General features: G+C 37.3%; 2 protein-coding genes, 1 long non-coding RNA gene and 2 pseudogenes across 5 annotated transcripts; 1 reads left to right on the top strand and 4 right to left on the bottom strand.

Annotated features, from left to right (window-relative positions):
- Window positions 1-17,463: 17,463 nt before the first annotated feature.
- LOC128126956 (5S ribosomal RNA) lies at window positions 17,464-17,581 on the bottom strand (annotated as a pseudogene).
- A 171-nt stretch (window positions 17,582-17,752) lies between these two features.
- On the top strand, window positions 17,753-17,870 carry LOC128126953 (5S ribosomal RNA; annotated as a pseudogene).
- A 19,668-nt stretch (window positions 17,871-37,538) lies between these two features.
- Window positions 37,539-38,904, bottom strand: LOC111913068 (uncharacterized). Of its 2 annotated transcripts, none has more exons than XR_006184096.2 (3): window positions 38,242-38,904; window positions 37,828-38,095; window positions 37,539-37,705 (listed from the first exon to the last, which is right to left on the bottom strand). It is a non-coding gene; the product is annotated as an uncharacterized LOC111913068 (long non-coding RNA). The 2 variants fall into 2 exon arrangements; XR_002857413.3 differs by having other exon boundaries at window positions 37,539-37,871; window positions 38,018-38,095; window positions 38,242-38,896.
- A 10,796-nt stretch (window positions 38,905-49,700) lies between these two features.
- Window positions 49,701-50,566, bottom strand: LOC111913031 (uncharacterized). The gene is made up of 2 exons (XM_023908750.3): window positions 50,271-50,566; window positions 49,701-50,200 (listed from the first exon to the last, which is right to left on the bottom strand). Exons 1-2 carry the CDS (start codon window positions 50,490-50,492, stop codon window positions 49,973-49,975), a joined length of 450 nt encoding a protein of 149 aa, XP_023764518.2. The 5' UTR covers window positions 50,493-50,566; the 3' UTR covers window positions 49,701-49,972.
- A 2,431-nt stretch (window positions 50,567-52,997) lies between these two features.
- LOC111913069 (alcohol dehydrogenase-like 3) lies at window positions 52,998-58,532 on the bottom strand. Of its 2 annotated transcripts, XM_052764563.1 has the most exons (10): window positions 58,314-58,532; window positions 58,094-58,224; window positions 57,949-57,998; window positions 57,518-57,846; window positions 57,330-57,412; window positions 57,179-57,254; window positions 54,154-54,215; window positions 53,544-53,639; window positions 53,292-53,453; window positions 52,998-53,207 (listed from the first exon to the last, which is right to left on the bottom strand). In XM_052764563.1, the coding sequence occupies exons 1-10, from the start codon at window positions 58,369-58,371 to the stop codon at window positions 53,094-53,096; spliced, it is 1,161 nt and encodes a 386-aa protein (XP_052620523.1). In that variant the 5' UTR covers window positions 58,372-58,532; the 3' UTR covers window positions 52,998-53,093. The 2 variants fall into 2 exon arrangements, with proteins under 2 accessions (XP_052620523.1, XP_052620522.1); XM_052764562.1 differs by having other exon boundaries at window positions 57,919-58,224; window positions 58,314-58,529.
- Between the last annotated feature and the right edge of the window lie 13,557 nt (window positions 58,533-72,089).

Genomic DNA, 72,089 nt, shown 5'->3' with positions numbered 1-72,089 from the left:
ATTTGACACACACCGCCCGTGTATGGAACCCACACTCTATGATGGAGTATCAATAGCCCACAACTATCATAGTCGAAGGAGGAAATCTGACCCACTATACGCTCACTCTTTCGGTGTTCCTCATTCATAGCCTCCTGCCGAGCCTCTCGAATCTGCTCCAAAAGCAGAGTCACTACTTTCATCCTCAGGCAGATGTCTCTGATTGGGGCCGCGAATGCCTTGCAGATAAGTGCATAGGTCACAACATTGGCCTTCCCTGAGTGGTAGAGGATCTCGCAATCGTAATCCTTCACCACGTCCAACCACCGTCCCTGTCTCATGTTCGGATTTGGATGGTCCATCAAGTACCTCAAGCTCTTGTGATCCGTGTAAATGGTACAATAGACCCCATAGAGGTAGTGTCGCCAAATCTTGAGGGCAAAAACAATTGAACCCAACTCCAGGTCGTGCGTCGAGTAATTCGCCTCGTGAGGCTTCAACTGCCTCAAGGCGTAAGCGATGACGTGCCCTCTCTGCATCAACACTGCACCCAAACCCGTGATAGACGCATCACAGTACACTATAAAATCCTCAACGCCCTATGGATGGGCTAAGATCAGCGCCTCACACGACTTCTGCCTCAAAGTCTCGAACGCTGCCTATTGTTCAGGCCCCCAATGAAAGACAACAACCTTCTTCGTCAACCGGGTCAGGGGTACCGCTATCTTGGAGAAATCCTGAATGAATCTCTGATAATAGCCTGCTAAACCAAGGAAGCTCTGAATCTCGGATGGAGATCATGGAACCTCCCATCTCATCACGACCTCCACCTTGACCGGATCGACCAGAATACCGTTCTGGTTGACAAGGTGCCCCATAAACTGCACCTCGTGCAACCTGAAATTGCAATTGGAGAACTTTGTGTACAAGTCTCCGTCCTCAGGGTATCCAACACCTCTTAGAAGTGCCCTTCATGCTGCTCCTGGGTCTTGGAGTAGACCAGGATATCATCGATAAACGTTATCACCAACCTGTCTAACATCGGCCTGCACACGCGGTTCATGAGGTCCATGAACGCAGCCAGGGCATTGGTGAGCCCAAAAGGCATCACCACAAACTCATAGTGCCCATATCGAGTTCGAAAGGCCGTCTTCTGCACATCCTCCTCCCTGACCCTCATCTGGTGGTATCTTGAGCGCAGATCAATCTTGAAAACCAAGACGCCCCTGAAGCTGGTCGAATAGATCATCGATCATTAGGAGTGGGTAATAGTTCTTCACAGTTAGCATGTTCAACTCCCGGTAGTCTATGCACATCCGGTGCAACCCATCCTTCTTTTTCACGAACAGGATCGATGCACTCCACGACGAGCTACTCGGCCAGATGAACCCCTTGTTTAACAGCTCTTTTAGCTGTGTAGAAAACTCCTGCATCTCTGGTGAGGCCAATCGATATGGTGCCTTGGTTATGGGAGTTGCACCGGGAACCATATCGATCCGAAACTCCACCTGGCACTCCGGAGACACCCTAGGTAGCTTCTACAGAAATACATCCGGGTACTCACGAATAACTGGTACCTCATTAATCGTCGCTCTATCCTGCTCCCATGTATCCCTAACGTAAGTGACTAACCCCGAGCAACCCTGATGGAGATAACGTCTGGCCCTAGCAGCCGAACATAAAACATGGTCGCGATGAGCTCTCTCCCCATGGACCACCAACTATCCCTCACTTGGGGTCCGCAGTCGTAGAATCTAGTGCTCGCAATCAATCACTACCCATTAGGGCTCAACCAATCCATCCCTACTATGACTTTGTTCCCGTGTAGAAGGATGGGAACCAAGTCGATAGCGTAGCACTCATCGTACATCCTCAAAACACAACCTCAACGAACCCTCGATGCCTGAACGGACCGCTTATCTACGATCTCCATCTCTAGTGGGTAGTCTAACATGCTCGAAGACTCATGAAACTTCTTGTTGAGCATAAGAGATACGAAAGATTCGGTGGCACTCGAGTCAAATAACACCCAAACAGGAATATCATTCATGAGGTACGATCCTAAAACAAGACATATAAAAATGTAAGTAGTGTCATAACGTAAAATAAGAGTTAAGGGAAAGAAACATACCCGTCATCACATCTGGTGCGGCCCGTGCCTCCTCGACGGTCAACTGAAAGGCTCGGCTCCTCACCATTGGAGCATCCGTCTTGCCCTACTGGCCGTCTGTGATCCGCAGGGTCACTGGATTCGGTGCCATCACTTGCGCTCCTAATGCTAAGCTTGGACAGTGGACCTTCATGTGGCCCTTCTGATTGAAATGGAAGCAAATCAGATCTGATGTTGGAATAGTTGGAGTGGGAGCGGTACAATCCTTGCTAAAGTGTCCGGTCTTGCCACACTTGTAGCAACCTGAGCTCGCCAACCTACAAGCTCCCTCATGTGGCTTGCCGCATTTCCCACAGCGGCCCCAGACCTGATGTCCCTTTGACCTCAAGTCGAATCCCTTGGGTTTCTTCGTAGAAACCCCTCCTGTGTGCCCAGACGCCGCCTTCCTCTTCTCTATATGCTCCATATCAATCTCCCTCTCGTGTGCCCTGGCTATCATGTTGTCCAGTGTCAGGCACACCGAGTAACTAACAAACTCTCTGATCTCTGGTCTAAGCATATCGTGGTATCGAGTCTTCTTCATCTCCTCGTCAGCTGCGTACTGGGGCACCAACAAAGCCCTCTCCTGAATTTATCGGTGATATCCACCACAGTCTCAGTCGTCTGTCTCATGTCCAGGAACTCTCTTTCTAACCATTGAATCTCCACATCTGGTGCAAACTCGGCTCAGAATCGGGTCACGAAATCTGGCTAGGTCATGGTCATAATGGTTGGGCCTCCTAATGCGCAACCGACATCCTCCCACCAGTCCCTAGCTCAATCCATCAAACACCTCGCAGAAAACTTGGCCTTCGACCCCTCAGGGCAGAAGCTAGTCATCTAATCACACTCGATATCCGCTATACATCGTCTGGCTGCAATAGGGTCCTTCACCCCGCTGAAGTTTGGTGCTCCGCATCCCTTGTAATCCTTGAAGGAGAGCATACGAGTCCTCGACTGGCTAGGTGTCATGTCACTCCTGAATGCCCTAAGGCGATCCTCCATCATCTTAATGATACCCTCCCTGATCGACCCAAAAATCACTAGGGTCGACTCAAGGATGCCTCTCGTAATCTCAGATGCAATGAACTCGTGCAATTGCTTATCAATCGGCTCAGAACTCGTACCCGAACCAGACCAGATCCTGAGCCTCCTGCTCCATGATGTGTCACCACCATTCTGAAACAAACCATACAATTGTCAGGATTATACATAATCATTGAAGGATCTTACACTCTACCACTCCTGGTTCCCCGCAGCTCTCCAAGAGTCGAGTACGGATCCTTTGCTTTCAGTAGTATGATCCCATACTTCCTTCAGCATCTATCTATACTTTCCCCTTGGTTTGCATTGGGTCACCAAAGTTGCTCCTTATCCACACATACAACTCGCAATCAGATCACTCATGGTACTAATCTCATCCTAGGCTTACCCTAGGGTAATCTCCAACCTACTCTCTGCCACCAGTTGCGTAAGATGCCCCTGCTACCTCTCCCTAACTAGCTCGCGAACATCATTTTATATTACTGGGACCAGATAATTCATCGAATGAGAGGTCACTCCCTACAACGGTTGGACTAAAAAATGAGCTGTGTAATAGGGCTAAACCTAACCTTCTGAAATTATTTAGTCCTCGCAATATGTAACTTAGTGTATTCGGTAACTAGTTAGTTAGAGATAACTAGAACTCTTAATAGCACAAAGCAAGCATCATTCGAGCATTGAGTAACCAAAACCAAGCATATCCTAATCAGGCCGTCGTAGCACTGACTAATCAGTACTAGCATGCAGTTCAAGAGACACATACAACATGCATAAGAGGCATCCTTCCTAGATCCTTAGCCCTAATCTAGCATGCAATTCTCATACACATATAATAGGCATACAAGGTATCCTTCCTAGATCCTTAGCCCTAATCTAGCATGCAATTCTCATAATCATAACATATATCATAACGAACATGTATGGTATCTTGGGGAAAACTTACTTGAGCTCGACCGATTGCACGCATCACACTCCTTGTTCTTTATCTAAAATCCTTATTTTAAATTTTAGAAAAAATATTTTTCTTGTAAAATTCTCTCAAACCCTCGATTTGAATCCAGACACCCCGAAGGTGTGTCCGAATCCCTCAAACCAAGGTTCTGATACCAACTTGTAACACCCTTACAATATAAAACCAGAAAATTTTATTTTTAAGTTGATCAATCATATAAAATAAACCATATGTAAACATAAAATAGTTTAGTTGTGCAATCCAACAATACATCCAAAATCATCATCATAGTCATCATCCCAAAATCACTAATGCGGAAAATCATGGTGTGATGCGATGCGATCAAGCTGGCCCTTTCCCCTTCGACCTGGAGGTACCTGAAACCAAAACTAAAAAACCGTAAGCACGAAGCTTACTAAGTTTCCCCCCACCATACCACATATAAATCATAAACATATTTTCAGGCATATCTGGGTGCTCAACCTACGCTTGTAGCATCCATAAAAATTCATGAAAATTTAGAACTTTTTAAAACATTTAAAAAGCCATTGATTATTACAAAGTGTTTTCAAAATAGTTTCTTATCAGAGTTCCCAGAAATCATAATCATAAATCGAGGAAGTGTACGGTCACGCCTTCACCTTCCCGCGATCATCAGAAGTACCTGAAACAATAATCAATAAACGTAAGCTCGAAGGCTTAGTGAGTTACCCCCAAAATACCAACGGCATACCGATATAACCATACCATATAAACATATAAGCAAACAACATGCATAATGAGCCATCAATATGATTGGACCGACTCCAGGTCCTCAGTCTATCTGGACCGCTCTCCAAGCCCTCGGCATGTCTGGACAACCCACCTCAGGCCTTCAACCTATCCGGACCGCTCATTGGGCCTTCGGTCTGACTAGATTTGCCCGGCCTGGGCCTGTAGTCTACCAGGTCCGCCCAGGGTGTCTTGGCCTACTACACACAGCAGGACCTGCCTCATCCCTTTTCCCCAAACCAACAAACATGTGCACATACATATAAACAAGTAAAAATGCAGATCTAACATATCACTAATCATGGCAACCATCCTATAACTACGATACAAATCTAACCGATCACTAACATAACAACCATCCTATAACCAGGATATTGATCTAACCAATCTCTAAGACAACAACCATCCTAACTACCATGATGTAAATCAATCAACATATCATGCAATAAACCCGAATGCAGATCTGACAAGGGTCGGCATTGGTGCCCTAGACCATGTTGATATAGTGAGGAGAACTCACCTCGCAATGTCGATTTGAACTGAAGAATCAAACTCCCGAATCATTGTCTCACCAAAAATCCCGAACTATCCAAATAATGAATATTAAGTCAATAAATGGGAATACCAATCTTGACCAAGAGTCCTTTAACTATTCATAGTCCATTTTGCCTTTTTCCCCAATTTGGGCCAAGGCCCAATGCCAATCCATGATCCATAAGCCCGCATATATAAGGCTCATCATTGGGCCAATTTTCCAAATTAGGCCCAACTCCCTAATTGGGCCTCTTTCAAGGACTCACTACCAAAGCTGTCCCAAAATACTCTTATCCAGAAAGCCCATCCAGGCCCAAGTCCAACTAGTCTAAAGGCGGCCCAATCCCGAATCCCAATTTGTCAAAATCCTAAAAGAGGACGTACGCAGGGCGTACTCCTCTGGTACGTTGGGCGTACTCTTCCTAACGTTGACCGCCATCGGGGTGGTTGACCCAGTACGCTGGGCGTACGCGGGGTTTTTCCAAAACCCTAACAATTGCTTAATGGCTTAAGCACTTAAGTACAAACTTCAGATCCATCGACCAAATATGCCTAATAATCATAAAGTCTCAAACTTTAACACTTTGGACGTCAAGAAAGTTCTTAACACATGGTCTTAATCCATTAAGACCTTTCTACTACGTGCTTGGGACATCCTAAGCCATTGGAACCTCATTTTTATCACTTAGGACCCTTTCTAAGGTCGGAAAGGACAGCTCATCTCATCCAAATCATAACTTGCACCAACTTGGGACTTTTGGGACAAGAAATGGTTCCATAAAACTGGCATTGCAAGATCTATATCATACAAGCATAAAGTTTGAAGCTTTTTACCTTTTGAAGCTTCTATAGCACAAGGAAACTTCAGATCTACAAGCTTTCCTTCCTCCTCCAACTATTTGATGCAATTCCTTCACCTTCAAGAGCTTAAAACACACTAACTCACACTCACACACAAAACAAGGGTTTGGGACGTTTATGGAATATGGAGGCTAGGAATGATGAGAGAAAATGAGCCATAAGGATGTTTATGTAGCCCCCAACCCTAAATATTAGGGTTTCCTCTAACATAAGTACGCCCAGCGTACACAAGTGTATGCCCAGCGTACTAGGGCACGTCTAGTACGCTCAACGTACCCTTATGTACACGCAACGTACTCCTCCTGATCCCTAAATTGCAATTTAGTCCTTAGGCTTCTCATGGCTTCACCCTTCCATCCCCAGGGACTATAAATGACAAATCTTGGGATGTTACAACTCTCGCACACTTGAACTAGGCTTCGTCCTCGAAGCCTGCTACGACGAACAATTTAGGATAATGCTCCCGCATCTCGAACTCCGACTCCTAAGTCTACTCGGATCCTTTCCGATGCTGCCACTGGTCTCCCTACATAGTTTAAGTGCTCTCTGACCCCAAACATCACCCAGTGGTACAACAACCTCCTTATCCAGTTTGCGCCTTTTGCAGTTGCCAAATTTGAAAATTGTCGCGAATATGAATGAGCTTCTTCGAAAGGTATAAGCTATATGTTGCCTTGCCAAAACTGACAATAATCATGATGATCCAAAGTATCGGAAACCCAACTTCCCCTCTTCCTAAAGCGAACTCTTTTTGTGCTGAAAGGATGATGCGTCCTTTGGCTTCTGAATCCACGTATAGTAATAGTCGACTGCTAATTGCATAACCACAATGCCTGTTACGGCCCGATCAGCCTCGGGCTAGAATATCATTATGTTGAATCCGATCGACCGCCGGATTGAAATCCTCAGGGTTTGTCTGCCTACCGCCTCAACTCTACCGCTCCTCCTGGCCTTCGTGCCTACGACTTACAGTCGGCCCACACCGGGTATCCTAGCCTACTGCATCGGACAGGACCGCCTCAACCCTCCCGACACAAAGTGTTTCCATAGATAATTAGGAGCAAGATCTAACCTGGTTCTCAGGACTTGAAAGACAGGGACGCTCTAACACATCAACCCTCGACTTCCCGTTGACGACATTATACCTTTCTCATATAACTTGCGATTCACTCTATGAACCAAAAGTTTTCTTGGATTTATTATGGTATCTAACTGATAATTCCCTCAACCCTTACTACTTCCGATGACCTATCAACGCTGTCATCTTCTCGTCAGTGGCCCATCCTTCTGTCCTGTAGATATCCACTTTCCTCTCCTGCTCGAAGGGCCTAATCGACGTTCCTCTCATCAACAAACAAACAATGATTCCATTCTTGGAGAAAATTGCGACTCAAGAGTTTCCAGGCTCTCCTACCTGACCACTGACGATTCCTAAGGCACTTTATAAGTGGTAACCAGCAAGCATAACTAACATACAATTCCACAAGCTATAATCACAAAGCAGCACGCTTAATACTAGAACGTAGATCTAACAAAATACATACATAGTCTTTAGCATGACTGGACCTCATCACCGGGCCTACAGCCTATCTGGACCACTCTTAGAACCTTCAGCATGTCTGGAGTGTTCTCCGAGCCTTCGGCCTGACTGGTACGCCCCGCTGGCCTCCAGTCTATCCGGACCGCTCTAAGTCTGTTGATCATAAACCTGGACCCATCTTGGTGCCCTTTCCGATGTAGTCGGTTCTCCCCCACTCGGGGTTTCAAACTCCTGATCCAATTTGTGGACTATAATCTCGGCCTAACTCCAGATCTCATGATGATTGCCCACCCTCTCAGGAAACGATGGTCTGATCCCTAACTCGCGTATCTACCACATATGCTAAATAACCCGCACACCCGTGTTGAATGTACTGTCGAGCCCTAGTAGCTAACAAAACCCTCAATCTATCAAACCAAAAACCCTCATAGTCGAGCACACACTCGACCGAACACCCGAACTGAACTCAATTCATGACTAGGATCCCAACCTGGTTCCCCAAATTATGTTATCAATCACCAAGAAGATGTGTTTCTTATGCTGGAGAGTTTTAGCGAACCCCCAACTAACACAACCCTCAAACCAAGCAGCCACTAGGGCCTCCATTCTCCCTGTCGGGTTGTGAAACTTATCCCCGTTTCAAAACTGCTCCCGCTTCTGCATCCCGGGGTAACTCTCCCCCACTTATATTTGACTAAGCCTTCACAATACATGAAAATCAGAGGATTCCCAATCCTTCTCACTTCCCAAAGACCGATCTAATGACAAACAACTCTTTCTAACTAGTGCTCCATTACTAGCCAATCCCAAATGATCATACATTTCTAAGAATCAGATGAACACTTCCTGAATCCTAGTGAAACTGGCAATCCCTAATGCTTGAATGACCCCACACTCAAGTCCTGAAGACCAATAGATAGATGCTCCAACTAATACCTCGGCGACGAGCTACTTCCCTTGGCGCTTTCGTCCGTCAATCACTAACGGTTGCTAAAACCATTGAATCCTGACAATGCTGCATAACCCTTCCGTGGGACCCTGTCCGTAGACCTCCCACATAATACCCCTCTTCCCAAGGTGCTCTAAACAAGTCTCCCGCTCTCGGGCTCTAGAAATCATTTCATTAAAGGTTAACACCTTGAATTTGGAGTATTTTATTGCTTATCATGTAACACGTTTTGCTATAAATAAATGATCACGTTGATCGATATAAACACCATCTCTAGACTTTTATTGTATTACTCTCTATTGACTACAAGTCTTCATTATCTCTTGCTTATGTTGTTCGTCATTTACTAACGTGTGTTTGAATGCAAACCTTTTTACAATTCAACTAAGTATTACTACTTGCTTATATTTACCGAGTAATCTTGTTGTTATATTCTTCCTTATTATTTCACATTCTAAAAGATCCATTGAGATTAACTTACATTTCCGCAAATCAATGTTAAAGTTTTTCTCTCAATAGGCGTAAATATGTCCATGGGTAAACTCAAGTAGTGCAACAACAATGTTTTTGGCAAGGTAATATGTACACCTTTTTACATATTATGTTATAACAGTAAAGCTACAACTAGCAAAAGAGTAGTGAAGGAATGTTTTAGTTCACTCCAAGAAAGTCGTGTGGAAATAAAGATCGTTGAAAACGAAGTTCGTATGAGGAAGTTATGACCGTTCGAAGTTGAAACAAAATAACCGTGACACCACGGTGTAGTGCTGATACATCCACGACATGGTGTAACTGACTTAAAAAAAGTAACGTTTTTAAAGCACCTATTTCATTATTTTAAGTCAAATGAATAACAAGAACTCAGAGATCGGTTTAGGGGGTGAAAAGAGGCAAATTTTGGATAGATTAATCCTACAGGAGGCTCAACGATTGTTACGAGCCTTGGTTTTTATGATACCGACATCGAGGGTAACCTTATGCAACAATTAATTTGTGTATTTCAAACATATGTTGGGATAAACCCCATACACTTTGAAGTCATATTATGGTATAATCTTGATGGTTAAACCCGTGGTGTTAATTAGTAAAAAAAAACTATGTTTACACTTTGAATATAAGTTGTAAACAAGTTTTGATATATCGATAGCATGATTTGGAAGTTATGACTATTGAGATGGTTGATTTGGTGAGTAGGTTATTGAATGGTATGTGGTAATTGTTTTAATAGTTACAAAACTAAAATTGGGAACGAGGTCACAGATACTAGAACCTCTAGGAATTGACCAATCTCAAGTAAGTAACACTACTCTAATACTCATTATTGAGATATCGATGTTTCACTATATGTGAATATTTTGTAATTTAAATAATTGATCATTATTGAAGGATATATCATGATGGAGAGATTGATTATTGAAAGATAGATCATGAGTGATAGTTAGATCATGATTGAGAGATATATCATCGATTATGATCTTGATCACGATTGAGAGATTGATCATTGATTAGAGATAGATCATTGATGAGAGATAGATTATTAATGAGAGTACGATCATTGATGAGAGATAACTCATGATTGAGAAATTGATTCCTTATTAAGAGATACATTATTGTTGCGATATAGATGATTATCGAGAGATAGATCATTCTGGAAAGATAAATCAATATTGATAATTGGGTTATTATTAAGAAAATGATTACTAATGATAAACTGATTATTATTGAGAAACTAATTAACACTAGATTTTATAAGAGGGTATGTGAGCAACATTATGTGGTGTAATTTATTTGTTGTTTATCATTGATATTGAGTTGTTATATGCATATATGATTTATGTGATTTATGTTACAATAGTTGTTATTCACTAAGTCGTGATACTTATGTTGTTGTTATGATTATTTTGGAGGTAGTTTATTGTGGCCCGACTCGGATCATGTGCTTGTGACCAATACGATCCCTAGTGATTACTTCTTGTATTCCAGAGTGCCAATGTACAACAAAATTATTTGTAAAATTTAAATGAGAAATAAAATTTTAGGGTGTACCTGGTATGAAAAACTGGGCATTACATAGCTGATCTTGTAGTAGGTGTAAAAGTGCTCAAGTGTCGACGAATGAGAGTGACAGTAAAGGTTTGAGTATGCGTGTGTGTGAATGATGATCAATGGGGCTTTCACACATAGTGACAATAACAAATATTCTGACTTCTAGGCATCTTCCTTGATCCATGCTTGACTCGCTTTTTTTGATAGTATTGAACATTCATAAGGCTTTGACCATGTGCTTTTGACCTAGTCTGTTCCTTTCTAGTCAAGTTTATAGTTCCTGCATATGATATTACAAAAAGATGACCGTCCAGTATAATGTCTAAATGCAAGATCCGAGAGTATGGATTGGGCATAGTCATTTGTCATTAATCCAAGAGCACAGATTAGACATAGTCATTCATACCCGATCCGAGAGTATGAATTAAGTAAATCCATTCATTTTAGATCCAAAAGTATGGATTGTATCGTGGTGAGGAATGACGGGGTGGGGTAAATTGATTATATAAGGTAAAATTATATCTTGCGAGTTCTAATATATATATATATATATATATATATATATATATATATATATATATATATATATATATATATATATGTGTGTGTGTGTGTGTGTGTGTTATAACATTGTGGGATTGAAATCCATATGTACTCACCAGGTTTCCCAACTGACCCACTCAGTTTATTGTATCACAGGTAGTGATATAAAAGATACATTATGCTGACAAGTTCAAGAAGTATTAGGCCACTAGCTTAATTACAATCAGGCTTGTAATATTTTGTTATGCTTATGTTTATGTATTGAAAATGACATCCCAACATTTTAATAAAAATAAAATAAATTTCTTCGAAAATGATTTGATAATATAATTATCATGTTTTTGGGAACAAATTTCGAAATATTATTCCTCAAAGAGGATACTTTGATTTTAAATAAGCATAAATAATCGGTCTTTTCTGGCCGTGAAATTGGGGATGTCATAGTTGGTATCAGAGCATTAGTTTAAGCGAACTAGGAATATTTGAAGATTTATAGACTTAAACTTAGAATGCTAAACGATGATTGTGAGATAAGTGTCGGGTATATTTAGGAAGTATACCTAAATAGACACGAGCACTAGTTTATTTAGGAAAGATGCCTAAATTGCTTTCATGTGCTAAATGATTTATGTTATAGATATAATATGCCTTATATGCTTTATGATGCTATTATTTGATTGAATCTATGGTCTATATCCGACCGGATCTGGAAATTTTATGTGTTGAGATTTCTAAACGTTTAATTACGGTATTAGAACTGACATGTAACTTTTCAGAGTAATAAGGAGGATTATACGTCTAAAACCTTCCATATTTATATTCTTGTATTAATAAACCGAACACATGATTTGGTGTATAGAACATCCTTGTAAAGAATTGTAGCATACTAGGAAATATTAATGGAAGTCGACAGCCTGAGCCTAAGCATGTGATGGGTCAAGCATCGGTCGTTGCACTTGCACCCGAATGTATCACAAAGGTAGAATTTCATGCTATAATTTGAACCATGTTAGACCGAGCTAATATTCTCAATAGAATCTTATCTATTCATAATAATGTCGATAAGGTCCATCCAATACTATACTTCCAACTACTCACAGGCGACCAATCCTTAGCGAACTTTGGATTGTCCTTTGATAGTTGTCTAATTATCTTAGTCAAAACCGATTCTTGTCCTTTTCCCTCTAAATGCACTAGACATTTGGAAAAATTTAGAATGGTCAAATATTATAGCATTTGCCATCGATCCTATACCCGAAGCGTATGGGACACGATGCATAATGTCTTACATAAAGATTCGATACTTTATCAATCTTCTGCCATAATATTTTATGTGCTACGTTCTCTCAATTCGAAATATGAAGAGGAATGCCGTAATCATAATCGAAATTTAAGAACATACTATGTATCCTTGAATAAGTTTATTAACATTCCACAATCTAAGCCTTTAGATTTGAAATGAAGCATAATATTCTCTCCCTTAATTATAGCAAAACAACTATTCAACCCTTACAACTTTGCAAAGTATGACTCTTGTTTTCTATAATTAATATTGCTAACTCGCAATACTTGCCTTAATAGTTAATAATCATGCAATCATAACATTTATGCTCCCACTATCACGATGATTATTATAAACATAACACTTATGCTCCTACTAGCTTTGACATGTATTCAGAAACAACTTAACTTTCAGAAAAACAATGCCTATTGAATTTCTTAAAGTTCATATTTCTAATACCCAATGCTTTGATAATCTTTTATAAATGCTTCTTAAACTTGTACACCTTTGCCTTAGATAGTTCATATGTGTGTCTTAAACAATTCAGACTAATTGCCAAATCTCATAATTCGAATCATGGAAAGGGATACCGTAACCATAATCGAATTCGAGAATACAATTTTCACAATTACTATCTTCTTAAAATCTTTCTTAGTGAAAGCCTTTCCTCACAGTCATTTTCATGAAGGAGGGAATCTTATGACACTTAGATTTTAATGGTGAATGTGTTCCTATCCATGTGAATTTGTCAAAACCAAAGTTTACGACAAATTCAAACTCATATGGACCGAACTTTCTAAATCTTGATTTCTTGCCTTATGGTAACACGGCTACCCACCATGTCTTCCAAGTAGTTAAGCAACTCACCCTTTCCTATCAATGTATTTTCAATTGATCAAGGTCCTTGCCTTTTATGCATTCAAATGAGAACTCATAGGGCTCTCATGCATAATTAACTCAATTGGAACGGCACAGAAACAAGGTAATGTCAACACGATAGGTTGTAAACCTCTATTCGTGTGCTAGTGATGATCGATAAGGTTTATTCTTGATTTGTTCTTGAAATCTTTCAAGACCATTAAGACTCCACTGACTCCTTGACATATAAGATTCTCTTGTCAATAAACATTTCTTGATAAACAAATATTCAAGAGTTAATGTAGCCTTTATCAAAACATTTCATAAAATTGGTCCTAGTTGGTCTTTGTCTTATCCAAGACATCACAACTTTCCAATTTCAAATGTGTGAGAATAAGAAAACCTTTTTCCACATTCTACATTTGATGAATGTTATAAACCTTTTTAAGACTTGTCACTCAATGTCACAATCTTAACTCTAAGACTTGTTTTTGGAACGAAGCATGATTGACTTCTTGATTTAACCATTTCTTCAATTCTTAATTCCTCTTCTCAGACATACAATTGTACTAATATTTTCTTAGAGGTTCAATTGAGATATGGTTCTTAATCATTATGACATATCATAAAGCATAAAAGGTACTCTCCCTTCTTCTTAGAATAGAGAAACGTTTATCTTTCTACCTACTTGATTCTTCTTATTCGTTCTGCTATTGATTTAAACTCTTTGAATCAATTCAGAATTACACTTATTCTTATAAGTATAATCATATTTACTAAACCTTTAGTAAACCATGATGAATATCTTTGTTACTCTTGTGGTGGACTTGATCAACACACAACTTTGTGTACTCGATCTCCTAGTCCTTCACTTGACACTTTGTCAACGAATTAGTCTAATTTCCAAATATGAAATTTCTCATTTATCGTGCAACCAAGTTGCATGATTCCAAGTTTCTGTCCAATTGAGATTTGGGCGATGAGAAACTCTCCGTATTTGGTAAATTCTCGACATTTCCACAAACAACATAATTAAGAATCACATCCATTTGTTGCAGAAATATGCGAACAACAATTTTTCATAATGATTTCATTGCAAGGAAATTAAATAAATAAATAAATGAGTCAAAACGAAAATTTATTTTATTCATAAAAGCAGCGGAAAACATTTGTCCTTACAATGAAAAATCAACTAAAAACTATGTAGTCAAAAGAAAAATTCCTAACAACTCTATCATAACTTTCTAAGCTCAAAATCTAATCTTCAAATCCATGCAATCGAGATCCATTTCTTCGTGATTAGACTTATCTTGCTCTTTCATCAAGCTTCCTCTCTTTTCACTGATCCTGCAAAACATTCAAATGCAATCTTATCACATCATGTATTAAGAATCAACGAATAGGAACTTAATGGAGTTAGATAGTGGATTTTACCTGAAGCATAGCCATACTCTTTGACTCTCCCATCTTCTGGACTCTTCAGGCTCTTAGGGCAGACTTGTATCCAACGCCCTTTCTCTTGGCAGCAAACGCAATTCGATTCTCCTAGAACATCCTCAGAAGCATGGTTGGTTGACTCTCCCAACAAATATGTTCCATTGCTTTGCCAAATCATTTCTGATTCAGCAGTAATGAGCATGTAAGTTAGGTCAATGAGGTTTTCGTCATGATCCATCATATAATACTTTCTTTTGAAATCATTATATGATTCAGGTAGTGACTGTAGAACCCAGTTCACAACCAATTTATCAGGGAATGACGCACCCAACATAATCAACCTATCGATGTGTGATTTCATTCCTAGAACGTGGGCACACACGGGTTTACCATCTTTATGTTTCATTTCCAATAAGGCTTTAGTGACATTGAACCTTTCAATTTTTCGATCTTGTGGGTTAGGGAGAACAATTGGAGGAGTTGGAGGAAGTGAAGCATGATTTCTTGTTCCTCGATCGAATCGTGGAATATCATCTTCATGTGGAATGCTTGTTCCACGGGATTTGGGAAGACCATAGTTGTCGAACTTTGACATCTACAAAACGGGGAAAACGAATTCAAGTTAGTTGATTGATTGAGTCCTTAATAAATCACCCAAATGAGATATTAAGGCTAGGACCCAACACAATACGCTACACCCTAGAAAAGGGATGCCATAATCTAGTTGCAGAATATTTGAAGGTAAGTGAATGACGATTCACTAATTTCCACCATGAAAAACGAAAAAGAAATTTAAGTTTTAAATCTATGAAAACTCCTAGATCCTATGAGATTCATTGAACATTTCAATGGCATGTTTAAATCTCGATATGCCCCTCTAGTTTGTGACTGGGATGCCGAGGATCACAAAGCGGGTGTGAATAACCATGCAAACTTACATGGTGCCCTCACATGTTACAGTCACCTATTCGATGTGCCGGTAAACCACACACGCTCCACTGAACTATGTCAAACATTGAGTCACCCTTTGCTACCTTTTCTTAGAACCATTTAGTGTGCCGGTAAACCATACACGCTCCACTAACTTCTTTGTAAGGGCACAAAGTGTAATTTCATGGAATTGCATCAATTCACTTTTGCCTAAAGTAACTAAGATTCGGAATTTTATGAAAGCATTTAGTTACTTTTATACTTCATTATACTTATAATGGAAGGTTTTGTCCTATCCTACACGTTCGGCTAACGACCCTCCACTAGTCAAGAGTGCGGTGGGTAAGAGTGGATACCCATTCAATCGCCATTTTATAGGCAATTTCCTTAAACACCCCTTATAGACCAGCTTCGTGAATGAGGCCTACTAACGGTAAGACTGACTTTTAATCATACATATATATAATGTTAGACTTTTAATGTTATATATAGTATAGGGTGTATTTTACACTTTTAAAATACCAGGTGGTTAAACTCAACAGTTTTACTTTTAATTCAATTAAATTGTAAACCAAAACTTTATGGTTTATTAAACGTCTTTTAATTATACACCTTAATTAATTAATAAAACCATAAGGGTGTGGTTTGAACTTTTCAAAACAATACTATGGTTTTAGAATTTAACATTCCTAAATTAAACTTTTAATCAACTTTTAAATTCCAAAACTTGAGGGCAAGTTTTGAAACATTTCAAAACATTAGGGTTTAGAATTTAAATATACACCAAAATTAAACTTTTAATCAAAATTTAAATTCCAAAACTTGAGGGCAAGTTTTGAAACCTTTTCAAAACATTATGGTTTCAACTATTTAAATTTCAAAACAAAACTTTCAAGTTCAAATTTAAACTATAAAACCTAAAGGGGAAAATTGAAACTTTCCATACAAGATAATTCAAATCTAAATTACAAATAATCAAATATTATCTAATAAAACAAAAGATTATCTAAATTTTGACAATTATCTTCTATTTAGGTAAGGATAATCACCAAATATTGATAACATTCGGATTTTATAACAAAAACATGTTTATGGTAATTATCCAAACCCAAAACAGGAAGAAAATCGCGAAAATTAGCTGTCAGACGTTTCGAATCGTCGAGTCGGGACTTGGACTCGTCGAGTACACCTGACTCGACGAGTGCACCAAGTGACTCGGCGAGTCAATGTAACATCCCCCTCTGGCACGTATCACAATATTGTCCGCTTTGGGCCACTCGGCACGAGGACTTCCCAGGGGGTCACCCATCCTGGTACTACTCCCGCTCGAGCACGCTTAACTGCAGAGTTCTTATGGGATCTGCTGCCCTCACGGTTTTAAAACGCGTTGTGATAAGGAAGGTATCCACACCCCTTTATAAGGAAATGTTTCGTTCTCCTTCCAAGCCGATGTGGGATCAGATCTAACCCACTTTCACCCCCCATTATAGGGTTCGACGTCCCCGTCGAACACATCGACCCGTGCCCTGGCTCTGATACCATTTGTAACATCCCCCTCTGGCACGTATCACAATATTGTCCGCTTTGGGCCACTCGACACGAGGACTTCCCAGGGGGTCACCCATCCTGGTACTACTCCCGCCCGAGCACGCTTAACTGCAGAGTTCTTATGGGATCTGCTGCCCTCACGGTTTTAAAACGCGTTGTGACAAGGAAGGTATCCACACCCCTTTATAAGGAAATGTTTCGTTCTCCTTCCAAGCCGATGTGGGATCAGATCTAACCCACTTTGGCGAAGTGGGTTAGATCTGATCCCACATCGACTGGGAAGGAGAACTAAGCATTCCTTATAAGGGGTGTGGATACATTCCCTATCACAACGCGTTTTAAAGCCGTGAGGGCAGCAGATCCCATAAGAACTCTGCAGTTAAGCATGCTCGGGCGGGAGTAGTACTAGGATGGGTGACCCCCTGGGAAGTCCTCGTGTCGAGTGGCCCAAAGCGGACAATATTGTGATACGTGCCAGAGGGGGATGTTACAAATGGTATCAGAGCCAGGGCACGGGTCGATGTGTTCGACGGGGACGTCGAACCCTATAATGGGGGGTGAAAGTGGGTTAGATCTGATCCCACATCGGCTGGGAAGGAGAACTAAGCATTCCTTATAAGGGGTGTGGATACCTTCCCTATCACAACGCGTTTTAAAGCCGTGAGGGCAGCAGATCCCATAAGAACTCTGCAGTTAAGCGTGCTCGGGCGGGAGTAGTACCAGGATGGGTGACCCCCTGGGAAGTCCTCGTGCCGAGTGGCCCAAAGCGGACAATATTGTGATACGTGCCAGAGGAAATTTCAACTTTCAGTGCTAATTTCGATCAAATATGCATCAATACAATAGAAACCAATCTAGTCTCTGATACCACTGATGGGTTTTAGCCATAAGAACATCCTATGTGCTCATACAAACCCTAATGTCTGGATCTAGGTTTCTCTATTGTACATGCAATTCATCCAAGACTATAAACCCTAGATCTAGCATATGATAATCAATATAACATATAAATAAGGGTTTAGATCATACCTTGATTGTTATCTAGTAGTAACAATCATAATTCCTTCTTGTAATGACTTTAGAAAGCTTAGAGTCACAAATGTCACTCCTATAATGGCTCACAAACACCAAGAGCAAGACGATGAAGAAGTGAAGAGAAGGAGGCTGCCCAAAACGTGTGGAAACCCTAGAGAACAAGTTCACCACGTTTTTAGGGCTATAGGGTCCTTTAAATAGTGAGACTATTAGGGTTATCTAACAAGGAAACCCTAATTTTGATGCTTAAGCCCTAAGCAACCCATGAGCTCCTTCCTTAAAGGCCTTAGGACGATTTCTAATGGGTTTCCCCATAGAATTCGTCCACCCCTTTAATTATGGAGTCCATTAGCTCAATATTCAACTATCATACAATTGACAGTTCAAGTCCCTTAAGTTTAATTAATCTCTTTTAGCCACAAACTTAATTCTTATTAATTCTTGACTAATATTAATTAAACAATATGATTTCTCCTTTAATATATTATTCTCATAATATATTAATAAATCATATTTAATCCTTTCTCTCCATTATTCATCCTATCAAGTTGCTTTGGTGAAGGCAACCCAAAAGGACCATGCACCATCGGGTCAAGCACATACCAAAATAATTATGGACTTAGACACTAATCCAACATCTTTCGTCCTACATCACCGATTTATCATAACCTATCTATCCTCACCTAATTATCATCACCTTCCTATCATCACCTGTCTCTCATCATTTTATTTCATCACTCACCAACTATTTCATCTACCCATGTTTTATCCCAACATATTTGTAGATATAAAATAAATATATACAATTTAAATCATATAACTCATAATAATAGCCCAAATAATTATTTTAAGGACCTAATAACATTCCTATAATTATTTGAAAGCTATATTAAAAATTGCGTAAGCGTAGCACACTTACAACGAATTTTATCGAAAACCGGAACTTAATTGGAGCAGTGTTTCGAAACCGAAAGGCTCTTTTTCTCGGGACTCCGGGAGCCTCGGGGCTTCCCTAGGGTGCTAGGGGATTTTTCCTAGGGTTTAGGGGGGTTAAAATGGGCTGGAGAGAGAAAGTAGTTTAGAGAGAGAAGTGAAAATTGTGCAAGAAAGTCGGCAGCCTTCGCTGGCTTTTATAGGCCGAAGTTCGGACATTACGCTGGGCGTACCGAGGGTACGCTAGGCGTACTCCTCGGATAAGACTTCCAGCTGGCTCGCACGTGGACCGACCTCGGAGTGGATAAGAGCGAAGGTACGCGGGGCGTACAGACTTCGGACGCGGGGCGTAAGCGAGACTTCATGGCAATCATCGAATGCGAGGCGTGATCAGCAAGCAACAGTCAGGATTTTGCCACGTCATCAATAGAGCAACAGGCTTCGCAAATTTGACTACAAACTTTGAAAATTCGTAACTTTCGCATACGAGCTCCGTTTTTGACGTTCTTTATATCTACGCGAAGGCGGGAACGTACTCTACAACTTTTGTTTAGACTCCGTCGGCTAATTTTGGCTCAATTTTAAATTTTATATTATTAACGGGCCGGGACAGGATTAGTCCGTTAAATCCTGATACCTTCTTCATCCGACATCCGTTTTCGCCCATCATTTTCTCGTTACGCTACCCTTAACGATATCTTCGATTCTCGTTCAGGTCGTGTCGGCTAAAAACCGCTCGATCTAATATTCGAATTTCGGGCTGTACACGGCTAGCTCGAAACTTCGAAAAATCATAACTTCTTCATACGAAGTCAGATTTGGGCGTTCTTTTTATCGATGTTCTTAGTTTGACATATTCTACTTCTTTCGTTTAGATCACTAATGTTAAATCTCGCTCTATCGTAAATATTTACGCTTCCTGGTGTCGTGCCGGTTCCGTCGCGAAACTTCGACGGGTCATAACATCTTCGTTATAACTCGGATTTCGGCGTTCTTTATATGTACGGAAACCTTGTGACATATTATACAACTTGGTTAAGATTATTTATTCTAAATAATCTTTTGTCGAAAAGTCATTTTCGACCCCTATTGCCTCTAATTTGACTAGCCCGGATCTGCGGGCGTTACAATTATCTCCCCCTTAGGATGATTACGTCCCGTAATCATCAACAAAACAGGGCTCGTATAATGACTCCATACGTCATCTCTTCATCCTAGGTAATAATTATAACTTCTATATTCCTTCAAGTCTATCTCTTAGACATATTGACTGTAAGCAGTGGTTAATCGTGCACCTGCTCTTTACCTCAGGTTAGACCCCAAATTATGACCTATCATCAGGTGATGCACGCTTAGAATCAGGTCTCTCAGAGTTAAATTCTAAAACAGACTATGCCTTCCTTTATGTTCTAATGTGATATAATCACACTTTAACATGTAGCATTTCTAGCTACCAACTTTTTTAACAACGAGGGAGATACTTCTATTGATTGCTTTGATTTCAATCGTTTGGTTTAAGTTGGACGCTATATCGAACTTGGTTCTCTGAACCACGCAACATACTCATCGTAGTCGGACTTGATTCGATATGACCACTAGGGTCGGAATATCAACAATCATCTTAGTCATTACCGAAACAATGGTAACGACATACTTGAATAAAACAAAATCAATTACTAGCCTCTTGGTAACCTTGTGACTTTCCCTGATCCAAGTGTGAGTCCTGTGCTTCCGGTAGTATAGGCCTCTACTACCATTCACACCTACTCATACTCGTCCTAAGTATTGTCTCGTAGTTTCCCAAGTCACCCTGCAGCAAATCACACAATCATTCAACACATCAAATAACAAAATGAAGGTTTTATATTATTTCTTGAAACGATTACATAGGTGTTCAAGTTCACCCTGGACTGTGCCTCTAATGGGCTACATCATACGATACTATGGCTACTGCATAACTTGATCTTCGGGTATAAAGTCCTCACCCTTGATTCCTCGCATGGTTTTCTGCTTCGTCGAGGATCATGTGAAATGCCCTTGGCCTTGGTGGCGTTTCTGGTCTTGCTGCTTTATTTTTCCTTGGGTAGTCTCTGGACATGTGCCCCTTGCCTCCACATCCGTATCATACTTTATCATTATGTGTGCAGTCCTTGGAATAGTGCCCAGTCCTCCCACACTTGTAACAAGTCACTTCTTCGTTGCACTTCCCACCATGCTTCTTCTTGCATTTATCACACCATCTCGCTTCACCTCCATCTCCTCTTCCAAGCTTTGAGAATTTGCTTTCCTTGTTGGACCTTGAAGATCCTTTAAACTTCCACTTCTCTCCTGCCTTATCTTTTTCTAGGCCCTTTTCTCTTATCTGGGCCTCTACGTTCTTAGCTGCCCTAACAACTGTTTTCAAGGTAGTTGCCATTTTGACCATTGGGCCAAAGTCAGTGGCAGTCCGTTAGCAAACCTATCAATCTTGGAGAGTTCAGTAGGCACCAAGTAGGGGAATAGCTTCATCCTCTCGGTGAATGCGGTGGCATACTCATCAACACTCATCTTCCCTTTCTTCAGGTTCTGAAACTCGTTGTTTAGGTCTATCAGATCTATCTTCGAGCAGTACTGCATTTTCAACTGTTCCAAGAACTCCTCCCATGACATCCTTATGGCTTCTCCTCGTGGCATCGTATCTGCCAATAGCTTCCACCAGCTCAAGACTCCAGTTTTCAGTTGTCTTACGACGAAGACGGTCTTCTGTTTCTCGCTACAGTCGCAGCTCTCAAACACCATTTCCATCTCGGAGATCCAATCCATAATCTCGACAGGCTTTGGGCTTCCTGAGAGACTTGGTGGTTTCGCACCCAAGAAATTCTTGTACATCCGCTCATCCTTGTCGTTTCTCCTCTCCGGGCCATCCCTTCGTTCACCTTAAGTCCCCACTTGACTCACTTGGCGGCTGTAGTTCCCTTCCTCCAATTGCTCGGGAATCAGCTCGGGTTGTTCAATAGGCATAGTAGGTTCGTCCCTATTCAACATCCGTCTCATTTCTTCCTTTTGTTCAGCCAACATAGTCTGAATTATGGCTTGTACTCCAGCCATGATGATTGGCTCGGGTACATCTTCTACTACAACAGGTATTTGCTGAACCACTAGGGGTTGGTTTTTGTTCCCATTTGCGTTTACGTTTCCGCTACGGGTTCTTGCCATCTTGATCTATACACCGAATAAGGTGAATCTAGACCTTTACTTAGGATTGACATTTAAATCATCCTTATCACTCCGAAATGTTTACATGCTAGTTCTAATATCGTATTCGTACGTTTAGAATCCTAAACACATAAGGTTTCCAGATCCGGTCGCCAACAGACCATAGATCCGAACAATTAACAACATATCATGAACAAAGCATTTAGCACATATAATCAATTTAGGCATCATTCCTAAAATAAGCTAGTGCTCACACCTCACAATCATCGCTTAGCATTCTAAGTTTAAGTCTAGAAATAAATCCATATTTCTAGTTCGCTTAAACTAATGCTCTGATACCAACTGTGACATCCCCAATTTTCACGGCCAGAAAAAGACCGATTTTGTTTATGCTTTATAAAAATCAGAGTACTTCTTTTCATAAAAATGTTGCGGAATTTGTTCCCAGAAAAACACGATAAATACATTATTAAAAACATTTTCGAAGAAATGTATTTTATTCATTTTAAAACATTTGGGATGTCATTGTCGATACAGAAACATAAGCATAAACGGAACTTACATTTATTTACACTAGTGATCTACATCTCTTTTAATCTCTCAGTGTAATGTCACTTCATATCGACACCTGTGATATAAATAAGCTGGAGTGGGTCAGGTTGGGAAACCTGGTGAGTACATAGGGTTTTCAACCCACAATAATATAATTATCACGTTCAATCATCAAACAATTAACCCAATTACCCATCCCCATTATCTTCTTTATTCCTAAGTACCTTCCCTAGGGATTTATCCTAAGGGTCATCTCCTACATCATATTTACCTCTCATCTCCTTACATCGCATTTCCTTATATGTTTGTTCCTAAGGACTCTCCCTAAGGATCATCGCCTACATCGCATAGACATTATTGATTCAGGGATTAATCCCTCAATACGTGCCCAACAAGGGTTAGGGTATCATCGCATGAATACGTAGTTACAACATCGCCTGAACTCGTAATTCATGGTTAGAGTATCATCGCATGAATACGTAGTTACAACATCGCCTGAACTTGTAATTCATCACCTACAGGTTATGAGCCTGCCGGTGTTTCCACGGGGTTGTCTATATTAGTCCGTGGTCGCCTTCTATACTCTGGTAGATGACTACATCTCCAAATTGTCGGACAAGGTTATAGTATCTTTTGATGGGTTTTATCCATAAGAACATCCTATGTGCTCATACAAACCCTAATGCTTGGATCTAGGTTTCTCTATTGTACATGCAATTCATCCAAGACTATAAACCCTAGATCTAGCATATGATAATCAATATAACATATAAATAAGGGTTTAGATCATACCTTGATTGTTATATATCAGTAACAATCACAATTCCTTCTTGTAATGACTTTAGAAAGCTTAGAGTCACAACTGTCACTCCTCTAATGGCTCACAAACACCAAGAGCAAGAGGATGAAGAAGAGAAGAGAAGGAGGCTGCCCAAAACGTGTGGAAACCCTAGAGAACAAGTTCACCACGTTTTTAGGGCTATAGGGTCCTTTAAATAGTGAGACTATTAGGGTTATCTAACAAGGAAACCCTAATTTTGATGCTTAAGCCCTAAGCAACCCATGAGCTCCTTCCTTAAAGGCCTTAGGACGATTTCTAATGGGTTTCCCCATAGAATTCGTCCACCCCTTTAATTATGGAGTCCATTAGCTCAATATTCAACTATCATACAATTGACAGTTCAAGTCCCTTAAGTTTAATTAATCTCTTTTAGCCACAAACTTAATTCTTATTAATTCTTGACTAATATTAATTAAACAATATGATTTCTCCTTTAATATATTATTCTCATAATATATTAATAAATCATATTTAATCCTTTCTCTCCATTATTCATCCTATCAAGTTGCTTTGGTGAAGGCAACCCAAAAGGACCATGCACCATCGGGTCAAGCACATACCAAAATAGTTATGGACTTAGACACTAATCCAACATCTTTCGTCCTACATCACCGATTCATCATAACCTATCTATCCTCACCTAATTATCATCACCTTCCTATCATCACCTGTCTCTCATCATTTTATTTCATCACTCACCAACTATTTCATCTACCCATGTTTTATCCCAACATATTTGTAGATATAAAATAAATATATACAATTTAAATCATTTAAAACATGTATAAAATCATTCCTCCATCATAGACAAAAAGTATTCAGATAATGTGCACACACAACACGTAATTTATATAAAATACTTCATATCTATGTGTAAGCTGAAAGTAACTATGCACTCACCTGAAAGGTGGTGACTCAGCACTCGGATATCGCTTCGATACTCTCAAAACGATATTCCTTCGATAAAACCTAGTACCAATACCACTAGGGTTTAGTCTAACGATAACCGCGACAAATTAATTAGTCTGACTATTATTAAGCGTTAATAACACTCAATATAACTCATAATAATAGCCCAAATAATTATTTTAAGGACCTAATAACATTCCTATAATTATTTGAAAGCTATATTAAAAATTGCGTAAGCGTAGCACACTTACAACGAATTTTATCGAAAACCGGAACTTAATTGGAGCAGTGTTCCGAAACCGAAAGGCTCTTTTTCTCGGGACTCCGGGAGCCTCGGGGCTTCCCTAGGGTGCTAGGGGATTTTTCCTAGGGTTTAGGGGGGTTAAAATGGGCTGCAGAGAGAAAGTAGTTTAGAGAGAGAAGTGAAAATTGTGCAAGAAAGTCGGCAGCCTTCGCTGGCTTTTATAGGCCGAAGTTCGGACATTACGTTGGGCGTACCGAGGGTACGCTAGGCGTACTCCTCGGATAAGACTTCCAGCTGGCTCGCACGTGGACCGACCTCGGAGTGGATAAGAGCGAAGGTACGCGGGGCGTACAGACTTCGGACGCTGGGCATAAGCGAGACTTCATGGCAATCATCGAATGCGAGGCGTGATCAGCAAGCAACAGTCAGGATTTTGCCACGTCATCAATAGAGCATCAGGCTTCGCAAATTTGACTACAAACTTCAAAAATTCGTAACTTTCGCATACGAGGTCCGTTTTCGACGTTCTTTATATCCACGCGAAGGCGGGAACGTAATCTACAACTTTCGTTTAGACTCCATCGGCTAATTTTGGCTCGATTTTAAATTTTATATTATTAACGGGCCGGGATAGGATTGGTCCGTTAAATCCTCATAACTTCTTCATCCGACATCCGTTTTCGCCCATATTTTTCTCGTTACGCTACCCTTAACGAGATCTTCGATTCTCGTTCAGGTCGTGTCGGCTAAAAACCGCTCGATCTAATATTCGAATTTCGGGCTATACACTGCTAGCTCGAAACTTCGAAAAATCATAACTTCTTTATACGAAGTCAGATTTGGGCGTTCTTTTTACCGATGTTCTTAGTTTGACATATTCTAAAACTTTTGTTTAGATCACTAAGGCTAAATCTCGCTCTATCGTAAATTCACTATTTACGCTTCCTGGTGCCCGTGCCGGTTCCGTCGCGAAAGTTCGACGGGTCATAACTTCTTCGTTATAACTCGGATTTCGGCGTTCTTTATATGTACGGAAACCTTGTGAAATATTCTACAACTTGGTTAAGATTATTTATTCTAAGTAATCTTTTGTCGAAAAGTTGTTTTCGACCCCTATTGCCTCTAATTTGACTAGCCCGGATCTGCGGGCGTTACAAGAAATCATATCTTCCAGCGTCTTACAGCTGGATCTGCTCATGAACTCCCTGATGTCGTCCCTCAACATCTCATGGTATCGTGCCTTCTTCATCTCCTCATCCACGACGTACTGCGGTACAAGAAGAGCCCTCTCCCTGAACTTGGCGGTGATTTCCGCCACAGTCTCAGTGGTCTGCGTCAAATCCTGAAACTCCCATGCCAACTGCTGCACCTCAATAATTGGCGAAAACTCCGCCCTGAACCTGACCGAGAAATCGCTCCAAGTCATCGCGTCCAACGCGTCATCATCCCCCAAAGCATGACCAATCTCCCCCCACCAATCCCTCACTCTGTACTTCAGAAGACAGGAGGCGAGTCTGAGCTTGTCCCCCTCGGGACACCGGCTCGTACGGAATGCGTTGACAACATCAGCCAACCATCTGCTGCTAGCGATGGGGTCCCTAGTCCCATGATAATCTGGTGCCCCGCAAGCCCTGAACTCTCGAAATGTCAAGGTACGCGCTCTCACCAAGGCCATCATCTCGGTACGGAAGGCTCCCAGCCTCTCATCCAAGATCTCCAGTATACCCTCCTTGACCGTGCCAAAGATCACATGAGTCTGGTCTAGAATAGTGAGCGAAACTCAGCTGATATCAACTCCCTCATTCGCTCCTCGAGATGCTCGGCTCCTGAACCCGAGCCTGATCCCTCTCCGGCGCCTGATCCGCCCGCTGGTCTCTCTCGCAACGTCACCATGCTGAAAATATAATACATCCTCTATCAGAATACTTATCACTGCTGCGAGACCAAACACACACCCTACCAGGTTCCCGGTCTTGTCTCGGCCTTTCCTGAATCGGGTACGGATCCTCTGCTTTCAGTAGTACGGGCCCATACTACCTTCTACATCTATCCGTACTTTCCTCAGGAATTGCTTTGACTCCTCCCGGTCCCTTATCCACTACTACTACTCCCAGCACTACCTCATCCTAGGCTTACCCTAGGGAAACCTCTAACTCAACTCAAACCAATCCTCAGCTGCTGAAGGTCTTCTGGTGATGCCAATTAGCCATTACCTGGATACCATTACATGTGACGAGGCTCAGATAATCCTTCAAGTAAAAGACTCGTCCCTACAACTGTTGGACTCAAACGAGAGTTGCGATATAGGGCCAAATCCAACACTCTGAGATTATTCAAACCTGATCACATGTGACGTGACGTATCCACCTAATGGCTAACTCCCATCACTCGGAATCCCATATTGCACAAAGCAAGCATCATTCAGACAAGGGGAAAATCTAACCATAATATACTCAAGCAATCATATCCACATAGCAAGAATCTGAACTAACATGCAACACAAACTCATAAACTCATGCATAACCTAAACAAGCTATCCTACTACTGTCTAATCAGCACTATCATGCAGCTCAAAGCACATATAATAGGCACATAAGGCATCCTCCCTAGATCCTTAGTCCTAATCTAGCATGCTGCTCTACTAACTGATACTCATAACATAAACTTGTATGAGTATTTTGGGGTACTTATTTGAGCTCGGCTGATTGCATGCACCACACCCTTTTTCTCTTTTCAAAGTTCTCTTCTTTGTGAATTATTTTTGCTTTGCTAAAACTGTTTTCTTTCTCAAAACTCTCTTTTTACAAAACTGTCTTTTCATTTTGAAAACTTCTATACCAATTCCTCAGTTTGAGTTCAGACACACCCGAGAGTGTGCCCGAATCCCTCAAACCAAGGCTCTGATACCAACTTGTAACGTCCCAAAATTTAAGACTAAAAATTTCTTTTAATAAAACATTACTTAAAGCAAAATCATCGATTCAAAACATAATCAGAGTATTATTTTCCAAAACACATGTTCGTTATCAGAGTGAAACATTCCCAGGCTGTCTAATCTATGGTGTGTGCCATGCGATCACCCCGAGCTCTTCCCTCCGCTACCGGAAGTACCTGAAACCAAAATTGAAAACCGTAAGCATGAAGCTTAGTGAGTTCCCCACCCTACCACATACCATGCATAATCACATACTGCACATACTGGGCCACACCCGCTATCCCGCGCCTCGCCCCTACCTTGGGCCTCGCCCGCTACAACGGCCCCGCCGCTCCAGGCCCCGCCTGGCTTCGAGCCCCGCTCGGATACATATCTGTTTCACTTAGGCCTCTCTTGTCACAGGGCCTCGCCCGCTAACATATAATAGCACATAAACATATCACATCACATAAGCTAAACACATACTAACGGTTCTTGTTCTAAGGCCTCGCCTGTCTCTGGGCCTCGCCCTTGTCCTGCTACTGATGAGTCATGGAACCCCGTCCATACTCCTGCTGATAGTGAGGTACGGGCCCAGCCCACCCTCACTCTTTACCTAACTTGGGCCTCGCCCCTTATCTACTGCTACTGACATGTGGAACACCATCCACACTCCGCTATTGGTGAGTTACGGGACCTTGCCCACACTCACCTCCCTACCAGGCACATACAAGTATCACACAGACAACAAGTATAAACTATCACATAAACCATTCCTTGGGCACCCGCCATCTATCATTAGACCTCGTCCTGAATATCATACTAGCATACTGTACCTAGGGCTAACCCCCGAGTATTCTACTCATAACTACATGGGCCGACATTGTGGCCTTAGACCCATTCACACAAAGGGAAACTCACCTGCACTGGCTGAACACACTGATGATCCCACTAGCTGGTGCCCGACAACTCTCTGAACTCCTGCTCCACTAGCTCCCCGAGCTATCAATATCAATGCAACACTTAGTCTAACTTACCCCTGAAAGACAACCAAGTCAACTTTGGTTAAAGTCAAAGTCCCGGTCAAAGTCAAACTCCCAGTTCAAACCTACTCGCCGAGTTCATAAGTTCAGAGTCCTTCCATTCGCGACTCGGCTCGCCGAGTCAGTCCATGACTCGCCGAGTCTACCGGTTTCCGAGTACTGACCTGTCCAACTCACCGAGTCTCCATTCGACTCACTGATTCGAGTCTCAAATCAAAGGGTTTGGGGTTTCGCGACCTGACTCGCCGAGTCCAAGAACAGACTCGCCGAGTTAAGGACAACCTTCAACAGACTCGCCGAGTTGTTCTTCAAACTCGCCGAGTTCCTGCCCAACTTCATCCGACTTGACGAGTTGTTCATCCCACTCGTCGAGTTCCTCCTAATCTTCATGCTACTTGCCGAGTCCATTCAGATCTTCATACATGCAGAGGACTTTGGAGTCATGCATGGACTCCAAACTATAGATCTACCCTTCCCAAGCCTATTCCTCACGTAAAGTTGCAAACTTTACGTGTAGAGAAGGAGATCTAGGCTAAATACACCATAAACTAGGGTTTAAGGCAAAGAGGCTCCAAAATCAACTCAAGGGCAGATACTTTATGCTTCACAAGGCCACAATATGCTTAGATTCAAAGTAGCAACTTCAGATCTGGCTTCTAACTCAAATGGATACTAATCATGGCTAAAATCCCCAAAACTCACACATAGATCTAGGTGCAAAGGAGTCTAAGAACTAGTTTATTACCTCCAAATGTTCAAAAATATCTTCCAAATCCTAGATCTAAAGCCCCTTCTTGCACCTCCAAGATCCTTCTTCCTTCTCCAAGCTTTAATGCATTCTTCAAGGCAATAATTGGCTCAACAATGGATATGGCGGCTAGGGTTTGGTGTTCTGGGCTAGAGAGGCAGTAAAGGAACCCTAGGGAAGAGAATGAGGCGCTTAAATAGGCTCCAAGCCCCAAATTTAGGGTTTTCCTCATACAGACCAGACTCGCCAAGTCTCCTTGGCCGACTCGCCGAGTCGGTCACTTACTCCTCGACCCGGATCCCGCTCGGACTCGCCGAGTTCCTCATTGGACTCGTCGAGTCGTCCCTTAAACTTAGGGTTTCCTTTCCTTTCTTGGCCTTCCTGACTTTGGGTGTTACATTGGGCATAGTCATTAGTCATTAATCCAAGAGCATGGATTAGACATAGTCATTCTTGTTAAGACATAAAAGCGACCCTCTTGAACTAAGGTACCACAATCATCAATCAACCTCAACTATTCTCCATCAGCAACCATCTCAGCATCCGGAGTCATCAAGTCTTCAGCATCCGCAGTCTTAGTTATTTCTTTTACTTATCCTATGTAATGTACTCTATTATCCAGTATGCCTTGCACGGATGCTTATAGAGTCTTAATCTAGTTCAGTGTCTCTATAAATAGAGACTCATTCTCTTGTATCGAATACACTTCTTACTCCTTACTGATAACTTATGAACTTATTTTGAATATATTTCTCTAAGTTATCTTCTTCATTTCTCTATCTTTCTACTCTTCTTACTCTCAACTACTTAAACATATCTGAATATAACCTCTCTCCAGAGCAAGTCTGTAAGACTTAATCACTAAGTTTGATCTTCCTTATTAACTTGGAGTGAATGCATTCCTTGTTATGAATCAGCTTAAGTGAATTCTTGATATAACAATTATTGTCATTTATATTTCTTTAAATTCCGCAACTAACTTCCTAACTCTAACTATATTATTGTTGAGCTTTTAGATCCTTTGAGATTAACTCTATTCCGCAAAATACTTATTCTAACGTTTGTTCAAGTGTGTCTCCAAGTTTTTCTCTCAACAATTGGTATCAGAGCCAAAGTGGTTGCTTTTTGAATATCGGAACTCTGATTTTCTCATTAAGCCTTCTATACCACTAAAGCTCATTTCTCAAAAAAAAAAAATGGCACAATCGTTATCTCTGAATGTCTCCAATAGTGTTGGTGGTTCTAGCCGAGCTCCGATACTGGTAGCAAATGAATATCATCACTGGTCACAAAGAATGGAGAGGTACTTAAGAAGACTGAGTAGAGATGTATGGCGATCCGTAGAAGAAGGACCACACGATCCAGTCCTCACACCATTTCAAACTGACGGCGCGACAACCAGGCTAAGAGGAGGTCAACCAACCATGAGCCGTCCTACCAAGGATGATCTCGATAAAATGGAAAATGATGTTGTTGCTTTTTATGAAATTTCTTGTGGTGTCGCTCCTGACAACTTTGATATTATCATAAACTGCAAGTCAGCAAAAGAGATCTGGGATGTACTCAAAAACCTGTACGAAGGCTCAAAACAAGCACAAGATAAGAAGCTCACTACCGAACTTAACAACTTCAACAACTTCAAAGCTCATGCTGGTGAAAGTTTGGAAGACTCCTTCAAGAGATTCAACCTGATAGTCACAAAGTTATCAAATGCTGGTACCATTCGCAGCAACCATGAAACCAATCTCCAATTCCTTAATGGCTTAGGACGACATTGGACTACGGCCAAAATGATAGTCCAAGGTGACAGGAAGATTCACTCTTTATCACTCTACAAACTCTATAGAGAACTTCAAGCACCTGCGATGCATTCCTCAAGAGGGGGATGTGACGAAGAAGGCCATCGCTTAGATACATCCATTCGTTAGAGCCCTCTAATCACCACAAAGAAAATTCCCACACCGCAGCCTTCACCTCCACCATCTCAAAATATTCCATCTCCCCACTCATCACCCAAAAACACCCTCAATAGACCTGAGATTCCTCCTCATTTCAAAAACCTTGAGGAACATATGTCATCAGAAAGCTCCACATACTCTCCTGCCACCGCTCAAAGAAAACAAGACTGGAAAGCAGCCAAGTTAGTTGAACTCATCTGGAGAGAGTGCGGATTCGACACCATGATTGATGAGTCACTAATTAACTCATGGGTCAATCCGCACCGCAGGCTGCTAGATGAAGACTACACTCCCAATCTCACGTATGCTGAACCACCCTCCGATGGTTATTGGGATCTTCCAATTTCTCCCAATGCCAAGTATTTTGCTGTATTCGAATCCTTTGACTGCAGTCTTCCTGATCACAAGCGTCTGCCGATGGAATTTGAAAGACTCACTCGCTTCTATGCGAAGCATGGCTCTTCAGTAGAAAACATATGGTCTAACGAGAGACCATCCGTAGTGAAAAACTACAAGATGCGGAATTTCATGAAAGCTGACTTTGCTCAATTCACTCTTACCAGAAGAGAGCATGACTACATACGCACTCAGGCGGACTTTCCCTGCACGAATCCTGAAGAAATATTTCTCATTGCTAGAGTTTTTCAAAACAAGGCAGAGAAGCATCCGAAGATGCAGATAGCTCTTGACAAAGCCAAATCCTTTCTAAAGGACACTGTTTGCGACTTTGGTAAAATCGATGTGGATATCCACCCCACCATCATCAGAAAGTTTGATCTCCCTCCACTAGAACCTGTGCCAATGCCAACCAAAGGTTTTGAAGAAACATCATTAGGCGCAACAAACTATCCTGAACTTGGGATAATTTTCAAACGGAAGACGGACAAATGTCAAATACTTCATTGCAATAAAAGCTATGCACCGTCTGCCCAAGAAGCAACTTGACATCTGCAAGACCGCAGTAGAAAGATCAAAACACACTACTGCTGAAGTCAAGTTTGAAATTTCCAGAAGAATCACTTGGCTGGAAAATGTTAGAAAATTCTGGTGGATTTTGATCAAGTTTCTCAAGTTTGACTCCTGAACCGAAGTTAAAGAGGTCACTTAGGGGGAAATTGTTAAGACATAAAAGTGACCCTATTGAACTAAGGTACCGCAATCATCAATCAACCACAACCGTTCTCCATCAGCAACCATCTCAGCATCCGGAGTCATCAAGTCTTCAACATCCGCAGTCTTAGTTATTTCTTTTACTTATCCTATGTAATGTACTCTATTATCCAATATGCCTTGCACGACTGCTTATAGAGTCTTAATCTAGTTCAAAGTCTCTATAAATAGAGACTCATTCTCTTGTATCGAATACACTTCTTACTCCTTACTGATAACTTATGAACTTATTCTGAATATATTTCTCTAAGTTATCTTATTCATTTCTCTATCTTTCTACTCTTCTTACTCTCAACTACTTAAACATATCTGAATATAACCTCTCTCCGGAGCAAGTCTGTAAGACTTAATCACTAAGTTTGATCTTCCTTATTAACTTGTAGTGAATGCATTCCTTGTTATGAATCAGCTTAAGTGTATTCTTGATATAACAATTGTTGTCATTTATATTTCTTTAAATTCCGCAACTAACTTCCTAACTCTAACTATATTATTGCTGAGCTTTTAGATCGTTTGAGATTAACTCTATTCCGCAAAATACTTGTTCTAACGTTTTTTCAAGTGTGTCTCCAAGTTTTTCTCTCAACAATTCTTCCTAGTCCGAGAGTATGAATTGGGCATAGTCATTAGTCAGTAATACGAAAGCATGGATTAGACATAGTCATTCGTCCCTGGTCCGAGAGTATGAATTGGGCATAGTCATTTATCATTAATATGAGAGTATAAATTAGACATAGTCGTTCGTCCCTAGTCCGAGAGTATGAAGTAGGTACAGTCATTCGTCCCTAGTCCGAGAGTATGGATTGGGCATAGTCATTTCTCATTGATCCAAGAGCATGGATTAGACATAGTCTCATACCTGATTTGAGAGTATGTATTAGGTAAAGCCATTCGTCTTAGATCCGAAAGTATGGATCGTGTCATTGTTAGGAACGATGAGGTGTGTTAAATTGCATATATGAGGTGAAATTGTTCTTGGATTAGTGTTTAAGCCCGTAACTATATTTGGTATGTAATTGACCCGATTGTGCATGGTTCTTTTGGGTTGCCTTCACCAAAGCAGCTTGATAGGATAATTTATGGAGAAAGAGGATTAATTATGATTTATTAATATATTATATGAATAATATATTAAAGGAGAAATCATATTGTTTAATTAATATTAGTCAAGAATTAATTGATAACTAGTTTTGTGACTAAAAGACATTAATTAAACTTAGGGGACTGGAATTGTAATTATAAGATAGTTACAATTGGGCTATGGATCACCTTGGAACATAGGTTGGACGAATTCTATGGGAAGCCCATAAGGAATTCGTCCAAGGGCTGTTCTAAAGGGAGTCCATCGGCTGCTTAGGGCCTAAGCAGTCAAATTAGGGTTTCCTAGTTGATAACCCTAATTGCCTTAATATATAAAGACCTCTATAGACCCAAAAACGTGGGGAACTCTTTGGGAAGAACCCAAGGACGGTTTTGGTGCTTCTCCTCCTTCTCTTTAGTCATCCTCTTGCTTGTGGTGTTTGTAAGCCATTAGAGGAGTAACACTTATGACTCTAAGCTCCAAAGACAAGAAGATTCAAGCCATTGAAGAAGATGTAATCATCTAGATCTGTATTCTTATGTCTATTTCGAAATACATATGCTAGATTAGGGTTCTTGAGTCTTGGATGAATTGCATGTACAATAGAGAAACCTTGATCCAAGCATTAGGGTTTGCATGAGCACATATGATGTTGTTTTGGCTCAAACCCATCAATTGTATCTTATGAGTTCTAATGTATGTATATATATATATATATATATATATATATATATATATATATATATATATATATATGTTATCACATTATGAGATTGAAATCCCTATGTACTCTCCAGGTTACCCAACCTGATCCACTCAGTTTATTGTATCACAGGTAGCGATATAAAAGATACATTCTTCTGAGAGATTCAAGGAGAATTAGGCCAATAGTTTAATTACTGTAAGGCTTGTAATATTTCGTTATGCTTATGTTTCTGTATTGACGATGACATCCCCAAGATTTTAATATAAATAAAATACATTTCTTCGGAAATGCTTTGATAATATCATTATCATGTTTTTGGGAACAAATTCTGCAATATTATTCCTCAAAGAGGATACTCTGATTTTAAATAAGCATAAACAAATTGGTCTTTTCTGACCGTGAAATTGGGGATGTCACAAAAATACCCGTAGTATCGACATAAACAATATGATGTACCATGTGCTAAGCATCAATAAAACATCAAATATCTTAAAGATCGTTAGAGAAGATGTAAAGGAATCGATAAGTCCATGTGATTTTGTCAACTTCACCATTAATCCCAACCTATTTGATTACTCCCCAACTTATATAAACATCAGTTTCCTTTACGGGTGTGCAAATTCTTTGAATATTCATGGGGCCCATCTTGATTCATTATCTTGTGATCAAATGGGATTGATAAATTTCTTGTTTTGACTGAAGAACAATGCCATGTTAGCAAAAAATGGAAGAAAAAGGTATCCCAACGGAGAAGATGAAACTCACAACAAAGAAAGTGTGCTGACTGTTTCAAGCAAAGGATTTTCTACTAATTTTCAAACAAGTATAATTTTTATTCTTCCTTAAGATCATAATTGGGAACCAACACCTATTTCAGAACTAGGGTTTTTATTTGTAATGAAATGGAAGCAGCTACATATGGCTTTGATGATTCATAAGAACTTGGAGATGGTGGTTTTGAATCTGTTTACTATGGTAAGCTAATCGATGGTCGAGAAGTGGCGGTGAAATGCTTATACAAGAACAACTTATAGTGGGTGTAAAGAAATCGAGGGGCGCAATTTGGGGGTTCTGTAGATGGGTTGAAACTGAATTTAGGTGATGAAGCTCAAGAAGAGAGAAAGAGAGAGAGAGAAAGATGTCTAATTTAGTCAATCTATTAAATGAGATGACATAATGGTAACTAGTTTACCCTTTCAATTCTTCCATAATGACCAATTATACTAGATAAAAATGATTTGATGCCCCTTGAAGCTTTCAATTCTTCCATAATGACCAATTATACTAGATAAAAATGATTTGATGCCCCTTGAAGCACCAAAACAAGTTTAGGGATTGATTAAACCAATTTCAAAAACATTGTAGGGCTAGATGTCGTTTTTCCTTATTTAAAAAAAACATTTAACTGAAGTTCTAATTTTTTAATATTATTCAATATTGTGTGACTTATAGTAATTTATATTTATAATATATGTAATTTCATTACCTAAATAAATCTATTCTTAATAAAATAGTTTTTTGGATGCCACATGTCCCCTTTTTAGACCACTTTCTTGCCACATGACACTCTCTCAATCTTTTTACTAATTTCTTCCCACTCTTCCTCATTACTATATCCCTCAATTATGCATTTATGTTATCATTTAAATTAAACACATGATTCCTTGCCAAATATATATGTTATCGAATATATTAAAATTTTAAATCCATTTAAGCCCTACAATTTGGTGCATTTCAACTCTCCCTTCAATTTTGGTGTATTTTTGTTTTCCAAATCTCTATCCTTAAACATCTACAATTATATTTGAAATATATGATTTCTTACCAAAATACCCATTATCAAATATAATTCAAACTAAAATCCATTAAATCTTTAAATTTAACTGCATTTAAATTATGCCTCCAATTTCTAAATCCAATATGTTGTAGAAAGATGTTTAAATTCTATCTTATCCCTAAAAATAATAAATAATTTTTTGAATTTATTTCTCTTATACCGATACCAATATATCAAATATATCTCTAATATAAAAAGGAAAGTAAAAATCAAAATAAAACTTACATGCATTAATTTTTGAATGAATCCCAGAAAATCAGCTTCAAATTTATTCATATATATATACATACTAGTGAAGTTTTAGGGCCGTGCTAAGCACGACCCAGGGAGGTATCTTTTGCAAATTCTATAAATGCTAGACATACGGAGATGACCACATAATAACAAAAAATTTCAAACTACAATGTTATAAAAATAAATAAAAGTAGGATGTAATATAAGAAAATACTTGAAAATGCATTGCTATGTCTTGCGTTTAGGTGTATTTATAAAATGAAGCTAATACAAACATGAAGATAAAATACTTATAAATGGTGTGAGTAGAGAACCTCCAAATAGAAATGTATATATGGAAAAGATCAATGGTACATATGGAAAAGATCAATGGACATAGGCTTGGCAACTTTTCTAAATCAAAAGGCTCGTCCAAATTTGACATTATGAAAGCAATAGAATACTTTACCCCTGTAGTAAATGCTCCCCGACACTTTAATGTATTAGTTATGTTGGAAAAAAACAAGTTGTACTATACTTCATTTGTACCGTATAGAAAAGGTGGTCCAAGGTCAAGCATGTCTAAAACCATGTATCAGAGTCAAACCAATCCCACCTGCAACAAAATGAAATTACAATAGAGTAGATTCACCAAGCTTGAAAGTTGACCTAAATTAGGTATTCCCCTCTTTCTAAAACAATTGTAATGAATTTGATTAGAAACATAAATACAAAATAAATGGGAATATCAAAATTTATACTTCCACTTACGTAGGGTTGGAAACAAGTACATTACAATACTTAATACAACACACTCGCTACTTAAAGTAGTATATATACATAAATTCAACTTGACGAATTTTTGACGAGCTACTTGACTTTAGTCTTGAGCGGTTCACTCTGCTGGTTTCACCACCGTTGGACAAAAAAATAAAAAAAGATGAATTTCTAATTGTGTAAATTGAAACATTTTTGATGGACATTGTAGTACATAAGGAGTTAATGGAACAACAAAGAGAGCTAACCACTTCAATTTAGATGAACTTGCGATTCTTACCATCGAGCAAAACTGAAATGACAGAGTCCGACATGTCGTGAACACAGGCACCCAGAAAACAAAGTAAAAATAAAAAATAATATTAAATTAGGTTGTAAATAAAAAGAATAATAAATTCACAAGATAGAGGGGGAAGGAGAAGTTGAAGACGGTCGTACCCAGCAACGAGCGATCGAATAGAGTCTGTCTTTTGATGAACATATAGATATTGCAATTCGATCTATATTCATGGGCATCTGTGATTCCTCAAAGATAAAAACAAAAACCAAAATAGGGAAAAACAAAAGAGTGAAGTTAGAGGAGATATTGTTTAATTTCAACATCATTCATGAAATACAAAAGCAAGATCAGTTATGGAGAATAAATGAAACCCACGAATTACCTCTTCGACTCATAAACCCTATAGATGAAAGAAGATGAATCAACATCCTTTCCTTCAGATCTGAAATTCTCCTGCATAGATGGGAAATTGTCTTTTTCTTTGTCTATTTTCAGTCCCGCTTTGACGAACTCTTTAAAAATTGGTGACAAGAATTTCTATAGCCGTGTATTAGGAGCGATGGTAGTAGGAAAGAAGCTAGACTCGTGTTCTTGAAACCGTCTTGTAGAGAGAAAAAAGAGGAAGACTGAAGACGATGTAAAATATATAGGATATGTAAAATCGAAGCTATGGAGAGAAGGGAGATAGAAGCGGTGGTGGACTGCAGGTGTTAGAGTTAAAGCACTGGTTCTGATGACTCATTCAAGCTATGTTAAGACACGTTGGTCTACAATAATAAATAAATAAAAGTACCTCTTTTTTTTAGTGGAGGAAGTTTTCATCAAAAGAGAGGATAGATAAGTGGAATTCCTTGTTGAAGAAGCTTTGGAACAATTGAGTCTAAATGAAGGATGACATAATACCACCTTTAAAGAAAAAACAAAAAAAAGTACCTTTAAAAACACACGCTGAGTGCACTCTAAAATCCCACAAAATTTGTTGAAAAATCCTTAGAATTCCTAAAAAAATCAAACATAATTCCTAAACCTCCCCACCAACTCCACTTTCCTTAGATTCTAGAGTCATGGGCGTACTTATATATATAAGATATAATTTATTTCTCTTATAACGATACCAATATACAAAATATATATATCTAATATAAAAAGGAAAATAAAAATCAAAATCTGCTTCTCATTTCTGATCAATTGTTTAAGATTCCCACACAGATATTCTTTAAAAATCGTTAACGAATGTGAATATTGATTTCCAATTTTTTGATTTCAAGGTTTTACTTGTGTTTGTGCGTGACAGACGAAGTGTTGAATGACGGACGAACTGATAACAACTGTTTCTCATTTTGGAAGAAATAAAACCGTTCTTTATTCTCTTATAAATTATTTCTCTCTCCTATAAAAAAAGCATTACATATACGGTCCTTTAACAAAATTCCTTTCCGAATATGGTCCCTCTTTTACAAAAAAATAAATAAAACCATTTAATCTAAAATCTACATGCAATGCCTTCCTTTGACAACATTTTACAGCAAAATTTACGAATTTGATTTTAATTGCATGTTATTTTTTCATTTTTTTTTCTAAAGACAATCTTTCTTTTTCAATTTAATGTCCAAAAATAAAAATATGATCTAACACCAATGTATATTACCGATACATGTTATTATATTAATTTTTTAATTAAGTTTTGCAAGTTATTATTACCAACACATGTTATTATATTTATTAAGGATTAATATATCAAGACAAATCAATAATATGTTACTTTTCATTAAATTTAATCAAATTGTATATTACGTATATATTATTTTATAAACTAATTTATCTATGTTTATTACAATATACTGATATAGTCATGTTAAATTTGTCATATATAAAATCATTTTCATGATATATTATGTTTCTTTTCGTTTATTGGCTCATACAAACTCATGATTTTGTTGAAAACGCAAAACATCATTTGGATATTCATAACATATTATATATATATATATATATATATATATATATATATATATATATATATATATATATATATATATATATATATATATATATATATATATATATATATATATATATATATATTAAAACAAAATTGTAATAAAAAATTTACATAAATTTGATTGTTATATTTCCCTAATAGATATGAAAATAAATATTAAGCTATAGCTTAAAATTCATGTGTCTTATTTATTTAACTGTAATATAAAATGTCATTTAAAATTAATAATATCATTTTATATATTATGGTAAACAATTTTATATATTCATTTTAATTTATATATCATTATACAAGATTAATATTATTAATTAATATATACCTAAACGTCCTAAATATTTTGAAAACATTTTATATATTAATTATAATCACAAGTTATAAAATTAAAATATAACCACATGTTATAAAATTAAAGACAAAAAATATAAATATGTAAATTAATAGTTATTTTGAAATAACTGATTACTCACCATGATTTAGAACTATCATTTATTTGCTATTTGATTATTATTCAATTCGTCAATTAAAGTTTATTCGAATTACAAAAGCTATTTGCTATTTGATTATTATTCAATTCGTCAATTAAAGTTTATTCGAATTACAAAAGCTATTTGCTATTTGATTATTATTCAATTTGTCAATTAAAGTTTATTCAAATTACAAAAGCTATCAATCGTTTGTAACCCTTACTTTCAAATTAATAATTTTATTTTTAACTTGACTTTATTATTTTTCATTATATATCAAATCAGAACATCAATGCCATAGATGCTAGAGAGAGAAAAAAACTTATTGACATGAGAACCATAGTTGTCAAAATCGCGATACTGATCGTAGGATCGTACGATCCTAGGTATGAAAAACGATCTGGATCCTAAAAGAATCGTATTTGGGGTAGGATTGTAAGATCGTAGGATCGAGATCCGATCCTACCTTCCTTTATTTTATTTATTTATTATTTTTTTTTTTTTGTAGATGAGAATTATTTTTATCACTTTTTGTGTTTTATCCTTACCAATTTACCATTTATAATTTTGTGTTGTGACTTATGACTAATATTTTGAAGTTTTTATAACTTTTGAACGAAAAATTAAATGTTTGAAATATTTTTCATGTTTAAAAATTATAAATTAAAATTATGTTTTATTTTGTGGGATCTTAAGATCCCGATTCCGATTTTGCAAACCCAAAAATGATCCTATGTAGGATTCCGATCTTAACAACCTTGATGAGAACATCTATATTTATAATTTTTTTATTATAATTACTTAATAATTTCCTTATATATTAATGAAAATTGTCTTTCCCTTTCTCAACCGTGATGTCTATAAGTTATAACGTAATAAAAAATAAACTCTTCCTACACATAATACAAAACGAGGTGGAGTTCCACTGACGACGTCTCAGTCCAACAAATGGTGAACTTAGATCATCACACATCCATGCATCCCTAAGATTGAAAATGGTGTGAATGCGGCTATTTATGACCATATGGAAGTGGAGGAATGATTGTGTTTTCAATGGTTACTATAGAAAGCTCAAGCAGCGACATAAACAATTTGGCCCTTAATTGACTTAAAGAGCCGGGAGAGGTTCTTGTATTGATTGGAATAGATGGCTTAGCTGCCCAAACACTACAAGGAAAAAGGTCATTACCGGCGACTTTTAGCGGCGACGTGTCGCCGGTACTGAGTCGCCACTACTGCTTCTTCGCTATTGATCACTATGTTGCCACTAATGAGATTTGTCGCAGTTATTGACACTGTCGTCGCTAATGAGTAGTGTCGCCACTAATAAACATGTCGCCGGTAATGACCCTTGTCGCCGGTAATAACATTTTTCAATTTTTTTTAATTAATGATTTTGGTTAGCAGTGATAATGTTGTTGGTAAAAGTGTCGCCGATAATAACAGTTTTTATTTTTTTTTAATTAATGATTTTGGTTACCAGTGATAATGTCACCGGTAAAAGTGTCGCCGGTAATAACAATATTCGATTAAATATCAAAAATAATAGTGTCGACGCTAATTACAAATAGTGTCAAAAGTCATAATATCCGAGTAGCAAAACAACCAAATTTTTACAATCTACCAAGTAGCAAAGCATGACAACATATGGAAATAAAACACATCCTTACATACCACCATCTTCGTTCCCATCGTTTCCTTGATTATTGTGAGATTGAAAAAACGAATAAAGCTCATCCCTACATGCCGGGTCGCCGAGCATTGCACAAAGATTTTCCAACTACATAATTAATAACAATATATATATATATATATATATATATATATATATATATATATATATATATATATATATATATATATACTTATAAGTTAGATTGTCAAACATAAACAAAAACTATCAAAATACATTGCTATTTTTAAACTAAGATAGAAACCAAAGTACATTGCTATTTCTTGCACTAGGGACAAAAACCAAATTACCAAACTTTTTAGTAAATAATCACCACAAAACCAAAATTACCAATTCAACATGCATTTTATGATGTTAAAGTAGATTGCTATTTTTAAACTAAGATAGAAAACCACAGTACATTGCTATTTCTTGCACTTGGGACAAAAACCAAAGTAGATTGTTTTACCTGTGATGGTTGTGATGATTGTTGTGATGGTTGCGAAGGCTATGGAATCAGCGGGAGAGCAAAAGGTTTACGGCCAATGCCTCTAATATGGCCACGTCGCTCTCCTAATACTTTCTCGAATGCAGCTCTTTCTTGTGCGGGTGTTAACTCACTTTCACCTTGAGTTTGTTCTAACAGCTCTTCAACTAACCGATTCTGTAACTCCCAAAAGTGAGTAATAATTAAGTATAAATAAACATTTAATTATATGATAAAATTATAATTAAATACTTACGTATTGTTGTTCCGCCTCAACTATAACAAATACACCATTCTTATCGGCATGAGCTTTGCAAAACGTTTCCACTCTCTTAAGGTTCTGTTTAACTTTAAAAATTAGATTATATTTTAAATAAATAATTACATGTATCGTACGATACCTTCTTATAGCAAGTACTGCTATACGAGCTTGAACCCCCACGATTCACACTTGTTTGCATTTCACGAACTTTTTTGTTCCTTTCTGATGCAATTCTGTGTTCGTCCGTTTGAAAATACTCAACTGCCTTCGCCCAGTTATCAACTAGCATACCCTCCAGAGGATTGGTTAATGCTCCCAGGATATCATCATACCCTCCAATTGACTTAAAATATTCTTTTGCGTCAGCTTTACGTTCTCGATAACCTTTTAACAAAGCTGCTTGAAAACTCTCTGTCAACAGATTAGCTTGTACATCCTGGTACATCTGATCCAAATCAAACTTTGTCTACAAAAAAAAGTTAACCAAGTAAAAAACAATTATAGTTAACTATATAAAATATATTTAAATATATAATTACCGCTAAATGTTGTAATACGGTGTCCTTTATTGAAGGGGAAACTTTTTTCCAAGTCCATTTGTCAAACGGGACCATCTGCCACATTGTTTTTCCAATTTCTTGGGAAAACATGTCTTTCGGCTTTCCTACGGGATCAAATGTGATATCCCTATCATATTGCAAGCTAATTGGTTTCCCCTGGTTCCGTAAGATTGCTTTTTCAAGTTTTATATTTTTTGCTTTTCCTCAAACTTTCCTTCGGGCACGTTCCTCAACTCCAAATATAATTAAAAATTATTAGAAACGATATTTAATTTATAATAATTAAACAAAAATATTAAATAAAAATTCATAATAAGATTTACTATCTTGCTCATGCTGACCAACACCTCTACCACCTGGGATATGTGGGTCCTCAGCCCGTCTCCCCCATGTCCACGACCCATGACAGCAGCCATGGTATACATAAACAAAATCCATATGCTCATCATTTCCTGAAAAACTATAAGATATACAAATACAATTTTTGTTAGAGATACACATTACATAAAAATAAACATTTACATAGTGTAACGCCTGTGTTTCCGGGCTTGCCACTTTTAGCAATGTAATAGTCTAGGTTAACCTTTGTAACCCGTTTTGAAATAATAATAATGTATTATTTGAGTATTATGTGTTTTGTGCTTAATTGCTTAATTATGTGGTTTGATTAATTAAGAATAAAAATAAGCGTCGAAATTTAAGTTTAAAATAAACTTGATATCATTGGATAAAGTTGTAGTGGTCGAAACAAGGATTCCGAAGATATAAAGAATGCCGAAATCCGAGTCATAACGAAGAAGTTATGACCTGTCGAAGTTTTACGGCAAAACCGGCACGGCACCGGGAAGCGTAAATAGTGAATTTACGATAGAGCGAGATTTAGCCTTATCAATCTAAACGAAAGTTGTAGAATATGTTAAGATAAGAGCGTCAGTAAAAAGAACGCCCAAATCTGACTTCGTATGAGGAAGTTATGATTTTTCTAAGATTCGGCTTAGCAGTGCACGACCCGAAACTCGAATTTTAGTTCGAGCGGTTTTTGGCTTACGCGACCTAAATGAGAGTTGAAGTTCTCATTAATAGGAACTCAACGGTAAAAATATGGACGAAAACGGAGTTCGTATGAAGGAGTTACGAATTCTTCGCGGTCATTTAATAGTCTAAACGCCTCCTACTGTTAAATTTGAGATCGGTCAAGATTTAGCCGACGGAGTCTAAATGAAAGTTGTAGATCTTGATTTTACCTACGGGTGGATATAAAGAACGTCAAAAACGGAGCTCGTATGCGAGAGTTATGATTTTTCTAAGTTCGAAGGCTAACACGCGATAGGGGTGACGTGGCACCACCCAGAATTTGACACGTGGCACCACCAGAAAGCCGCCACATGGACCAACTCGGCGAGTAGGTGTCCCCTACTCGGCGAGTACATCAGATATTTTCACTATAAATAGGATGCGAGAGTTCAGGGTTTATTTGCTCATTTCTTCTCATCTTTGTGCCAAAGCTCTGCATTTTTACCCCCGAAGCCACCCCGAAGCCCTGGTATCATACTCTAGCCCCGAGGCAAGTCCCGAGATCCCGAAGATCCCGAGAAGTGCGGTTCCCGAGTCGAAGCTCTGCCTGCGAGAAGTTCGATTTTTGTGAAGATCTTCCAGATCTGCTGTGGATTACTACTTCTATAAGCCGTAGTGCTGTCCGATCATCTTCTGATCAAGTGAGTGTGTAGTTATTTTCTTCCAAATACGATAATACGAAGTATTATATATAAAATACGTGCTATGTGTATATATTTGGTTGTGTTATGTGTGAATGAGTATTCACTCTCTTCTATCTTATAGATCTGCTTATTTCTTTATGAGATATGTGTTATGTGTGTGTGTGCCTCATCTGTTTTGTGATATATGTGTTGATTAAAGCATGCTATACAGGTTTTCTTTAAACTATGTATACAAATGTATATTTTTATCTACTAATATGTTGGGTAGAACATGGGTAGACAGTTGGTGTGTAATAAACAGATGAGAGGCCTCGTTGTTGTTTGATTGAGTCATCTAGCGAAGTTTAGATGACGACCACTGGCTATTCTAGACAGTCTTGTGGAAACATTAGCAGGTTCGCCACCTGTAGGTGTTAATGAACTTGGGTGTTCATTCGCTGTACTCCATCCCCCTCATGGTTGCCTTATTTGACTTATATTGCTGAGGTACCCCCGAAGCATGTGTTGTCGCCCCGATGAAATATTCTTAGACTAGGTCCCTTATGTTAGTTGTTTTAGGGACATTAAAGTGAGAATAACGGGAATGGGTAATTGGGTTATTGTTGGTTGGTGAAAATTAAATATGATATTTATTGTGGGTTGAAAACCGTATATGCTCACCATGCTCCCAAGCCTGACCTACTCAGTTTTAAATTGTATTACAGGAAGTGGCGGAAGGGCATGAGATGGATGAACCATCAAGTTGTTTTGTTTACAAGTCTGCATATGTTTATATTTGTTATATGACTTGTAATGTATTCGTTTATGCTTATTGGTCTGTATCGGAACATGACACCCCGAGTTTTTATTATAATGAAAATACATTTCTTTAATGAAATGCTTCGGTAAACATTGTTTTATCATGTTTTGTTTTTGGGAACAAATTCCGCAACTCTTTCAAATCAAAAGGATTGACTATGAAAATATTTAAAAGCATAAATGAAAATCGGTCTTTTCTGGCCAAGATTTTGGGGATGTCACACATAGGAATACACATTTCTATTTAAACTAGAAATCCAAATAAAGTTCATATTACAAACACATATTACAAATACACATTACATAAGAACTATTCTAATCTGAATCTTCCTCATATCCTTCAGTGTCTTCTTCGGTATCATAATCAGAATCGGTCTCATCGTAAGCCTTGCCCACGGTACGAAGGAGTGTCTTCATTGCAAGTAGCACATGCTCTATACCCTTGCCCACTCCAACCTGATAGACTACTACGAGCTGGCCAATCGTTTATTGTCCACATCAACATAGCTCTCATCGTGAAGAATGTGTTTGTCGCCGCATCTTTAATACGTACGCCTGAGTTCCAAAAATGTTGAAGCTCTTCCACCAACGGTCTAAGGAAAACATCCATATCCTTGCCAGGAGCTTTCGGGACTAGAATTAACAAAGTCAACATGAATGATGACTCTTTCGTACAAAGCCAGGGTGGCAGATTGTATGTGGTGAGTATGACCAGGAATGTGCTATGTGGATTACACATGCTTCCAAATGGATTGAAACCGTCAGCTGAAAGACCTAGGCGTACGTTACGGGGTTCACTGGAGAAGTCGGGGAATTTTTTTATCAAAATCTTGCCAATGTTCCCCATCAACAGGATGAAGCATTACACCATCTTCTGAACGTTTGGTACTATGCCAAATCATATTTTTGGCAGTGTGCCTCGAACAATATAAGCGTCGTAGTCTAGGGGTCACAGGAAAGTACCGTAACACCTTATGAGGTGCTTTCTTACCCTTGGTGTTTTTATCGATCCATCGGCTCTCTTTACAAACGGGACAAACTTGCAATGAATCGTGTTCTTTCCAAAAGAGACCACAATCGTTTTTGCACACATGTATCGACTCATACCCCAGGCCAATAGACTTTAGTTTCTTTTTGGCTAGATAATGTGAAAGGGGAACCTTGTTGCCTTTAGGAAATGCTAATTGCAACAACTCAAGGAGTTGATCAAATGAACTATCAGTCCATTTGTTGTTCACCTTGATATTCATTAGCTTTGCTAGAAACTCAAGGGAAGAAAAGATGCAACCATGATACGATTTAGTTTCCATTTCTTCCAACAACTGCGCAAAATCATCATCCACACCGCTACCACTTGTATTCGAGGTTCCTTCATCAAGGTCGGTATCATTTTCTCTCGACTCCCACATCACATCGTCGATTAAATCGGCCATTTGGTTACTTGGCAAGACGACTGGAGGAATAAAAGATTCACCATGATAAATCCAAATTTTGTACGACTTACTGAAACCATTTATAAATATATGGCGCTCAACTGCAGTCGGGTACTTGAAGTAACGGTTATCACATTTTTCACACGCACATCTGATTTTACCATTACTATCAAGGTGTGACCTCGACTTCCCGATAAAAGCTTTGAGTCCTGCTTGGAACTCGGGATGGTTTCGATATGGATTAGTAGTCCAGCTTTTATCAATAGACATGATGTAGCTGAAACATAATTTTAGGTTTAGAGTTTAGTATACAAAATTAGCATTGTTTTTTTCCAATCCACATTTTTTTTACAACTAAAAGAAAAAAAATAAAAATTAAAAAAATTAAATTAAAATTTTTTATTTATGCATTTTTTTAATTAATTTTAATTACAATTACTTGTAATTTATATAGGCAAAAGTTGTAAGTATTAAATATAAATATGAAACTATAGAAATATAACATTGTAAGTTAATTTGAAGATTATAAGTTAACTATATAACTTATTATAAATATGTTATATATTATAAATAAGTTAACTATATAACTATATAACTTAATATAAATATATTATAAATATTTTATAAATATGAAACTATAGAAATATATATATATATATATATATATATATATATATATATATATTATTTATAACATTATATAAATATGTATTTTACCGTCGAAATTAAAAAATATAAATATATTTGTAACATATTATGTTGTTGTGTTGTTGTTTTTAGTATTTGTAATTTACCGTCGAGATTATAAAATATATATATTTTTGGTTTTTGAGTGTTGATTTATATTTGTCAATTATAATAATCTTATTTTGTAAAGCTTATACTAATATTATTTTGCAATTTTTTTTCTCATTTTTTTTTCTAGTAATAAAATTATTAATAATAATAAATGTGACTTAAAATTATTATATTGTTTTGGTGCGTATTGACAATTTGTTTTTTTGTGTTTTTTTAATAACATTTTTATAACATGAATATGTGTATAGTACCCTAACAATTTTATAACATTTTTTGTGTTTTTTTTTTTGCAATTATAACAATAATTTATTTTTATTTGTTTTTTCAATTCTAGCATCGTACTTACATACATATACCACATACTTTTACATAATACATAAGAACATAAAATTCACATACTTTTACATATACCACATATACACAAAATACAAATACATTCACATACACACAAAATAGCATCCTACTTTAACCAAATACACATAATTTCACATATATAGATAATAACATCCTAATTATACCAAATACAAAAAATTCACAATCATATACCACATTTACAACAAACATACATACATTCACATACACACAATAACATCCTACTTATAACAAATACATATAATTTCACATAATAACATCATATATATATATTTCTACCAAATACTCATATACCACATACATCAAATATCAAATATACACACAATTTTCACATACAAATATCAAATATACACACAATTTTCACATAATTTTCACATACAAATATCAAATTCACAAAAAAATGAAATAATAGAACCTGTAGTGACGGAAATCAACCGGTAATAGCTGGAAAGACTGTTATTCACCTGATGAAATTACAAATCCAAAACCTGGGAGCCATCCAAAATGTCACAAATCACTTCAACGTTATTTGCAAAGATAACATACAAATTAAATTACCAAAACTTAGAAATTTAATCAACACTTTTTCAGTGTTAACAAACAAATTAACAAGGAAATTATCAAATAAATTTTCAAATCAAATTACCTTAATTTCTTCAAGAACTCCACTTAGAAATTGATCCCAAATCACACCTTAATCCCTAATACACTTAATATGACACAAGATATGGAGAAATCAAGATGGAAGAAGAAATTTGAGGAAGAACTCGGTAGAAGGTGTAAGGGGCGAAGGAGAAGAGGGCTGCAAATAGAAAGCAAATGAGAAGAATGAAGTTTTGCGTGCGTTTTTTTATCTGCGTCAGCCTTTAGCGGCGACACTTAGGTTATTACCGGCGACTATTATCAATAGCGGCGACAATCTGGAGGGAAGGGTACCCAGTCATTTTTTTAGTGCATCATTAGCAGCGACAATTTCGAGCTTTAGCGGCGACACATATGTCGCCGGTATTAGGTTAGTTGGGATAAGGTACCCTAACCGTTGGATTAGATATTTGATCGAACGATTTAAATGTAATGGAAGGGGAAGATGCGGATTCGGGTGATCACCTTTAGCGGCGACGCTATTACCGGCGATAGGGACCTTTAGCGGTGACTCTAGAGAGTGTCGCCGCTAAAGGTCCCTGTCGCCGGTAATAACGTCGCCGCTAAAAAGTGATTTTCTTGTAGTGAAAGTCTCAATGTTTAATGCCTTGTAACTATTAGCTTCTCGCCAACTTCATTCAATAATTGTTGATGTTCTAAAAAAAGAATAAAAAACGAGTAGAAGAATAACATTCCATGAGAACTTCTCCATTACATTTCTTCGTAGCAAACAAACATGATTTTTTCATTCCGTCGTAATATTCTATTCCACCACCATCACTACAAGAAGATTGGGCAACAGCGGCGAACGCCTTAAAAATTCTGGCGTATGAGCTCGACCCCCCTCTGTTTACAACTACTTGTTTTGCACGACATTCCTTGTTTGACGCCGAACGCCTTAAAAATTATGGAGTTTGAAAATGTTCGACTGCCTTCGCCCAATTTTCATGTGACATTCCGTTAGGGGGGTTGTTTAATGCGGCTTGGATATCTGCAGGCCCCCCGATTTCCTTAAAATAAGCATGAGCTTTACTTTTTCGGCCTCTGTAAACTTTTGCAAGACTTGAATCAATGCTCCGCAACAATTGAGCACGCTCCGGATCCATGTTAACCTTATCCAAATCAAATTTATTCTGCAAAACACAAAAATTTTAGTTAATTAATTTACAATCACAACTAAAATTAAAATTGTATCCAAGTTACCTTTAGATGAACAACTGTTGCGTTCCTTAAAGCGGGGGAAACATTGTCCCAACCAGATACGTTGAAAGGGACATTGTTCCACAAACACCTCCCAATTCCATGGGTGAACCAATTACCACGCTTCCCGACAGGGGAATATGTGATCTCCCTGTCGAAATCCAAATCTATGGGCTTTCCCTTATTTGCCCTTATCAACTTTCCCAACTCAATATTTTTTGACATGCCTCTCCTTTTTTTAGGAAGCTCGGTTGAAAAAATACAATTAAACCTATTAGTCACGATAACTTATTATAAAATAATAAAAATAGTTAATAAATATATCATAATAAAACTCACCGTCTTGTTCGTGCTGACCACGACCAAAGCCTCCTAGAGGTGGTGGATCCCCGACTCCATCACCTCCGTGTCCAAGCCCCATAACATCGGCCATCATGGCCAAGAGTATTGCCCAAGTAAACCTCATCTGCAATATGAATAAAAGTTAGTTACCCTGCGAAATTGTAAGATATACACATTTCTCACACGGACATCTGGTTTCATCTTTACAATCTAGGTGTAACATGGATCTCTCGACAAAAGTGTCGAGCCCTAGCTGGAACTCGGGAGATTGACGATGTGGATTAGTAGTCCAGCTTTTATCAATAGACATGATGCAACTGAAACATAATTTAGTGTTTAAGGTTTACTTTACGGGAAACAAAAATCAAGTAGAGTATTCATAAAGTTGACGATTCAAAAAGTATTCTAACACGGGATAAATTAATTAGATTTTATAAAGGTAACTTAATTTGATTCTAAAGGTAAATTAATTAGATTTTATAATTAATTTAATATTTTTTTTGTAATTATTTTAATTTATTAAACTAACTTTATTTTCATTTTAATTTATTAAACTAACTTTATTTTATTTTAATTTTAACATTAACTTTATTTTAAGTCACTAAAAGTATGTTCCTATTAAGTTAGTTTTATAATTAATATAATTTGATTTTATAAAGGTAACTTAATTTGATTCTAAAAGTAAATTAATTAGATTTTATAATTAATTTAATATTTTCTTTTTTGTTATTAGTTTAATTTATTTATTAAACTAATTTTATTTTATTTTAATATTAACATTAACTTGATTTTAAAACTACTTTAAGTTGATTTTACAATTAATTTATTATTTTTTTAATGTTTTTTTTAAATTAAATTAATTTTATTCTATAATTACATTAAAATTACAAGAAGTACGTTGCTATTAAGTTAGTTTTATAATTAATATAATTTGATTTTATAAAGGTAACTTAATTTGATTCTAAACGTAAATTAATTAGATTTTATAATTAATTTAATATTTTCTTTTTTGTTATTAGTTTTATTTATTAAACTAACTTTATTTTCATTTTAATTTATTAAACTAACTTTATTTTATTTTAATTTTAATATTAACTTTATTTTAAGTCACTAAAAGTATGTTCCTATTAAGTTAGTTTTATAATTAATATAATTTGATTTTATAAAGGTAAATTAATTAGATTTTATAATTAATTTAATATTTTTTTTTGTAATTAGTTTAATTTATTAAACTAACTTTATTTTCATATACAATACATTACTAGAAGTGGTATAAACACACACAAACCAACAAAATAATCCAATTTGCATATACAATACATCTAATTTGCATATTCCAATTTCATCTAATTTCATACAAATATATACATCTAAATTTCATTTTAAGGCAATGTGGTATAAACATAAATTTCAATCCAACAAATGTATATATCCATGTCATTTTTTTTATACATCAATGTAATCTAAACATAAATATCAAAATATACACAAATCTGAAAAAAAAACACATACAAACCAACAAAATAATCCAACAAAATACATACAATCAAACAAAATTATCCAACAAAATGCATAACCACTTCATATCTCAAAATACAAACATAATCACTCAATATAATTGAAAAATGCTCACATTTTATCATCTTAATTAACACAAAACCAGAAAAATCATAGAAAAGATGAGAAATTCAACCTTGGGGGAAGGAGGGGCAATTTCGGAATTTGCAAAAATATCTCCGGTTTATGGCTGTCTTGGGGGAAGGAGGGGCCAACACCGGTCCAAGAAGCAATTCCAACTCCACAAACTTGTCAAAAAATCGTGATATTGAAGAAAGAAAGAGAGGAAAACGAGAGAAGGTGGAAGGTAAGGAAGAAAATGGCAGAAAGGGAACCTGTGGAGGGGTAATCTGCGTTTAGTATTAGCGGCGACGCAAGGGCAATAGCGGCGACAGCAGAACATTAGCGGCGGCAAGTGGAGGGAAAAGGTAACGCGCGTTTCCGCTTTCCTCTACAGCCGTTAGATCAAAATAAAATCGGACGGATGGGGTGAAAATGACGCGGATCGCTAAATCAAAGCATTAGCGGCGACGCCTTTAACGGCGACGCATAGCAATAGCGGCGACATGTAACGCGTCATTTACATGTCGCCGCTATTGCTTTGAGTCGCCGCTAAAGCCGCCGCCGCTAATGCTTTGATTTCTTGTAGTGCATTTGATTATTGTAGACCCGAATCTATCTAAGTGATTTCTATGGAAACGAATAAATACATATTTTAGATATTTAAATCTTGTTGTTTTTCAAATGGTTCTAATGAGTCCCGGTTTAAAATTTAGAAAGAAATGGTTTTCAAATTATATGATCCATCGGAAAATAAAACAAACAACAATAAATCGATAAAAAAATGATTTCACACACATATATACTTGCAAGTTCATTGAAAAGCTTACAACCATTCGTTAATGAATCACTTATTTTTCTTTTGATTTATAGATGAAGCAAACATCGTATTGATTTTCCAAGAACTAACAGTTGGAAAGCTTGGTCGATGTTGTTAAAGGGAAGCTCGTGGGTAATAAACTCTTCCAACTTTATCCCATCCTGAAACAACGAGTCCACATTCACATACTATCAATCATACATACATGCATACATACACACATACATACAAAATTACAAACATACCTGATGCATACACTGGTCAGCAAAGAGAGCGAGTTGGGATTTCCCTTTGAAACCACCGAACACTGATCCTGTGATTCTTCGTCCATCAAACAGCTCCATTGGATGCAATGGCAACATTCTTGGTGTTAGATGAATCCCCAATACTATTGTTACTCCCCATCCCTGTATACAAATACCAAATAATTACTATATAATCAAGTTTAATTTACAACAGAATAGTCATACTAAAAAAATGGCATAAAGATACTTAACGTCATGGGTCGACAAGAAGGCTTCGCGAAGAACATCAAGATTTCCTGCACACTCGAAGCTGAAGTCTACCCCTCCTTCAGTCATTTCCCTTATTTTCTGTATGCATTCCGTCACTTTTCAATCTCTAATATAAGTTAACATTTTTCTTAATCGTCCTTATATAAATGACACCGAATACTTAAGAAAAGTAGCATTTTATGCAGGATCGGTCCAAACGCATAAGGGGCCCGGGGCGAAAAAAAAAAAGGCCCCTTAAAGACAAAAAATAATAAGATTAAAAAAAATCATTTATTCTTCACTATAAATGTGTTAAATTAACAATAACAATCAAGCCAAATTGTTTATCTTTTAAACTAGTTTGAGTTTAAGCCAGCTTTAAATCCTAAAAATCACATAGGTAATAATTATATATATATATATATATATATATATATATATATATATATATATATATATATATATATATATATATATATATATATATATATATATATATATATATATATATATCCCAGAGATTTTAGGCCCCTGGAGACGGGCTCTAGGCGGTCGCTCGAGTCGCCCACCGTCTGGACCGGCCCAGATACACATATACTAGCTAGCTAATTACCTCATGTGCCGACATTTTAAGATCCCTCGGGTTTATAAAATGTGTCATGCCCATCGTTTGACCTATGAATATAAAACTGAATAAGTTAATATATCATGCAGGCATGTAAGTATATATATTTTTTGAATGAAAAGTTTATCATATACATGCACGTATTGGACCACCACCAATCAGGATTAAATAAAAAGTGATGATGTGGCTATATAACCCACTATTTCTAGCCTCAATTTATTGAATGAGTTCAATGGATATATATATATATATATATATATATATATATATATATATATATATATATATATATATATATATATAGAGAGAGAGAGAGAGAGAGAGAGAGAGAGAGAGAGAGAGAGAGAGAGAGAGAGAGAGAGAGAGAGAGAGAGAGAGAGAGAGAGAGAGAGAGAGATTCAAATATGGATTAACATATATTGTGCAGACGTGTGAACAGTGTTATTCTGTGAGAATGACAAAGAAAATATGTTGTTTGATAATGTAAATACGTTCAATCTTACATAACTATTGTTATTAGCGCGCATTCTCACCAATTAAATCGTCTATAAGATTATTATAGATTTTTTTTTATTCACATTCTGTCAGAATGTTGTCAGTATGTTTATTGAGTCGTATTCTGTAAAAATAAAAATGATTGAAAATTATGTGTGAGAACAAAGTGAATAAAAATTAGTGAGAATGAATGTAAATGACAATAATTATGTGAGGTTGAACGTATTCATATTACTAAACAACTTATTCTTTTAGTAATTGTCATAGAATATCACTGTCCACACATTCACATAATAGTCGTCCATCCACATTATAACCTAGCAATATATATATATATATATATATATATATATATATATATATATATATATATATATATATATATATATATATATATATATATATATATATATATATTAGGTTCTAAATTGTGTGAGACGTGACGTGACGGTAATGTCAAGTTTCACGCCATAGCAAGCCTTAACTTTTTTCAAGGTGTGATAAGTTTTTATACATTAAAAAAATATGAATCACATAATTATAAAATTATATCATATATAACAAATTTTTAGAAGTGTTATATCAACACTTAACATGAAAAAGTTAACAAGTCAATTCTGTCATTGCCGATCTGAAAAAAAAATAAAAAAAAAACTCGAGCCTTGAAAAGCTCGCGCCATAACGCGTTAAGGCGCGCCTAACCACGCTATTTGGCCGCCACGCCTCACAAAGACGTTTTGCATTTTTTTGTAACGATTTTTTTACGCCTCGCGTCATGGCACGCATTGTCGCTGCAATGACGCGTTATTTTGAATACTGTGTGTTTGTGTGTATGCGTGCGTGTGTGTGTGTATATATATATATATATATATATATATATATATATATATATATATATATATATATATATATATATATATATATATATATATATATATATATATATATATATATAATTTATTTATATACAATAATTAATTTATTAAGTTCATTAAAATGATATATTTTAATTTTCTAGGTAAATATATTTTGTTTATAACTTACTTTTTAAATGTCTAAACAATAATTTTAATTTTTTTTAATATAACATAATGAAATTGCGTTCCCAAATATCCCAGTTAAATCATGTCGAAGAACATGATTACCCCACTATTACATAGCTTAAAGTTTCTTTAAATCTAATATTGAACTTCTTCGTTGAGTTCTTGACTCAAACATATTAGAGGATTAATATCATCGTACATTTATTTAATGTATTATTTGTAACTTGTAATATTTAATTAGTAATTTCTATCTTTTAATTCTTAATTAATTTAATATTTTAGTTTTATGTTTTAATAATACTTATAAAAAATATAAAAATATGGTGATGTGACATTCCACTAAATTTTAATAGAGTTTAATAAAGTGTAAAGATTAATGAGTCAATATTGATTAATGAAATGTTGATTTAATAGAGTTTAATAAAATGTACTGATTAATGAGTCAATATTAGTTAATGAAATGTTGATGTGTAGATTCATTAACTCATAAGATAATTCATGTATAGATGTATATATACTATATTATAAAGGAATTGTTTCACCACATGTGATTGAAAGCCTCAAATTCTTCATATTTTATTGTAATATATCTATTTTATTAATTTAAATGTGTTATTAAATGTGAAATATTATCAAATTAATGGTAGATTTTTGAACTATCCGTTATAATATAACTACAATGTTAATTTAAATACTCTATCCGTCTCATATTTATCGTCTACTTTTGACTTTTAAAATCTTTATTCTTCAACTTTGACCTTAAATATTTTTATTTGTGTTATACATTAGTTGATGAAACATATAGCAATGAAAAAAACATTTAAAACACAATTCATTCATATGTTTTGCATCAATTATTATACACCAAAAAGAAAAAAAATAAGATCAAAATTGAAGAATAAAAATTTCAAAAATTAAAATTGGACAATAAATATGTGATGGATGTAATATTATGTTAAATCCAAAATATAAAATAAACTTTAAAATATTCGAAACTATTTTCTAAAAAGTTTAATACGTTTAAATGTTTTAAATGTAAAACTAAACCGACATGTCAAATTAACTAAAAAAACTAAAAACTATTTTTTTTTTAATAATTGGAAATTTCCCAAATAAATGGTTTTTAAATTAACTACAATAATGATAATAATAATAATAATAATAAATAACATAAACTTATAAATTATATTATGTTATCAAAACTCAAATGAATAATATCTAAATTAATTAATCATAACAATAACAATTAAAGTAATATTAAGTTGAAATTAAATTTAGTTTTAACCATATGTAAGTTGCAAGTAACGACATTAATTTATATGATTTTAATAGATGTTATAATATGGTGTAACGGTTAAATTTTAACAAAAGCAAATTAATGCAAAAAGCTATTATTATATAGTTAATTATTTTTAATATATATATGTTTAAGTTTTAACTATAAAGTTTTATTCTAGTCATAGTGTATAACATACCTTTGATATGCTTGTCCGCATTAATGTCGACTCCTATGATTTTAGATGCTCCTCTTGTTTTGGCCCCTTGTATGACCTGATATCAAAGATGCCTCAACTAAAAAAAATGAAAATTGATTTCACCGGATCATTGATCTATTAATATAATTACCGCCAGTCCCACAGCACCCAGACCAAAGACTGCGACTGTTGAACCGTGTTGAACGTTGGCAGTATTGGTTACAGCTCCAAATCCTTGACACACATATTTTAATCGTCAGACTTATGTTCAAATCAATAGGTTAATATTTAATTATGATCGAAAATAACTAACGAATATGTGTATATATTGACTATAACCTGTGGACAGACAACAACTGAGTAAAGTCATCTTGTCAAGGGGAGCTTTTGGATTGATCTTTACAACACATGCCGAGTCCATGACTGTGTACTCACTAAAAGTGGATGTGTTGAGAAAATGGTAAATAGGTTTCCCGTCTTGTGTTGAGAACCTGGTCTTCTTGTCATTCCTCATCACGCTTCGTAATGGATCCACACGAAACTTTTCACATAGATTGGTGCTTTCAGACTTGCAATAAGCACATATACGACACTCGCCATTGAAGATAGTAAGAACATGATCTCCTTCCTTCATATCCTGCACACCCTCGCCTATACACTCGACCACCCTACCCATCGATCCACACATAACATAACTCACTTACCACAGCTAGCAATGTAAAAAATTAATAAATACATACATTAACCCAAATTAAAATTCAAGTTGTTACCCGGAGGCTTCATGTCCAAAAATACGAGGATACACTTGTTGCGATTCATTCTACATGTGATTAATTATATATATGGATATATTAACAACTAAGTGTAAATGATATGTATATCAGTATACATATGTTAGTTACAAATGTACCTGGCCCTGCCCGCACTAAGATCAGTATGGCAAACTGAAGTGTACAAGATTTTGATTCGGACTTCCAACTTCTGAGGTGGTTGGACACGAATTTGTTGTATGGAGAAAGGTTTTCCAGGACCCCAAGCCACAGCAGCTTCAGGCATCATGAATATACAAAAAGCTTCAGGCATCATGATCATTAAGATCAATAAACCACATATAATTTACATTATCTAAACTAACCAGTGCATGTGATCTCTTTGCCCAAAACACCATTAGCTTGTTCTATGCTGTTGTCCATCTGGCTGTGGTTTAAATGATATTAGTTGATGGAAGGAGTTTGCAATATATACATTATACAATCAACTTTTGGCGTTTGTTTCCAGAGTGTAAGTAGGGTAGCATGAGCTATTGGGAATTCAATTCAACATAGACAATCCGTATAATAATTTGTTCAGTCATCTAGCTAGGCGGCTTCTATGCGTATATATCCTATATGCTTCATTTAATATATATATATATATATATATATATATATATATATATATATATATATATATATATATATATTATATATATATATATAAAGAAAGAGACATATATCTAACCACTATCAATTAGGTTGGGCTCATTAAAGATTGTGAGCTTATTTATTAGGAACATCATACACTCCTAGAACACGAGAGTTATTACTACTGAATGAAAAATGTTGTAACGCACTAACATAGATCGAATTCCATTGCAATCTCAACTACGGACCAAATAGCTATAAAAAAAAACAATCGATTCATACATAACAATTTTTCTCAATAAAAAAATTATTGTGTACAAATCACTACCTATAAAAAATTTCGACAATAACTCGTTGAAAATTCTCAACGCACTACCAATTACATAATCACTTATTCTATTAAAAATTATCATTAAGATATTTTCCTTTTTAATATACATATATATATATATATATATATATATATATAATATATATATATATATATATATATATATATATATATATATATATATATATATATATATATATATAACATTATTATGTTTATTTACTTAACAAATTAATTCATAATTACTTACAATCCACAATATCTTGGTTTTTTTGACATTTATTATTTTTTATCTATATAAAAATTTTATATATAGTAATAGTAGTTTTTCACAGGTCAGAACCTAATATATATATATATATATATATATATATATATATATATATATATATATATATATATATATATATATATATATATATATATATATATATATATATATATAGGGTTAGGTTCATGTTATACGGCCTAATTTTATGAGACCGTGAGACACATTTTTTTATTTTTTTTTTAATTTTTTTTAGTTAATTCAAGTTCCGAAAATAATATTTAAAAAAAGAATTTTAGGATTTTTCCATTTATTTTGCATTTTTTAAAATTATTTTTTAGAATATGTACAGTGTAATATTCTATTAGAATATTTCACGTATTTTTAAAAAAAAATGGAATTTATTTTTATTTTTTTAGTTAATTCAAGTTCCGAAAATAATATTTAAAAAAAGAATTTTTAGATTTTTCCATTTATTCTGCATTTTAAAATTATTTTTTAGAATGTGTCAGTGTAATATTTTATTAGAGTATTTCACGTATATTTAAAAAAAAAACAAAAATATTTTTTTTAATTTTAATTTTTTTTTTTACTTTTTTTAGTTAATTCAAGTTCCGAAAATAATATTTAAAAAAAGAATTTTTGGATTTTTCCATTTATTTTGCATTTTAAAATTATTTTTAGATTTGGTCTCACGGTCTCACAAAATTAGAATGGTCTCAAATGAACCTGAACTTATATATATATATATATATATATATATATATATATATATATATATATATATATATATATATATATATATATATATATATATATATATATATATATATATATACACACACATAAAGTGTTTACTACTTTTTTTTAAGTTCGATCGTCACAATTAAAAAAAAATAATCATAATAATCTTAAATTTTTGATTAAATGTACAATTTATATGTATGTTCGTTACGATAAATATGCATCGTTTATTCTATTACATAATTACGTTATCTTAATACGTTCAACTCTCATAATACATTATATTTTTATTTTTTTAATCTTTTATACATATTTCATCTTTATCATGTTTTATTACACCGTCCTTGAAATTATTTCATTAACATATGTATTTTATTACTTATATTTTATTTGTATTTTATCTTTACCATGTTTTCTTACTTTTTTACTGAAATTATTTCATTAACGAATGTATTTTATTACCTATTCTATTAAAAATTATGATTAAGACATTTTCCTTTTTAATTTACACAACCTTTTTTCATATATATATATATATATATATATATATATATATATATATATATATATATATATATATATATATATATATATATATATATATACTTGTGGGCTTAGTTTGAAAAAGATCTTGTGGAGAGGGACCAAACTCGGAAAAAATTAAATATGTTTCAAAGTGAGTTACAGGATTAAACTCGGTGTCCTTTCCCCCTCGTTTTGATGATACAATCGCTAACCCAGGCTCATTTCTCCAGCCACCACCATTTTTTTTGGAGCCTTCTCAGCCACCTCCGACAATGCCGAGTCCGACAGCCACCACCGCAACAGCCCCTGCTGCTGGTGACGTCGTGAACAGCTGGGAGAACCGACGAAGACCGAAGATTTCACTGTGGACGTTGAACGACCGGAAGATTTCATGAACGACAGGAAGCTATCGGTAAGCTAATCGCAACCTACCTCTCCTTCCCTTTGTTCTTCTATGTGAGTGTGGTGTCATGGACGTCGTTGTTGCCGCTGTCACCCTTGGTCGCTGTTTCTGTAGACCTGACATCGTCAACCGCCTAGTTGGTGGCCGAGAGTTGTGGACTCGTATCGTGTATATGCATGTGTTGCTGCTAGAACCCATGTGGCGTGTGGAGGTGTTATGTTGTTCGGAGGTGGGGCGAACCACCATGGTAGCCAACCGTGGTGGCTACCGCTATGCCTCCTTCTTTTGCTACCACCGGCCACCATGAGGAGGTGGCTGTGTGTGTTAATGTTGTTCAACGTGTATATGTGTTTGGGTATTGGAATTATCCCTCGAGTCGCCGTTGTGTGCGAGTGGCTACTACCGTGAGCTGCCGTCGACCATCACCGCCTGAAGTAGCAGTGGGTGGTGCCCGACCTAGTGAAACCCTAATTGACCTATAAACTTAACTTAGGACCTTGTGACCTGTGCTTGGGTTGGAAACCCTAGTTAGGGTTTAGAAAACCCTAATTTTGGAAGCTTTAGTTTGGGATTGGTCGGGACCCGCATTTTGGACCGTTGGATTGGAATTATGAATTATGCCCAACCACATTGTATGATTGACCTGGTAGAGTGATGGAATTAATGGATTAAGTCCTTAATGGGTTAAGTGAGAACACTTAACCCTAATCGTCATTTTATGTAAAAATCATAATCATGTTTGGGCTTCAAGTTAGGCCTTTCTTTTGGGCTTAGGTGTTTGGATTCTTGTTGGGCCCTCTGAGAACAAGTTTATGGACTAGGATATTTGGATGGGCTTTAGGGTAAGTCCAATGTAAGGGGTTTGGGCCTAATTTGGAAAATTAGGCCATATTTGGGCCTTGGTTGATTATTTGGCTTTTGGGGCTCCAGAGTTTGAGTTTGGGACTTGGTTTTACACCAAGCTAGGTTAGGGGTAAAATAGTCTTTTTACCCCAAGTATGGATTTATGGTTATGCATTGGCTCCCAATTGTTAATTGGGTGTTGTTTTGATGTTTGACAGTTCGGGGATCTGTCAACGAACAGTTGGGGTTTGTCTTTTTTATTCGGCAGTGTGAGGTGAGTCTTCTCATTATATCCAAGGGTTGAAGGCACTAATACCTGCCCATTACTTGTTATATGGAATGCTAGTTGTCTATGTGATACTTGCATGAAAGGCCATGGGGGAGCCCATGACATTTGGATATAAGACCATGGGGGAGCCCTTAACATGTGGATATAAGACCATGGGGAAGAGCCCATGCCACTTAGATATCAGACCATGGGGGAGGCCATGGCATTCCTGGTAAAGACCATGGGGGAGCCCATGGAAACTATACGTATGTCACATGATATTATGTGGATGATAATTTGTGGATGATATTCTGTGGATGGTATGTTGCGGAAGATAATTTGTGGATGATATTTTGTGGTTATATGCTATGTGGTATTTTGGGGAACTCACTAAGCTTTGTGTGTCACAACTAGCATTCTAGCTAGGAAATTCTATTCTCATGAAAACATTCATCTAGTGTAATAACTTGTACTCTAAATGAAAATCATGCTTTATGCTCATTCAAATACATCTCATATGTTCAATTAAAGGTTGGAAACCCTAGAAATCCTGGTTCCAGTTTAATATGAACTAGTATTCTCTTATTGGGTCTAATGGACCAATAAATCTTCAACTTGATTATCTTGGGCCTAGGAACCCTAATTGGGCTTTAATTGAACCCACATTCTTGAAACTAAAACATTTTGGGTCATGTGGGCCTAGAATTGTTCATTTTATCCCTAATGGGCCATGATGGGCCATAAATGAATTCATTAGCCCTAATGGGCCATATACTCCATTCCTTTTGTTCTATTGGGCCGTGAACCCTCATAAGGGACCAATGGGCCAAGAACCATCCATTTGGGACTCATAATGTCGAAATCAAGCCCAAACTACTTCTCCTTTCTTCTCTTCTCCCTTATTTTCGGCGCAACTATAAAAACAAAAAAAATGTGTGGGGGGGGGGGGGGGGAGGGAATTGCATGGAGAAAAGAGGTGACACCTCATCTTTACCTATATGATTTCCATGCTAATTATATCTCATGTATCTAAACCCTATATCCTAATCCTCCATGTATTAACCAATTCACCTCTATCTCTCTTCTCTTATTTCTCTCGGCTAAAGAGCAACCCCAAACACAGTCACTTCCACTTTCAAAAACTCTCTCAAATCCTCTTAATCTCAAGGAGAAACTCTCTCATTTCCTTGCCATTTTCGTGATCTTGGGTGTGATTCAAAGAGTTTTTTTTCAACAAGTTTCGTCTACTTGGTAAGTTGTCATCATACATAAGTCCTTGATTTCCATTTTTAAGCCAACAACACCCCCTTACATGGTTCATTTCGTGTTCTAGCTTCCTACGACCATCTATGTAACATCCCAAAAACTTTACGCCAAATTTAAACTTTTCGAATTATAAATAAAACCAGATAATATTTGTTTACAAAATGTTTTCAATCATTATTCATCAGAGTGTCCCAATAACCAGATCATAAGGATGAGGAGCGGTACGGCCACACCTTCGCCTTGCCATGATCTCCTGAAGTATGAGAAACAATAAACTGAAAACTGTAAGCCGAGGGCTTAGTGAGCTACCCCCAAAATACCAATACCACACCGATAATACCATATCAATAACAGACAATCAACAACATGCATACTGGGCCAGCGGCCTGACTGGACCGCCCTGCCGGGCCTAGAGTCTATCTAAATCTGTCTCGAGCCTTCGGCATAACTGGACCGCCACGTGGGCCTATAATCTCCCCGGACCGCTCATAGGGTGTATTGGCCTTCAGCACAAAGCAGGACCGCCTCAGCCAAGCAACAAGAAAATAACCATTTGCACATAACTAACATATACTGGCATATACAAACATCAAACATATCCATCTCACTGATCACCAATCATAGCAATCTCTCATAACTAGAGCACCGACCTAGCAGGTCACTAACATATCAACCCCTACGGATCATAAGAGCATAACATATTGTCTATCCTAATTCCGACCTAACTGGTCATAACCACATGTAGCATGCCATAAGAATAACAACTAAAGGGCCGACCTTGGTGCCTTAGACCCTATTGATATAGTGAGGATAACTCACCTTGCAGATGTCGACTCAGTAAATGAACTCCAACTCTCGGATCACTGTCAAAAACTCCACCACCTATTACCATAATATAATCATACCCATAAGTTCCCAACCTTTCAAGGTACCCCATAAGCCAACTAATCAAACCCTGGTCAAAGTCAAAGTCATCAGTCAAGGTCAACAGTCCATGTTGACCCTAACTCGCCGAGTACCCTCGGCTACTCGTCGATTTCCTTGAGGTACGTGTCCATTCGCCGAGTCACCGGAGTGACTTGTCGAGTTCCTTCGGTTTACGATCGAAAACCTAAGGTCACTCGTTGGGTTTCCTTCTTTCAACTCGACGGTTACACATGCATACATAAATTGGTGAAACCTCACCCGACTCGCCGAGTTGTTCATACAACTTGTTGAGTTCTTCGTCAATCTTCATCGGACTCGCCGATTTGTTCATCCAACTCGTCGGGTCCATGCTCATCTTTATGTGACTCGCCAAGTCAACCTTGCGACCTGCCGAGTTCCATCAGTCCTTATTTTAAGTCATGCAGTGACTCCAAATTACGGATCCAAGCTTCTAAGGCATGCTTTTCACGTAAAGTTGCAAACTTAACGTGCATGCATAGCTAAAAAGGCTCTTAATGTCAAATCCAAGCTCACAACGGGGTTTCATACTCAAAGTGGCTTCATACATGACCAAACTCGGAGCTTTATGACTCTAGAACCGAAGAAAGGTCTAGATCTGAAGTTACAAGTTCAGATCTAGCTCATATCCCACATTATCATTTCACCCAAACCATAAAAACCCTAAATCTCAACCAAAAGATGTCTACAAGGAAAATGAAGTAAAGGTGACGACTTGATACCTCCAAATGATGCTAACTGAGGTAGATTTCTTATTCCCACGCCTTCCTTGCCCCTAGTCTCTTGCCCTCCAATCTCTTCCTTTCCAAAAACCTCATTTCTAAAGCTTAAGACACACAAGAATGAAGCACCAGACGAATTAGGGGTTTTTGAGCTCTCAAAGGGTCGAAAAGAGGCCAAAGGAGGCTTATGCTTCTTTAAATAGGGTGCAGAACCCCGGGATTTTAGTTTCATCTGCCAGCTCCTACTCGTCGAGTTCTTCATGGACTCGACGAGTATACCACTAAATACGCGATCCATCCCGCTGCTACTCGACGGGTAGGGAAACCAACTCGTCGAGTATGTCTTAAAACCAAATAAATTTTTGTTTAAATCGGTACTTGAGAATCGAGGCATTACAATCCTCCCCCACTTGAACTAGACTACATCAGTCTAGGGTGACGTCAACCTTTCTCTATTTTCCGTCGGCGTCCCAAAGACGCCAAGAAAGGTGAAATTATCATTAATTAGTATGATTATGACGGCTCACTTAGAGGAATTAATATTATAAAATTTACGGGAGACCATCCTTTCTTTTCTTATTTGGATTACTCAGGAACATACTCGTACTGGTACTCAACCTCGGGGGTTGGTATGGCAGCATTCTCTTTTACAGACAACATAGGGTTGTCTGGGGGAATTCTCTTTACATTCTATTTACCTTTTCTGCATTATCTTTATACATTCTAATAAACAATAACATACATGCATTAGTACAAGATCTAAAACAAACATACTAAACTTTTTTCATAAAATATAGGATTTTCTGGTGGTTTCAAAGTTGTACAAATCATTTTTAAAAACATGCTTATGAACTCACCAACATTTTTATGTTGACCTTTTCAAATTAACTTGTATTCTCAGGAAACCGTTGAAGCAGGTTGAGCGGAACAAAATAATGGATATTTTGTTATATTTTGTTTCATCGTACTTTAACTATTTTGGCATGTAATATTCAAACACAATACTCGATGTAAACAATGTATGTTGTTATATTACATGCGTAATGATGATGATGTTATGTTTCAGTTATATACTATGTGATGATACTACAAGGATGAAGTCACACTCCAGCCCTCAGACGTTTCCGTCGTTTGGTTCGCGGGTGTGACATTGTGATTACAATTTTCAGTTTATGTTTCAGGTACTCTGGTTTTCAAATGGAAGGGCTCGGGATGATTGTAGAGCACACACCACATATTTCCGTTTTCTGTGAACTACTCTGCTTTGTCAATGTTTTGTTAAAACTTAATTACTCTCGTTTTGTGGGAAAGACATGTATTAACGATTTATTAATTTAAAAACAAAAATTTTTATATCATGATTTTTGGGGTGTTACAAGTTGGTATCAGAGCCTTGGTTTGAGAGATTCGAACATACTCTCGTGTGTGTTTGGAATCAAACTGAAGAATTGGTAATGTTCTAAAAAAGAAAAGTATTTTATGAAAAGAGTTTTCTAAGATAAAAAAAGGTGTGGTGCATGCAATTAGCCGAGCTCAAGTAAGTTTTCCTAAAATACCCATACGTGTTATTTGATATGACTTGATTTATGAATATGTGAATCGAATGCTATTTAGGGCTAATGACCTGCTCAGTTTTTGCATGATAGAATGCTAGAAGAGATGCCTTTGTATGTATATCATAGGAGCTGGTAGACTTGCATTCTAGTGTTGAGTAGTAGTGGTTATTGATCTGATATGTGATACCTTGTTGCATTGGGGGCATTGGATGCTATGCTGAGATGGGAATATCTATTGGAATCATTAATTGCTAAGTGTATGCTTTAAAAATTATATACGGTTAGGATCTGATAGCCCTAGAATAATTGATTTGGCCTTATTTCCCGTTCATTGTTTGGTTGTGGTTTTAGGGTAGAGTTTATTATTCGACAATCTATTTGATTGTGTTCTGTGTATAATCTGTATGCATAAGGCAACCAATAGTAAGGATGGAATTTCTAGCATAAGTGTTGGTGTGTGGGGTGAATGTTTTATGATAATTCTACGGATTGGAGTGTTACTGCATGAATGCTGCTTGCTTTGTGCTTTAAGGAACTCTTGGATGATGGGAATCAGCTACTAAGTGAATAGAAAGGTATTCATGAGGTGGACAACTGGAATTATGAGGAATTCTTCAGCAACTGATGGCAGAGTGAGGTTGGGAACCTAGGTGAGCCTAGGGAGTGCTGCATTGGTTGGAGTCATGTTGTTTAGTGAGCTTTAGTGCATCAGTTTGAGAAGTTGACTTAAAAGATTCAGGATGATTCTTGAGGAAAGTATGGATAAGTGTGGAAGGTAGTATTGGTCCCGTACTACTGAAAGCATAGGATCCATACTCGAATCGAGGAGAGTCTTGGAGAATCCAAGAAGCTAGGGGAAAATGATTCTTGAGTATGTTATGATCTTTCGCATGATGGTATTTTAGTTTGGTGATGAGTTTCCAGGAAGGAGGTTTAGGTTTTGGTTTCGGCTCAGGTAAGGCAACTGAGCCGATTAACGAGCCGACGCGGGAATTCATCTTGTCGGAGATTACCCGCGGTGTTTTGGAGAAGACTCATGTGGTCTTTGGTTCAGTCAAGGAGGGGTTTTTTGAAGATCTTGGATGAACGCTTGGGAGCGTTCCGTTCTGAGGTTATGGCTATTGTTGGAGCTCACACTCTTTCTTTTTGTGAGTTTCGTGTATGTGGAGCTCCTGCATTCTATGGGGAGAGGGACCCCGTTTCTAGTAGGAGGTGGTTAGCAGATATGGCTAACACGTTCAGGACAAGTTTCTGCTGAGGAGACGAAGCTCATATATGCTTTCTGCCTATTAAAGGTCAGGGCGCGAGATTGGTGGGAAGAGATTGGTCATGAGGTGGGTGATGATGTTGTTGATACTATGTTATGGGATAATTTCTCGACCAAGTTCCAAGCTGAGTTGCATTAGAGATTGAGGTGCATCAATTAGCGCAAGAGTTTTAGGATCTCTGCTAGACTACTGGGATCAAGGCAGAGATCATTGCCAAGTTTTGGGAGAGGAATTTATTGGTTCCACGGTATGTGGCAAACAAGGAAATTAAGAAGGTGACGTATCATGATATGTGGTGGATGATATCAGTGCGTTTGAGAGTATTTCAGGGTGTACGACCCTGAATGATATGATTTCTAGAGCTCGAAAGAGGGAGATCGGTTTGGAGCCCTAACAAAGAGTAGCCAATTATTTTAGTGTAGGACCGAGAGAGGTCAGTGCTCCAGCAGGTGATATTGCGAGTATGCTGTCTTTTGCTTTTCTTCAGTTGTTATTAGTTTTCTTATTGCTTGGATTTTATATTGATTTGGGTAAGCGTTATCTTAGGGTTATTGATCTGTTATCATTGGGTTATATCTTCGAGAATTGTTTCATGTCTTTTGCATGCCATGAATCATTAGTGGTTCATTAAGGGGTTGTATATCGTGTAGCGGGTTCCAATGTGTTCGGCTGGTATTCTGGTTTTTGGTCAGAATCCGTTCGGGGGTATTGTTTGGAAGGCCTTTAGTCAGGATTCAGCAGGTTAGTTCTCCGGTAATCATCAAGGTTCAGTGGTTTTAGTATTTGTTCTGGTAGGAGCGGCAATTGCCTATGGAAGAATTGTTGGGTACGAACACTACCGTTTCTAAGTGAGGAATGGTAGTAGGAAGATGGTGGTGTCAGTTGCATGAGTTCTTTGGTTATTGGTAATGTCAGGGGAGTTTTATATTCGCTCAGGTTGTAGTCAATTAGGAACCAATAATTCTTTGAGAATGGAAGTTGGGATAAAGATTTGTTGGTTCAGGGCAAGGGTTATGGTTTTAGTTGCCATCATATGAACTCATGAATGGTGTCATTGCAGGTGATCTGGATTATCAGGTTGGTTAAGATTATCCTTCAGGGTTTCAGGATTTGGGTGATCATGGAGTTTGCTAGCAATGGAACGCTAGTATTGTTTAGTGCAGGGTATGGGCGATCCATTCTGTTTGAGGGACCCGAGTCAGATATCTATAAGGATTAAGAGGTGAGAGACCTTTGTTGAGTCCAAGGGGGGGGGGCATTAAATGGATGTTCAAATTGAGGTTATGTTGGCGGGAGATCAGGAAACTTCCAACCACAGTCGGCATCTACATTGTGATACATAGTAGGCTGTGGGATTCAAATGCGTGACCCGAACTCCTGAATGATTGCAGAATTCGACTCAGGATGCATAGTATTGTGATGGTTTGAGCATGGTAAGGCTATGGGTGGTAACCATGGTTGGTGGGAAGTGTTGTAAAACTGCGATGGGATCGTAGCATTCACTAGTGCAAGGTAGTATATCGTTGGTAATGGTCATGGGTGTAAAGGGGGAATCAGTTCGTGCATTGGGCACGCCAGTCAGGATTGTCAAGGAGTATTTCTTCGTTACAGGTTGAGGACCATTGGGGTCCGAGGCAGAGTCGGGCCTGTGTAGCCCTAGATGGGTAGGACTCGTGGGCGAGGCCAATGTGATTATGGAAATTCAGGTTGGACCTGGTAGAGACCGTTGGGTCGAGGTTTTGGATCTTGAGTTGTAGGATCATGTGGGTGATCAGTGTGTGGCGCAGAGGGGTTATTAGGCTGGGTAGCCTTGTTTTTGGACTATTGGGAGCCTAGTGGTTGGACCAGGTGCGAGACTAGTAGTCTTAGAGATGGTTTAGGAGTATTTATTTATTGGGCATGTGAGGGTTCGTCAGGAATCAGTAGGTTATGGTGCGAAATGCAAGTATAGATTCATGGATCTCGGGCTGTGAGTGGAGCATCAAATTGGTTTTGGGTAAGATATTGAGTCGGGTATCACGCGTGTTTTGTGCAGGATTTTTGTTTCGATGGATTAAGGACTGGGGTAATTATATGCCGAGGGATTCAGTTGAAGGGTTCAAGGGTAATAAATGGATTTAGTTTTGGATGACATATAATGGTCGTATGATTGTGTCGTAGATTGGTTCTATTTTTGAAGAGCATCAAGATAATTCAGGGCGGTATTATTGACTTGGAACTCGAGTGTGGAGTAGCTTGTTATTCTGAGGAGATCTTAGGTCGCTTACAGTTGGGTTTGGATAATCTCAAAGTAGATGATTTGCTCCTGTTACACAACTCTCGTCTGAGTCTAACCGTTATAGGGACGAGTCTCCTACTCGAAGAATTATCTGAGTCTTCTGTCAAGTATAAGTTTTCTACAGGGATATTTGGTTTGTGATTTTATTTTCTACTAGGAACCTCAAGTTATTAGAAGTTGAGTAGTTAACTGGGAGATAAGTGGACGGGATTCAACAATAATAATTCAGTATGGACGGTCTGTCAGGGAGTCAAACCATGTCGAGACTTCAGAGTTTATATTGAGTAAATGTGATTATGTTGCAAGGAATATGTTCATCTTCGGATTGTAGAGCCCTGCGGGGATTGATTTTGGTTGCCTTCGGAAGGCTGGGTATGCTCAGGGTTGTGGCCGTGCGACTCAACTCGTTTGGTGTGTCAGGAATGGTAAGGAATGATTTTGGAGGACGAAATCCAATTTAAGTGGGGGAGAATTGTAGCATTCTATTTAATAAATAAATAAATAGATAAAATTAATAATTAAATAATAGCCCTAAATCAGCAATAATTTATCACTGTTAGCCATGAGAAGTTAAATGATATAATTTTTAGAATTTTGGGGGATCTATATTGAACCATTCGGACATGAATTATGATGAATTTTGGATGCTGGGGGTTGTTTGGTAATTTGTGGGCTTAGTTTGAAAAAGATTTTGTAGAGAGGGACCAAACTTGGAAAAAATGAAATATGTTTGAAAGTGAGTCATGGGATTAAACCCGGTGTCCCTTCCCCCTCTTTTTGATGATACAATCTCTAACCCTATATCATTTCTCCAGCCGCCACCATTTTTTTGGAGCCTTCGCAGCCGCCGCTGGCAGTGCCGAGTTCGACCGCCACCACCGCAATAGCCCCTGCTTCCGGTGACGTTGTGAACAGTCGGGAGAAACACCAAAGACTGAAGATTTTGCTGTGGACGTCGGTGTGTGGGTCATGAATAACCGGAAGCTCTCGATAAGCTAACTGCAACCCATCTCCCATTCCCTTTGTTCTTCTCTGTGAGTGTTGTGTTGTGGACAGCGTTGCTGTCGCTGTCAGCCTTGGTCGCTGTTTCTATGGACTCCGACGTCGTCAGCCGCCTAGTTGGTGGCTGAGAGTTGTGGACTCGTATCGTGTATATGCGTTTGTTGCTGCTAGAACCCATGAAGCGCGAGGAGGAGGTGTTATGTTAGCCGGAGGTGGGGCGAACTACCATGGCAGCCAACCATGGTGACTGCCGCTAAGCCTCCTTCTTTTTCTGCCACCAGCCACCGTGGGGAGGTGGTTGTGTGTGTGATTTGGTGTGTGTTAATGATGTTTATCTTGTATATGTGTTTGGTTATTGGATTTATCCCTCGAGCCGCTGCCGTGTACGGGTGGTAGCTGCTGTGAGCCGCCGTCCACCACCACCTCCTTTGGTGGCAGTGGGTGGTGCCCGACCTAGTGAAACCCTAATTGACCTAAACACTTAACTTTAGACCTTGTGACTTGTGCTTCGGTTGGAAACCCTAATTAGGGTTAAGAAAACCCTAATTTTGGAGACTTTAGTTTGGGATTGGCCGGGACCCGCGTTTTGGACTGTTGGATTGGAATTATGAATTATACACGACCACATTGTATGATTGACCTGGTAGAGTGATGGACTTAATGGATTAATTCCTTAATGGGTTAAGTGAGAACACTTAACCCTAATCGTCATTTTATGTGAAAACCGTAATCATGTTTGGGCTTCGAGTTGGGCCTTTCTTTTAGGCTTAGGTGTTTGGATTCTTGTTGGGCCATCTGAGAACATGTGTATGGACTAGGATATTTGGATGGGCTTTAGGGTAAGGCCCATGTAAGGGTTTTAGGCCCAATTTGGAAAATTAGGCCATATTTGGGCCTTGGTTGGTTATTTGGCTTTTGGGCCTCCAGAGTTTGAGTTTGGGATTTGGTCTTGGACCAAGCTAGATTAGGGGTAAAATAGTCTTTTTACCCCAAGTATGGATTTATGGTTATGCATTGGCACCCAATTGTTAATTGGGTGTTGTTTTGATGTTTGACAGTTCGGGGATCTGTCACCTAGTAATAGTGGTT

This window comes from Lactuca sativa, chromosome 6 (assembly GCF_002870075.4).
Source record: "Lactuca sativa cultivar Salinas chromosome 6, Lsat_Salinas_v11, whole genome shotgun sequence".
NCBI lineage: Eukaryota > Viridiplantae > Streptophyta > Magnoliopsida > Asterales > Asteraceae > Lactuca > Lactuca sativa.
Note: the sequence above shows the minus strand (reverse complement) of the source record. Positions and strands in the feature narration are given on the sequence as shown.

Excerpts from the sequence above, each read along its gene's own strand:
- LOC111913069 (XM_052764563.1), bottom strand. The coding sequence starts at position 58,371 with ATGGACAACAGCATAGAACAAGCTAATGGTGTTTTGGGCAAAGAGATC. Across the intron at positions 58,225-58,313 it reads CAAAGAGATCACATGCACTG|CTGCTGTGGCTTGGGGTCCT; the intron begins GTTAGTTTAGAT and ends TGATGCCTGAAG. Across the intron at positions 54,216-57,178 it reads TGCGGACAAGCATATCAAAG|GTCAAACGATGGGCATGACA; the intron begins GTATGTTATACA and ends TTATATTCATAG.
- LOC111913031 (XM_023908750.3), bottom strand. The coding sequence starts at position 50,492 with ATGTCAAAAAATATTGAGTTGGGAAAGTTGATAAGGGCAAATAAGGGA. Across the intron at positions 50,201-50,270 it reads CAACAGTTGTTCATCTAAAG|AATAAATTTGATTTGGATAA; the intron begins GTAACTTGGATA and ends TGTGTTTTGCAG.